General features: G+C 34.1%; 1 protein-coding gene across 1 annotated transcript; it reads left to right on the top strand.

Moving 5' to 3' along the window:
- Positions 1-14,390: 14,390 nt before the first annotated feature.
- Positions 14,391-54,875, top strand: LOC145254832 (uncharacterized). The gene is made up of 6 exons (XM_080113667.1): positions 14,391-14,598; positions 35,984-36,099; positions 37,284-37,367; positions 42,448-42,629; positions 48,807-48,958; positions 54,210-54,875. Exons 1-6 carry the CDS (start codon positions 14,589-14,591, stop codon positions 54,257-54,259), a joined length of 594 nt encoding a protein of 197 aa, XP_079969793.1. The 5' UTR covers positions 14,391-14,588; the 3' UTR covers positions 54,260-54,875.
- Positions 54,876-72,089: the final 17,214 nt, after the last annotated feature.

Genomic DNA, 72,089 nt, shown 5'->3' on the forward strand with positions numbered 1-72,089 from the left:
AGTTGTTTCCAGTGGTCTTTTGCGCATGTGTGGATTTCCTTTGAAAGGGGAAGTGACGTTGTCCATGTGTGTGTACATATGCGTACGTTAGCGTGTGTGTATACACGTGAATGTGAGTGTATGTACGCGAACGTGAATATATGTACGTGCGTGGACATGGGCGCGTATGTTTGTGTGCGCGTATGTATATGACAAGTAATATAGCTTGAAATGTGAACGCGTGTTTTTGTGTGAGACTAGAAAAGGCTCACGCAAATGTGAAACTTTCGGCATAACATAATTTTTATATAATCTCAATGACAATAATAAAAACAAAAAAAATTAATTTAAAAACAGGAACAAAAAAAATAATTAAATTAAAAAAATGATAAAAACTGATACAAACGTTCAGAATAGGAATGTACGGATGCACGTCTGGGACAAAAAGAAATCTGACACCCCTACTTCCTTTTACTATCATGACTTCATTTTAAAACTGTGTTGCGATTGGCTATGATTTGGGGTTTCCATATAATCGTGTTTACAAACCTTTATTGGTTGCGTTTTGGTGAACGGCAGAATTACTTACTTTTAGGGGGCTAATTAAGCTATTTTTTGTACAAACAAGGTGTTTTTTTTATTATTTAATTCAATATCTTAGGACTTTATTAATTATCTTTGAAATAGACCAGAAAACTAATATTTATCTTTTAAAGGATTTTTACAATGAATTTCTTTTTTTATTATTACATTTTCACCCCAAACAAGGCACATTGCCACTTTGGTGTAGGGGGCTACTATTGTGGGAACATGAACCAGGCAATACTATCAAGGACATAAGCTCCTGGGGTACTATGTAGGGAGTTGGCAGCAAGATGTCGGTTCACATTATACTTGAACTTCTGCATGTCAGTACAGTTGGGGAAGCAGAGACTCGGAATGGAATTCCAAAGTCTAGCGGTTCTGGGGAAGAAACTACTAGAGTAAAAAGCTCTCTTACATCTAGGGATCTCTACTGTGTAGGGGTGGGATTTAGCTGTTTGTCAGGTTTGTCGAGGGTATTTATGTTGTGAGGGCACAAATGCTTGCAGTTCGTCAGAGCATTCACCATTAAAATACTTGTAGAATAGGCAGAGGGATGCAACATTTTGTCGATAGGACAGAGGCTGAAGCTTAGATGACAGTTCAGGACCTATTAGATTGGCGACTCTCTTTTGGACCTTGTCTAGCAGCGAGAGACTAGTAGCAGATTCACCAGCCCAAATATAACAACAATACTCCATACATGGGCAAATGGTGGCCTTATAGAGGTACAGGATACTTTCGGGCATTAGTAGCTTTCTAGCATGGTAGAGAGAGCCTACTTTCTTCGCAATGGTCCTGGCAATGCTCTCAATGTAATTGTTCCAACTTACGTTTCCTGTGAACGTTAGGCCGAGGTGTTTAAAAGAAGTACTTTCAGATAATGAGTCTTTGGCCATTGCTATTGGTGGTAGAGAAGGTTTCTTGTAGTTATTGAAGGAAACAAGTTTAGTCTTGGCAGCATTGAATATGACCATCCATTTTTGTCCTCATTCCATTACAGATTGGAGGTCATCCTCTAGTGTTTCTGCCATTTCCTTAGATATGCGTTCATTTGTTTTCCTGTCGTGCCTGTTACAGAGCGTGGTGTCATCAGCTTATACCTATCTCAGAGACAATTTTGTCGGGGACGTCATTTATGAATATTAGGAACAATAAAAGTCCAAGAATAGACTCCTGAGGCGCTCCCGCATTTATATCATATTGTTTTGATGTACGCCTGTCGAGGACAACTTGAATTTTTCTCTTTTCTAAGAAGGATTTAATTATGCTAAGTATTCGCCCAGTGATCTGATTTTCCTGAGAAGACCTTCATGCCATACCCTGTCAAAAGCCTTAGATATATCTAGAGCTACCACTTTACCCTCCCCTGCTTTGTCCAGTGACTGGTATATACGTTCAGAGATTACAGTTAGGATATCTACTGTGGAATGGGATTTTCTAAATTCATATTGTTGGTCGGTCAGAAGTTTAGCATCTGTAAGGTGATGAACTAGAGTTTCGTTAATTATGGACTCAAATATTTTGGTGAAAAGTGGGAGGAGGCTAATGGGGCGATAATTTAATGGATTAGTTCTTTCGCCAGAATTCTTGAAAACTGGTATCACAGAAGCGGTTTTCCAGCAGGCAAGAAAGCAAGATTCATTAAGGCATTTGTTGTAATGTTTGGAGAGAACTGGAGCTACTTCAGCGGAACATTTTTTTAATCGCAGGCCAGGATGAGATCAGGTCCACATGCTTTTGAAGTGTCAAGGTTTTATATGATAGTATGCACCTGAGAAGGGGTGAGTTTCAGATTGTCTAGCATGGCATCTGTCCACAAAGGAAAGTCAGGGAGGGGACGGTTAGCAGGGTCCAGTGTGGAGTTGGAGGCAAACCGCCTGGCAAGCATGTTAGCCTTCTCGGTTGCTGAGGAAACAACCTCATGATTGATTGAGATTGTCAGACTGACTTCCTCATCTTGGTTGTTATTGTCACAACGTTTCGGCCGTTTTGCCCTCCGGCCTTCGTCAGGTGTTTTGTATCGAACTGGGGAACCGTTTGTTAGGAGTCTCGAACCCAACCCTTTATTATTATTACGGGGGTACCGTGTTCGGACTCCAGCTAGGCTTTGGGACATAGTTGCTGATTTTCTGTTTTTGAGTGTTACTCCCCGTAATAATGATAATAATAATAAAGGGTTGGGTTCGAGACTCCTAACAAACGGTTCCCCATTTCGATACAAAACACCTGACGAAGGCCGGAGGGCAAAACGGCCGAAACGTTGTGACAATAACAACCAAGATGAGGAAGTCAGTCCGACAATCTCAATCAATGAAAACACCTCATCTCAAAAATACAGCCAATTACAACCTCATGATTGTTGGTTAGTGGGGGAATTGTTGATTTCCCATTATTTACTACACTGTTGTAGATTTTCCAGAAATCATAGATTCCTAATTTTTGTGCTTCGATGCGTTTTTTGGTTGTTTCAGTAAATTCTCTCTTAGCTGTCACTATTTCTTTCTTATAGTTACTTCTAGCTTCTATATACTTCTGTCTGTTTGAACTGGAATTATGTCGATTAAATCTGCAGTACGCAATGGCAGTTGCACAAGTAGAAGTAAACCATTGGGGAGAGTGGGGCTTGCTATAAAATTTCCGCATGGGAACATGTGCTTCAATTGCCATTTTGAATCTCAGTGGTCTCATTTGCGCACTGCTCAGCAGGAAGAGAAAAGATATTTCGCCATGGGGCATCTCTGATAACTTCAAAATTTAGATGAATTGGTAAGCTCACTGTGAAAACATTTTTCATAACTTTTTTTTTTCACGTGTACAAATATTTTTGCCTTTAGGAAATTAACTTTAGTCTTTGATTTCAAATACAATCAAAAAGTAGTTGAAAACCTAGAAAAAAATTATGATAAACCGGCTTTCAAAACTAGGCCCCCCCCCTAGCTTTATCCGTCCATTTTTGCCCGTACCTAGTAAACTTGTACAGTTTCATCAAGACATTAAAAAATGAAAATATTGTTGGCTCCCTCTACCGTGCTAGAAAACTACTTATGCCTGACAGTATCCTATACCTCTATAAGGCAACCATTCGCCCATGTATGGAGTACTGTTGTCACATCTGGGCTGGTGCATCTGCTTCTTGTCTCTCGCTCCTGGACAGGGTTCAAAAGAGAGTCGCCAACCTGATAGGTCCTGAACTGTCATCTAGGCTTCAGCCTCTGTCCCATCGACGAGATGTTGCATCCCTCTGCCTGTTCTACAAATACTTTAATGGTGAATGCTCTGACGAACTGCAAACACTTGTACCTCCCCGACGTAACTACCCCCGACAAACCCGACAAGCTACTAAGTCTCATCCCTTTACAGTAGAGATCCCTAGGTGCAAGAAAGCCTTTTACTCCAAAAGTTTCTTCCCCAGAACTGCGGGTCTTTGGAACTCCCTTCCGGGATTCTGCTTTCCCAACTGCAATGATATGCAGAAGTTCAAGTGTAATGTTAACAAACATCTTTCTACTCATCTCCCTTCATAATGACCCCGCTAATTAAGTCCCTAATAGTAGCCCCCTGCTTCAAAGTGGCACTGTCCCTTGTTTGGGGTGAAAATTGAATAAAAAAAAAATTTTTTTAAATATCCAGAAAAAAAAAGTATCCGTTTTGGATTGAAGTTCTCCGAAAAAAAAAAAAATTCATTTAATTTGATCGAGTTTTTTTTTTTTTTTTTTTACAGCGGAAAAACACGTTTTTATGACAGCGCGGTATCACTGGTAGAATACTTAGCATAATTGAATCCTTCTTAGACAAGAGAAAAATCCAGGTTGTCCTCGACGGTCGAACATCTAAACAGTGTGATATAAATGCGGGAGTGCCTCAGGGGTCTATTCTTGGACCTCTATTGTTCCTGATATTTATTAATGACCTCCCCGACAAAACTGCCTCTGAGATGGGTATATATGCTGATGACACTATACTCTATAACAGGCATGACAGGAAAACAAATGAACACATATCTAAAGAAATGGCAAAAACACTAGAGGATGACCTCCAATCTGTAGTGGAATGGGGACATAAATGGATGGTCACATTCAATGCTGCCAAGACTAAACTGGTTTCATTCAATAATTACAAGAAACCTTCTCTGCCACCAATAGCAATGGCCAGTGACTCCCTGTCTGGGAGTACATCTTTCAAACTGCTTGGCCTAACGTTCACAGGAAACATGAGCTGGAACAATTATATTGAAAACATTGCCAGACATACCAGCATCTTTAGAACATGCCACAGGAAGAATAACTCAGTTTAAAGCGCCGACACCTCCTTACCCATCTTAAATAACAACTTTTCTTTTTAAAAATCGAAACATGGTTACCTTTTGATTGGTATCATAACAAATTGTTTTTCGCAGTAAAAAAACAAAACAAAAAAAAACTACTTGATCAAATTAAGTGTATTTTTTTTTTCAGAGAACTTCATCCCATAACAGATACGTACAATATAACTTTTTTTCTCTCGATATTTTCATTTTTGAATGTCTTGATTAAACGGATCAAGTACCATTTTTTTATGTATTACTATTTTCGACATGACAATTAAGGGTACTTCTACAGATTATCGCCGAAAATGGAGACGCCATTTTTTCGGACACTTGTCGTTAAAATCAGAGCGAGAAATCAGTATTTTAAACTATGACCGAAGTAGGAAATAACAAAAAAAAAAAAAAAATTACAAAATTGTTGTATGAAAATTATATTTTCTTACGCAATTATCTTTACAATTATATTTTGATACATTTTAATGCAACAAATGTTTTGGTTTTCAAATGGCGTTCGCCCAGTTTAAACAATTATGAATATGTCATTTTCAATTTCTGTTTTTAATTATATATATATATATATATATATATATATATATATATATATATATATATATATATATATATATATATACATTTCATTATAAACTTCTCGTTTTCATTAAAACAATTACCGATATATATTCTCTTTCACTTTCTTTATTTATTTATTTTTTTTCATAGTTCTTTCCCTAAGTAATTAATATCTAGTTTAATTCTTTTTTTTTTTTTTTTTAATTTCCTACTTCGGCCATAGTTTAAAATACTGATTTCTCCCTCTGATTCTAATGACAGGTGCCCCCCCCAAAAAAAATGGCGTCTCCATTTTCGCCGATAAACTGTAGAAGTACCCAATTAAGTACATAATATTGTCCTCGCTTAAAACAGCATATAAAAAAATCGATCTGTCGACTGTATCTTAACAATCATCGAAAAATCGAACGTTCTCGTTAATGTCGCCAAGCTCTCAATCTCCGTTATGAATAAGTTTGTTTAAAGTACGGATGGCGAGTAGTAACATAATAATCATATGCTGTTTATGCCTGGTTCATATTTATTTTACGGCCATCTTTCAGTTCATGTTGATCATATAAGGGAGATAACTTTTCTCGATTTTACTTCTTTCCTCGCGAAACCAGAGTTAGTCACACTATGGATCTTTAATGTGGTAAAAATCCAGCTCCTAACACTAACAAAAAAGTTAGGAGGGGGACACTCTGGACGATTTCAATATTTGGGTATATCGAAGCGATTAGCTCCGAAAAAGGCTGTCATAGTTTATCAATTAGTTTTATCCATTTCACAGTATTGGCAGGGTAAATTAGTCCATCGTGCATCGTGCAAATATGTATAAATCTTAATTTGTTTTCTGATTTTATTTATTACTAGCAAGGCTATCCGGTGTTGCCTGGGTAAAAAGTGTAATATATTTTTTTAAAAACTTCTATCTTTCCTCCTGTGAGTGGCGTGCGTGGAAGCGCTCAAGAATTGTATTCCAATGTTTTTGTCGGGCCTACCTATGGTTCATCCAAGGGCTCTAAAAACTCGGAGAATAACTGCCAAGATTGTTCTGGTAACGTGTTCTGTTGAATCACTTTGATCGGGATCATGTGTAGAATCGTCAGAGGTGTTTGGGTTCGAATCGACAGACTTGTTCAGGATCATGTCGGGTTGCGTGGACAAAATTGTTCAGGACCTTGTTGCTGCATGTGATAATATTTTTTTTTCTTTCGTCTCTCTTCCCTCGTAAAGTAACACCTTTTTCTCTTCCCCAACTCCTTTTTCATCTCTGCTGAACCTATTTCACTCTTTTTCACATTCACACATACACATGGACACACACACATTTATAGCTCCTTCTAGAAATGAGTTGACATAAGGGAATTAATTCCTTGATTTAAAAAAAATCAGTTACTTCTCTTTAGCTAATAAATAATTTGGCTGGAGAACCAACCCACTTGACGATATCTGAGCTAATTTAGGATTAAAGAATGAATAATTTTATCTAAATTTTAGATATGTTGCGGACCAGGATATAAATATTCTAACTCGCTACAAAAGAAAATAATGAAACGAATGGAATGAAGGAAACAAAACCTCAATTACTGGATAAAATAAACATATCATTTATTTTCTGTCGAAAATAAAGAGTTTAGGTGAAAAACGTGTTCCTTCAGTCGTTGACGACTACGCGTGTGGAAAAGAAAAGGAATTAAGTAGAGGACGAGAAATGGCAGTCCTGCCATGTAGAAAGGGAAAGAGAAAGGGAGTGTTGGCCTCAGCAAAACCGTACGTTCATGATAGCAGTCGTCCACGTGGAAAAGTCTTCAAGCCAAGAGCTTGTGAACGCCGTACTTGCCTGGTTGACAAAACCCAGGCAAAAAGGGAAGAAAGAGGAAGTTGAATGGTTGTGTTGACTTTTATATCGGGGTGAGTGTTCTGACTGCGCATGTCTAGTATTCCTTTCAGGGGAAGTAACGTTTCCCATGTGTGTGTACATGTGCTCGTATGTGTGCGTACATGTGTGTACGTTAGCGTGTGTGTGTATGCACGTGAATGTGAGTGTATGTATGAGGATGTGTATATGTGTGCGTGTGTACATGTGGGTGTGTATATGTGAGGAAAAACATTTTCGAACAGATATTCATCTGGGGCAATGCCAATCAAGAAAATACCAACTTTATGAGTATTTGTTTTGCATTTTTTTTACTTTGGACCAGCATACCAACATATGCACACACAGACAACTGCCTTTTATATTATATAGATTATGATGTTTAATTTGTAATATATTTTAGGGAATGGGACGTTTCAGCATGGCTGATTCAGCATTGCTGTTTTAACTTGGCCAATTCGGCTCAGCTGATTTAACGGCAAGACAATTCGGTGTCATCATTTTCATAAAGATTTTATAACTTTTTTTTACATTAAGGAAAACAATATGAAAATATATCACTTGAAATGTTTTTAAGAAAAATCATGCTTTTGCAAAACTCTTTTTAGTTAATAATTTTCTCATTATTTTGAGAAAATATTATATTTAATGAGTCCTTTCTTTTTTATTTTTACTTTAAACAATTTGAGCTTAAATTTTAAAACCTTTTTCAAAATTACAGTATTAAATTTTCATTTTATAATTAAAACATTTTTTTTTTTAAATTTTAAAGAAAAAAGTATCTTCATTTATTGAATTAATTTTAAAAATATAAACAAAACTTTGACTATAATGACGAAGCGCTAATTTGTTCATTTGTTTTCATATTTTGTTCAGTGAAAAACGTTAGGAATATTTCAATAAGTTTTTGTTTTTTGTAAGCATTCGGTAATGAAAGCGTTAATGAGTTGTGTGTCCATATGTTCATTTATGTCTGCATGTGTGTGCTTATAACTATGTATTAGTGATGGGACGATTCCAAAATTTTTCCCCGATTCCGATCCAATTACCGATTCCGTTAAAAATTTCCAATTCCGATTTGATTCCCGATTCCGATTCTTTTAAAATTTATAAATATTTAATTAGAGATTAGTTATTTTGCAAATTTTTAAAATATTCAATAACTTCCCGGAGAATTTTCGCATATGTTTTTTCCTGAAATGTTTTCCTTGTAATTGATTGAAAATTGTAAGACAACAAAAGATTTATTTTAGTTTTTAAACAAAGCCAGATTGTATCAGTTCGTCATTAGTGTACCACATGCTACTTGAAAGTTTTCAGAAAAAGTTGAAAATAGTCGACGATTGGTAGGCAAAATGAGAAAACGATGTAAGAACAAAATATTAACAACGCCCCTTCCCTCCCATTGTTATGAACAAATTTCTAAATAATAATGTTACTATTTAGAAAACCATTTTTAACATGGAGAGGGCGTGGGCTTTGTTAACTATTATTTGCCTTCTTTCTATGAATGAAGTTCAAATTTTATTTTAATTATAAAAATTTGGTGGGTTATCAAATTGATTTCTTTTGCTGTAAAAAAAAACAAAAATAAAAACGAGATGCAGATAATAATAATAATAATAATAATAATAATAATAATAATAATAATAATAATAATAATAATAATTGGCTAATCAACAAAGTGTGATCATTTTGTGTATATTTATAAAGGAAACCTATTGTTTGGTGTTTTATTGTATTTTGACCACTAAATTTTTCAACCTGTTTACATATAATCATCTAAAAGTGGAGAATCGTGTTTTCTTTTTTAGGTGTAAGTTGGATTTTTAAAAAGTAATAAACGTGGTTTTTCATACATAATTTTGTGTTTATTGGCTAGATAAATGTATAAAAATTCTTGTAGAAATAAATTGCATTCGTTTCTATTCATTAGAAAAATATTTTCCCGGTATACCACACAGAGATTTATCAAAAGAGTTAACTTTGTTTTAGAGGCAAAACATCGACGTCAGCTCCGTTGTTGGATTTTTTAATTTAATAAACATTGTTTTTCAGATGTGCGTTTATGTTTAGTCGCTAGATAAAAATGTAAAAATAATTTTTGTTTGTAGAAATTCGTTTTTATGACAGAATGAAATTTGGCACATAGGCGTACTTTTTAGCGAACAAAAATGACGGATTGAAATATGGTATACTGGTGTACTGGCGTCCTAGCGTGATGGCGTGCCCCCAAACATTACCCGACGATTGGTTTGCAAAATAAGAAGGGAGAGAATAGTTAAGAAAGCTCGTCACATGTTAAGAATGAGTTTCTACATAACGTATTATTTAGAAAAAGAAAACATTCTTAACATTAGAGCGGATTTCTATTAACTATTCTGTAGCTTTCCTCTTTGAAAAAAATGTTCATATTTTTTCTCGCAATTATACACATCTGGTCGATTATTAGATTGATTTGTACTAATATAAAAGTAAAACAAATTAGATATACTACTACTGTAGGGGACTAGGATATATAAATACCCCAATCCCGTTACAAAAGAATAATGAAACGAATGGGAATTGAAGGAAACAAAGACTCAATTAATGGATAAGATAAATGTTGTTTATTTGCTGTTGAAAGAAATGAACGTTTTAGTTATAACATGTCCGCGCGTATGTAACCCATGTTCGTTACAGGACTGGTGTTGTAGCAAGAATAGGAAATGTGTTTTCATCTCAAGTTCGGGTCACTATTGTTTGTTCGCGCGTGGGAAGAGAAATAAATGTTGTAGGAAAATTGAAAATGGTAGTCCAGCGTGTAGACAAAGAAGAGGATATTAGAGTTGTCATCAGTTAGTAGTCAGCTACGCGAAGGTGTTCTTAGTGGCCAGTCGTAGATGGAGAGAGAAAGAGGGAGAATGTATACATACAGTCATTAGCTCGTGCCCCATACATAGTAGGAAGTGGGCGTGAGCTACGTGTGCGCGCGCGCCGAAACGGCGGCGGCTTGTTAGCCCAACCTCTCTCGTTGAGAGTTGGTCCTAAAGAGAATTAGAAACAGCTTATCGCCTTGTTTTATACTCGTTTCCAGAGTGTATTTTGCGCATGTGTATTTCCTTAGAAAGCGGAAGTGACGTCGTCCATGTGCGTGTTCGTGTTCGTGTTCGCGTGTGTGAGTACATGTGTATACGTAAGTGTGTGTATATATACGTGAATGTGAGTGTATGTACGCGAACGTGAATAAGTGTACATGTGTGGACGTGGGCGCGTATGTTTGTGTGCGTGTATGTATATGACAGCTTGAAATATGAATGTGTGTTTTGTGTGAGACTTGAAAAAGGCTCGTACACTACTACTACTACTACTACTACTACTACTACTACTAATAATAATAATAATAGCAGCAGCAGCAGCAGCAAATATATTTATCCCTTTAGCTACATCACTTCCCCAACATGAGATTCTACATTTTTAAATGATTATTTGGCGAAAAGAAAAAAAAAACAATTATTTTAAAAATTTTGCGTAGGAAAACTGTTTCGCACATTAAATTAACCAAAATTATTTCTCATTTACAGTCCATTCTTGCTTAATCGCTCAAAAATCGATTATTAAACAAAATACTCTTAGACAATAACAACTTCGATCGATTGTGAACATTTATTTATGTGTTTCTACCAGCGTTTGTTTAATTTTCAATTTTGAGCAGTTATCAATGGTCCTTCTGTCGGCATTATTGGGCAGCCATTTTTAAAATTCTAACTCAAAGAGGAGACTCTAAGTTTGTTTGGAACCAAAAACGCACTTTAAAGAAGTTTAAACACAAATAAATTTATTCAGGTATGTAGTAGAATCTTGCCTTTGGTAACATTTATTTGTTTTCTTCATTTCTTTTCTTTTTCTGTTAATTACAGTAATGAATGTCCCAATCCCATTCTTCTTTTTGGGATATGCGTATAAATTTAAATGTAGATATAATTTCCTTTCTAAGAAAATTTTCAGAATATTTTCTCTTTATGTATCTCATTCAAGATTTTGGTGAATTCATCAGAGATTTTCGTTTATATTTTTCACTTGCGTTTAAAAAGAAGTGCCATAAAACTTTAATTGTTTCAGAAGAAGCCGATGAAAGACACCGTTGATGTACCGCTGGCGCCAATGAAATTAAAAAAAAAAAAAACGCCCAGAGCATTTAAAAACGGTTAATAATCAAGTCAACTCCTTTGGATGAGGGCATATAGACATTTAGCGAATCGATACGAAAAGTTTACAAAGGGAATAGGCAAGTTATCTCTCAATGAATGATTAATGAATAAAATAAATTAAACTCTGTGAATCAATGTTAAATCTGTAAATGAGATTTATAACACATTTTGTGGCCCTCCTCAGTCTTATGTTGTAAATGAACAACTTCTAATAAAAAAAATCAATTTATGCTAGTTTCATTTTTATTATCAAAAAAAAAAAAAAAAAAAGAATCGGTTTGGAATTGGAAATTAGGCTATAATTTTTCTGATTCCGATACCGATTCCGATACCCCAAAATGTCCCGATTTTTTTTATCCCCGATTCTGATTCTGATTAATCGTCCCAACACTAATATATATATATATATATATATATATATATATATATATATATATATATATATATATATATATATATATATATATATAAGAACAATTGGATTTAAATTTTGTAAATAGAAGTTTATAAAATCTGCAAAAAATTATTTTCCAACAATGAGTACAAAAGAATTAGTGATTGTCATATAAATATTAATACACACACACACACACACACACACACACACACACACACACACACACACATATTTTTCTGAATGTGAGAGATTATATATTTATTTCCACTGCCAAACAACGTTGCAGCTCACAAGAGCCATGAGAGTCAACAAACCGAAACTCGAGTATTGGACTTCCGGTTTACATACATATACATATAAAGTTGAAAGAAATAGTAACCAAAAAACTTATTCCAATCTCAGTATAAATTTATTTCAATCCAAAAGGACCTTATCAAACGAGAAAAGCTAGTTAGGGTTTAGAAAGAAGTTTATTATGTATGAGGTGCTTCTTGATTGATTAACGACTCAAAGATTTTGAATTAAACCTAGTTAAAAAAAACAAGAAAAAAAAAACTTTACAATGTATATACCCATTACAAGATGAAGATGTTATATTCCAAAAATCAAATGAATTCATCAAGTACATTTATTTTTAATTAAAAAAAGTCAAATTTTATGAATAAGCAAAAATCAACTTTTTCTTGACAAAAACATGGGGGGGGGGGCAGATAAGTCTAAACTTGCGAGATTAGCCTTGTAATACTGCCGATTTCGCATTAATCGGTTTAAATCTATATATCTATAAAAGTGAACGTGTCTGTGTATCTGTCTGTGTGTCTGTGTGTGTACATTTCCCTATGCAATAACTCTGTCAATTTTTAGTCTACAGACTCGAAATTTGATATACAGGGTACTGAGATTTTGGAAAATCGATGTGATCGGTTTTCCGCCAGAAATTTGGCGATTAAGGGGTCAAAGTTCAACGATTTGACCTTTGAGAACTCTACCAAACACCTCCGACAATTTTGGGTCCAAACACTTGAAATTTTAGATATAGGTTCCTTGGATTATCTAACTTAATTTGAGCCCAAAACAATAAATTTCAAGGGGTCATAATAGGGGTCAAAGTTTAAAAATTTGACTGCTTTTTTTTTTTTTTTTTTGCTCAACATACACCTCAAAATACCCGGGCAACGCTAGGCACCTATGCTAGTAGTCTATAAAATTATTTTTGGTAAATGTTTATTTTAACTGTAACACAACGCCGACCATTCTTTTTTCTGTTTTTAGGGGTTATCAAGGCCGCTGAAAACGAATCTGGCATTTAAACCCGTTGTAAAGTTACCGTTTCCATGGTATTAACTCTGGACCTTGGGACTATTTTGTGCCATTTCACTGTCTTTGTTTATGATACGCGCGAGCGCACGGTAGCAGTTTCTAACTGAAATATATGTTCGCGCATGCATGTAGTCACGTGACGTTTCACAAGGCGCATGAATACATGGTGGGCGTTTTAAATTACAAGAAATACTTTTCATAAATTAAAAAAAGAGTTTTCACCTCATTTAATAGTAAAAAAATAATGCTGTCAGTGTCAGTGTAACTCTTCTACTTACCTGAATGAGTTTTTAGCGTTTATCACTACCGCGTGAGCGCATGAATACAAAAAAAAAAAAAAAGGTGAAGTTGCAGCATCTTTCCACCATCAAATAAACCTGGAGATCACTTTTCTATATTAATTTAACGTAAAATGAGCACCCACTTTTTGTTGGGGGATTGGTCAACATAAAATGGGTAATTGTGGCCTGATAGACCAACACAAAACCTACCTTAAAAAAAATGTTTTAAATGGTCTTTAGGTGTGCTGAAAACAAATATCGCATTTAAATTCTCCGCAAATAAGTAGTTTTCCTGATATTAAGCAATGTACTTCTTTATTATAAGTGGTGGCCATTGTTGTACGCGCAAGTGCGCGTATTTTTACAGTAAAAAATTGCTATCGTGCGCTCGCAAACGAAGGTGGTGAAATGGCGCAAAATAGTCCCAGGATCCAGGGGGTTAATAACATGCAAATGGTAAATTTGCGACGGGTTTAAATGCCAGATTCGTTTTCAGCGGCCTTTATATAACGCCTTAAACCACAAACTAGAATGGTCGGCGTTGTGTTACAGTTAAAATAAATATTTACCTTATTTTCTATATAAAAATAAATACTTGGTGAATTTACGTATTTTTATATAAGATTTTCTTTCCGTGATATTATTTTTCTGTTGTTTTTTCTTTTTTTTTTTAAGTTGAATTCTAAATAAAGAACTGTTATTTATTAGCTTTAAGTAAAAAAAAAAATAAGTTGTTTCGGGGAATTTCACTATAAATTCCCGACAATACGGTTAAAATTGTTATTGATTTGAGCCACCGTAGTTAAAAAGATATATCGTTTTTTGTTTTTTTTTTGCAACTATGTATAAAACTATTCGGAGTTCGGTGTGTTGGGGAGCGATCCGTAATTGTGAAAAGTGTAATCATGTTTTATTAATAAAAAAAAAACTAAACCGACGTGATTTCCGGTTCGCTCCCCTGTTTCGTGTGGCGCTCGTTTATTCTTCGTGTGTCTTTTACAAGAGACATTTCTTTTTTTTTTTAGTCGTCATTCCCGCATCTTAAGAAAAAACTGTTTCGTTGCATTAGTGTTTATTTGAAGATTTAAAGAACAACACAATGCCGAAAGGTAAGATATGTGCATATATTAATAAGTCTTCCGTCTGGATAGATCGTTTTAGGACCAAAGTGGCTATAAATTCAGGGATCATTTTATAGTGCATTCTGAATTATAAGCTGATCCCTCTTACTATATTTCGTAAAACTTAGTCATGCTTTTCACAATCATTTGTACTAAAAGAAATTGAAATAGGATTTATTAAGCTTTATTTTATTATTCGATTTCTTTTGTCGTTTTTTTCTTTAATAAATTAAAAAAAAATGCGATCAGTTTTTTAATTTAAAATATTTTTAAACAAATGATCATTTATAAGTAAAATCAGGATCTTTCTTTTAACTTTTTAGGATCTTTTTTTTAATTAATTTAACAAAACATCTATTTTTATTAAAGGAAAATAAAATAAAATAAATAGCTAAATGACTTTAATAATAATAAAAAGTGTATTAAATTATAATCTTAAGTCATACCCGATTTATAAAAAAAAAAAAACTTATTTGAGTACTTATACACTTTTGTTACCGTGCTGAAATAATAACGCTATTTAGAAAGCCATTCTTAACATGGGGAGAGTGTTTTGTAATTATTCTGTACTTTCACCTAACAATTTCGATGACCAAAAGATATCGTAAAACTTGAATTTAACTTGAAAATACTATTAAAAAAAAAATAGCACGGTAACAAAAGTGCATAAGCACCCTTATTTTAAGTGACAAACATTCAAAACTAATTTTCTTTTAATGTTAAATATTTAAAATTATTTTCTATTTAATTAAATGTTGAAAATTACATTTTATCAAAAAGCATCTCGCAGTATAACATTAAAATAGTTCATCGTTTCACAAAAATCTAATTAAATCTATTTCTTTGGTGCTTTTGTTTTTTGTTTTTTTAAATAATATTTCTAAGTTAAATTCAATTTTTACGATATTTTTTGTTGATTAAATTGTTAGGAAAAAGTACGCAATGATTATAAAAACACCCTCCTCATGTTAAGAATGGGTTTCTAAATAATGTAGTTATTTCACCATGGTACCATGCTGCATAAGTACCCTTTTTTTGTAAAATTTCTTTTTGGTATTAAATTTATTAAAATAAAAACTATGGACTCGAATTATTTGTATATTATTCAATTTTAAAATGAAAGTAAAATCTAATAAAAATAATTAAATAATAAAGTAAAATATAAAATTATTCTTTTTGCATATTGATTCATTTTTGGGGTATGATCACGACCTGTGACACCTGCAATCTTTTTTTTTTTTTTTTAAGAATGAAATTGAAAGCATTTGTTTTATACTTTGAAAAACATTTGATGAAAATAAAACTTTCTGGAACTTTCGATTTACTAAAAAAAAAAAAAAGGGAAAAAGCTAAATTAATTAAATTAACTTTACTACATTATTATGGAAAATAAAGCAAATAAATAATAAATTATATAAAAAAATAAATAAAATAAAGACCCACAATTATTATATTTGACCCCCCCCCCCCAAAAAAATGGTAAATTTATACAAACACCGTGACAGCGAATTAACCCTAACCCTAAAACGCTGTCACGGTGTTTGTATAATAATACCAAAAAAATACCGTACTGAGAGAGAGATCCGCCATCCGGACGTAAATAATAACGTTATTATTTAAAAAAAAAAACATTCTTAACATAGGGGAGGGTGTTTTGTACCTATTGTATACTTTAACTTTACAATTGAATAAAAAACATATTATAAAACTTTAATTAAACTTGGAAATACGATTTAAAAAAAATAGCGCCGGGGCGGATCACTGATCCAGCGCTATTTTTTTTAAATCGCTAATTTTATATTTTAAATAATACTAGATTATCAAAAAAAAAAAAAAAAAATGCAAAAGGTCCTAATTTACAATATTTATTGGGGGTGCTTATTTTCTAATGGAACGTTCAAGTAAATTGATCACCCATTTTAGAACCACTCGACGTTTTTAAGCCAGATTTCGTGAATTTAGCTTCTTTTTTTTTTTTTTTTAAATATATATATATAACAGTTTTGTCCTTTTCTTTCGCTTTGAAATTTGCCCTTTTCCGATTATTTTATATACATATTTATGGTTATCTTCAGGCTTTGCATGGACGAATTTTTTTTTTTTCTCCAATTTTTCGTTCTCATGTAGCTCATGACTCATGACTCCCTGATTCTACTTTCGCTTTTATATGCCTCTATTCCAAATTAGTAGCCATGGATCGACAATCAACGGACCATTTTTTTTTTTATTAAGTTTAACAAATTTCAACCTGACATAAATTATTGCACAATAATAAAAATTAAAATAAAATTATTTTTTATTTCGAATTATTTAATCAAGTTTAAATTCCATTTTTACTTGATTACTAAATTTAAAAAGTTATTTAAGCAAATTAACTAACAATTTAATAAACAAAAATATTGTAAAAACTGAATTTAACTTGAAAATACATGAAAAAAATATTCAAAATTTAGTGATCAAGTAAAAAATTTGAATTTTTTTACTAGATTAAATAAATTGAAAGAAAAATTATTTGTTTTTAATTTAATTTTTTTTTTGTACACTTGCCACCGCGCTCTTTTTTTTTTTTTTTTTTCAGGTTAAATTCAAGCTTCACGATATCGTTGTTTTTTTTTTTTTTTTTGTAATTAAATTGTTAGGATGAAGCACAGAATAGTTATAAAAAACCCTCCCTTCCCCATGTTAAAAATGGTTTAAAAAACTATTTTTCCTAGTATTTTCAAGTTAAAGTCAATTACGATATTTTTGTCTAATAAATTATGTAATTTGTTAGAATAGCTTTTTTTAAAATTAAAGTAATCCAAGCAAAAATAATTTTTATTTAATTATTTTTACTGTGTAATAATTTCTATCAGTTTGAAATAGATTAAACTAAAAAAACAAAAACATTGTTAGTGATCGTTTTGGTAAGAAAAGTCTACTAATGTTGGCCCACTCACTGCTACCAATTTGGAATAAGGGCTTGTGAGTGAGAAAAAGCGAAAGTAGAATCAGGGAGACATCAGCTGCATGAGAACCCATGTCAGCATTTAAAGAGATCTAGATTTTAAAAAACGCCTTGGACTCTTACAATTTTACCTGAAAGGACATCTTGGAAATCTGATTTCTACTTTGTCATCCTCGAATAAATCTCATCCCACGTGCAAATAAAACTTGCTATCGTTTTCTGCTGCATGAAAAATGGTATCAGCTGTGAATTTGACTAATGTAAGCTTACTTGGCCACGGACGACTGTAAACAGAAAGCCGTTTGTTCATATAACATTTCAATGTTAAAATTAAGTTTTTTTTTTTTTTTTTTTTTCGACCTGCCCCAGCGTAGTATAAGCACCCCCAACCACTCCATGTTAAGAACGGCTTTCTGAATACCCCCTCAACCTCCCCATATTAAGAACGGCTTTCAAGGTTGGGGTGTATTCCGAAAGCTGTTCTTAACATGGGGAGGTTGGGGTGTTTATAATACACTGGGGCACGTCGAAAAATTTACCAAAATTAATGTTAATTTTAAAAAAATATTAAAATTAAAATTTGGCTTTGCAATCCACAGACGTACGAAAAAGTTGTCAAAAAACAAATAAACATTATCAAAAGCAAAATAAGTAATTTTTCTACCTATAAGTTTTTATTGTTTTTATTTAATATAAAATGTTCGTTCGATTCGAAAAACAAGTAATGTTGAGCACTACGTGAGAATAAGAAAGAATGGTGTGATGTCTCTTTATGACAATGTCTTTAAAAATAAGAAATAAAACAGATGTTTATCACTTATCCAGTTAGGTAGAAAAGTAACTTTTTTATTTGTTATATATTTGTTGACAACTTTTTCGTACCTCTGTGGATTGTAAAAACCCACTCTTAACTTTTTTTTAATTCTTGTAAGAAATTATGATCCGCCTGCAGAATACGGACCATGATATATTTTTTTTAGATAGGATTTTCAAATTAAATTCAATTTTATAGTATCTTTTGTTTCTTAAATTGTTGGGTGAAAGTACAGAACAATTAACCAAAAATCCCTCCCCGTGTTAAGAATGGGTTTCTAAATAATTTCAGCATGATCTGTAAAAAAACTGCAGAAATACGGAAAATATTTAGGTTTTTAGAAAAATAATTCAACAAAGGAATCTTATAAAGCAATCAGTTGTGCAACAAAATTGATAAGACGTTTTATGAAATTTTGAAATTTAAATCGAATAAATATGGTCGATTTAGTTAAAACTAGCAGGAAAACCTGACGTCTGGGATGGAATGAGGATCAACGAATGTTTCACCCTCTTATATTTTATTGCCATCGAAATCGATGAAATTGCCCTTTTTTAATCAAATCGATCGTCTGCTTTAGTTGGGGACTTACCATGGTGCATCAGGAGGAAGATTCACATCCCTCCCTGTAGTGACTTGATCCACAATACATTGTAGCTTATATTGCACTGTAGAGAACCTACTGTTGATTTTATAAAACTCACTTTAAAATGTAACAGTAAATATCATGCATCATTTGTACTCTAAAAATTCATATCAATCATCCTCCTGTTGATTTTATATGCCTTGCCTTTCTGCTTGCTCGGTAATAAAACTTATCAAATGCACTTCTGTTAGGTGTCAAAATCGCCAGTTTCTTTTTTCATTGGATTTTTTTCAATTATCGAAGACCTTCTGATACAAAACCTATCTAAGAACATTGCCAGGCACATAAAGTACATTTGTTGAAATTAAAAAAAAAAAAAAAAAAAAAAAAAATAGGCCGAGCTGTTTGGGAGTCCATAGGGAACACTCACATGCGCGCGCGCGCGCGCACACACACATATAGTTCTTTTTATATAACAGTAAAATTTGAATGTGAATTATCACAATGCATAACCTAAAGTAATCTAGAAAAAAAAGATTTGATAACACCAGAAAAAAGAATTGTAAATTTATAAAGAGAAAAGAATGCTCGTGTAGAAATTCCTCATGTTAAAAATTCTGGATGCAAAGAAAATATCACACACCAAAAATAACATAAATTGATCAAGTAGTTTTATTTTTAAATAAAATAAAATTTTGTCACTAAGTGAACAGCGATGATATCATGACGCAATCTTGAAAACAGGCTGAATCTGAATCCAAGATTTTAGAAAGCCATCCTCCTCATCAAATATTGGACAACTCAAATCTGCTTAAAAATAATTTTCTTTATAAAAATAAAACTACTTAATTTACATAAGTTTTGGAATATGATATTTTCTTTGTCACAGATACATATATCATGCAGATTTTTCTTTATTTTTGTTTTTATTAAAGGGGGGGGTAATTCTGGACAGGCCCCGAGAAAAAAATGACATTTTGGTTTACATTCAAATTTCATCATAATGATTTGAAATTGAAAAGAATTTCACGATATTTTTGCGTGCTAAATTGGTTTGTGATCGTTTATATATTGAAAGCACGTGAAATCTGCTGTCTCGATATTTATGCTAAAATTGGTTTATATTTTTGATGATGAAAGATGTTTCTTTTCAAGAAATATTCTATTCTCTTATGTTTATAATTCTAAGTTTGGGAGTGCCACTCAAATAACTGGAAATCCTCTTGTCAATACATTCTTTAGCGTTCGTGTCATTTTGACACCATGAAAGTGCAAATCAATCTTTATGGTAAATGGGTGTCTACATTTCTGCAGCAGTGATGTAAGCAGTGTTGACTAGGAACAGGGTAAACTGAATCGAGTTTTAAAGCTTTTAACACAGTATGAACCGAACTAAACCAACTAAAACTTGAGGGATAGGGTACAAATTAATTAAAAAAAGTAAATAAATAATTTAAAAAAAAAAAAAAAAAAGTTTGATTTGTATTGTGTAGATTATTAACTGGCAAAGATACCCGCTTTTCATGCGGGACTTTGCTGTACACTTGGGTAAGAGTACAAAATAGACTTTGTGGCCTAGTGGGGGATGCCCTTTTCTCTCCCCTACAACCTCTCTCTCCCACAGAAGAGACATTGCGAGCCTGTCTTTGTTTTATTGTTATTTCCATGGCAAGTGCTCGTCTGAGCTCCAATCTCTGGTCCCCTCTTCGCCAATCTTTCACGAAAAACACCTGCCTTCCTAAAAAACTGATGCTCAATTCATGTAAGATGGTCCAAAAGCAGTCTGAAGCATTCCATATGTTCATGTGGCATTTTTTCCGAGTTTAAAACAATTTTATTGCATATTGTTCTTTTAAAGTGTCCTCGCGTTCAGATTGTATTTTTGGAATTCACCAGCTGTGAGAATCAGGCTTTAGTAGGATATATTCCAATTCCTGTTGTAGCTGTTCATTTGAACTTGAAATCATAAAAATTGGTATGGCCTCCTCTTAGTTACCAGTACTCCCAGGTCTATTTCGATCAGGAGTAGTAAGATCTGTCAAGATCAGATCTACAGGTTAATTAGAATCTGTCTCCACCTCCCCCAAATCTATCATTTAACCCCTTCCTTGATTTCTCTCCTTCCCTATCCTATTCGTAAACATCTCTGATGTATCGTTATTTTCATGGAAAGTGTTCGACTGAGCTTCAATCTATGGTCCCCCCCTCGCCAAACTTTCACAAGAAACACTCGTCTAGCTGTAAACACTATCAATAATTCCCCCCACTCTTTATCTGTGCCTAAACCTAAACGTAAATTCCATGAACAAAGCTTCTTTCTTAGAACTGCACGCCTGTGGAATTGTCTTCCGTTTTCCTGCTTTCCGGCTGACTACAATATGGTTGTGCTCAAGTCTAACGTAAATAATTTCTTGATGAGCCGTTCCATATAAGTTATCAAATTTAACAAATTTTCATTACTAATGATTATTATATTGTCCAATTTCTACTGTACACTCTTTAACCCTTATCCTTGAGTGGCCTCTTGGCCTTGATAATGTGGTGATGCCTACATAAAAAAAAAAAAAAAAATATCAACTAACCAAACTCTCTCCACACCCTTACCCTCCATCCATCCTGGATATGACACAAAACTGCATCCAGGAGTCTGACCCTGATTGAGGAATTGTGTAGTCGCTCTTTTGGTTGTTTTCATATTCACTTCAGCCTTGACTAGTAGTACCTTTCAGGTTCCCTTATACGGATTAAATAGAATTTATCATTTACAGAATATTTGTTTTTATAAAATAATTACAAAACAAATTACAAACCAGTCATGCACAAAACTTATTTACAGCATGAATATATGAACATATTATCTCTGTCTGCAGGACTATGTATCTGTGGATTGCAACCCACACATAGGAGTTAGTCCTCCTTTTCCCTTGAAAACTGGCCCACCTGTTGGCCATGGATGACAACCTGTGACACCTGAGGACAGAATTTTGGTGGCTCAACCATTCTTTCATTTTGGCTAGATGGGAGAACAGAGGCCCGATAGTCAGTTTGCTAATCATAGTATCTAGAAGTTCATTTCCACTCGTATTATTTAATCTGATTCTTCAAAGAATCAAAACCTTATTTCTTCTTTTTATTGTTCTCCTCAAATGGTTACTAAAAGTCATTGGCTGCAAGTAAATTATGTTAAAAACAGATTACCAATGCCGAGGAATAATGTGTTCAAAGAGTAGTGTTTTCTAGGAGTAGTGTTCCTACTCTTCTCTGTAAAATTCTTCCTTCTAAGAAGTAATGTTTTCTGATAGCGATCTATTCTAAAAATATAAATTATCATCTATAATATAACTCTCACCTGTCTGTTTAAATGTATGTATGTATGTTTGCTTGTATGTATATGTATGTCTGCCTAAAACTTTCGATAGAGGTGAGATTTTCACAAGATTGGTATTGTTTTGAAGCTCAACCCTTCAGACAACAAATATTGAAAAATTGGCTAAAAACATTAATTCCTTCACCCTCAACTGGGCACTTTTCTACAAGTTGGGGTTGCTTTTTTTTCCGATATTTTCGAAAGTCATCCCCCTCTTTTCGATTGACTAGCCTTAATTTAAACCTACCACAATTAATTTAAACATTTATCACTTCCGGTTTGGCAATGGACGCAACAGCAAAGATGTCACTTTTTTTTTTTTTTTCCCCCCCCACATTCTTTTCCTCCTTCGTGATACAGGTTCGAGCCTGCCTGCCTACTACCACTTTTTTTTTTTTTTTTCTTTTTGGCTTAACACCTACTCCAAACACCCGGGCAACGCCAGGTATCCAGGTTAGTCTTACCTGTAGAATTGTATTTAATGTTATTCATCAATGAATAACTCGTAGATGGCTTATATACCACAAAACCAAAAAAACAAACCAAACTGCCGTCAACAGAGTGATCATATGTGTTCAGTGTTATGCATGGATGTGAAACCTGGCCAGTAAGGATTAGGGATATGTGTTGTATGGAAAAATAATAAAAAGTATACAGTCTTAGTCGGGCTTTAATCTAATGTCAGGAAGATTAAACTTGAACAGTATAGGGAGATGTATGTAGAACAGGAGACTGATGGTCTGGCTACATTGAAAAAATGAGAGTTGAAGGATTAGTATATATAGAATAGTTGAGGTGGTAAGGGAAGCCCATTGACAAGATGCAATTGTGTAATGTTATGACCCTTTAGGCTGTGATCATAGCATAGTATCTGTTAACTGGCAAGCGGGGTCAAGGGTCAAAACATTGTTATTGTATTCTTGTTAATTGATTTGAGCGACGGATGGTCGCTGGATCAGTTATTATGATTAGAAGAATAAACAATTAAATTGCGAAAGAAATGATTGACGTGTGAATCGCAAAAAGAATGTGAAAATAGAAAATATATGTAAACATTATTTTGGGGTTTTGAATAAACCAATAACTAGGTGGATTAGATTGGTATGAGACACGTAATTAGGTGACGTAAGAGAACACGTGATGTAGTTAGTTTTGGAGAGATTCAGAGAGTTGGAGATTTGATTGTCAACCGAGTAGACGCCATGATAATTCTCTCTGTCGCTCCCCCACTCTTTCTCTCTCTATCTACCATAAGCAAGAACAACAGGAGAAATAAAAAAACGGACTGTTGCTTACACCAATGGTTGTTGTTTTGAATTCTTAAAAAGGGTTTATAATATAACAATTGTATGCCTCAAAGATTGACATAAACACTAACAAGATAATGGTTACTGACAGCAAGTCTTTTTCCAAATGAAAAGATATTGGTTTCTTCAAAATTGAAACTCTTGAAGAGATCAATTAGTCATACTCACTATGCAGGATCCACTCCCTCCAAAAATCTCTCCTTACCAGATGCCATCGTTGGTTTGAACATGCCGTTCAGTGACACCCAGGTGACTTCCTCCATGAAGTCATCAATCCAGCTACACCACGAACGGAAGAAACATTGCAGTGGTACACTCAAAACCTGGCTCAGAACAATGAAACAGGATGCTGAACTGATTCTGGGCCTCCACCTTTATGGGGTCAGTCATTGAAACTACAAATGGCTTGCATTCCTAATGGAAGTAGCCTTGAATCGGCGTGCCTAGTAAACCAGTGTTCGGGATGTGGGGAACTTGTTGGAAAGAGCCAGCCTAACCGACCCATGATGAATGCCACAACCATGACCAAGGAAAACCATGAGAGGAAGTGATAAAGATAAATTTGAGAGAAAGAGGGGGTAAATAAAAACCTAGCCAGAGATGGGTTAGTTTTAAGGCCCCTCCCCCCAAAAAAAAATGGTCAACACATGTAAACCAAACAAACCAATCATAATGTTGATGAACGGATTTTTACTATAATGTTAGTGGAAACTTTTAGAGTTGTCTGCTCTTGTTTGATTGTGTTTCTTTAAAAGATTTTTGGGGGCATTGTTTTGATTGTAGCATGTCTCGCTGTCAGAAGTGTTAGGGTTAATGTTTTTGCCATCATGGCAACTTGCATGCGATATTTTTTTCCTATAGTTTTACAATTTAGTTAAATTGAATTTTGGTGGTCCATTTTTCTCTAAATGATTAAATATGAAAACTTTTATTTCTTACCTATATTACCATCTTCAGTTTATTATAATCGTAATGATTCAGAAGACGAATAAAAACCACTTGATAAGGCTTTTATTCATCTAGAATCACAGGTATGCATGCTGAAATAGAAGAATGAAAAATTAAGATTTTACACAAAGTAACAATGCTAATATGACAACAATATAACACAGTCTGTTGAAATAGGGTATATACGGTAGTGTAACAACCAAAACACATTCATTTTTATGCTTTATTTGCATAAATATTTTTTAAGCAGTATATGATTACTGTTTGGTGTTATTCATTTGTAATTTTATTGACCTATTTTCTATGTGTGCAATACTTTGTCAATATTAACTTGCAATTAAAGTGATTTGATACAAAGAGATAAATTATCCAAACAATATGGCCATTAATTTTCAAGGGAGGTTATTCAAATGAAAACTACAAAATTGTTGTACCTATTTCCTATTTACAATGCCTCCCCACGGGACAGAGTTAGACACCAGGGTCGTTTTTTAACGTGGAGTAAAGGTACAAAAAAAAAAAAATTAAAAATTGTCTCAGTCGTGAAGGACTGTTCTTCCACTGAAAGAGAACAAGAAAAGTAAGTGCAGCATCTGAAGAACAGATACTACACTTTGATCTTGGCCCGGTATTTATTTGCTCCCCCACCGAGCAAATTAGGCACAAGGCCGATTTTTAATGTGAGGAGTGAAGGGGAAATGGGGACCAACTCCCCGGGGTGTAGGGGAGCTGGATAGTGACAATTGGTATGAAGGGTTGCCCCTACATTGACCAAGGTCTTATCTGTGGGGTCGCCCCCACATAGGGTCTTTGCTTGCAGCATCTGAAGAACAGATAGTATTTATTTGCTCCCCCACCGAGCAAATTAGGCACAAGGCCGATTTTTAATGTGAGGAGTGAAGGGAGGGGGAAGGGAAAAAGGGGACCAGCTCCCGAGAGGTGGAAAATGGGAGCTGGTTAATGGTCAGGCATGTGGGGTTGCCCCCACATCTGGTCTTTGCTAGTCATAGCTTGCAGCATCTGAAGAACAGATTCTTCTTGGCCTTCGGGACAAGATCAAAGTGTAGTATCTGTTCTTCGGATGCTGCACTTCTATTTCTTGTTCTCTTTCGGTGGAGGAGAAATCCTTCACGACTGAGACAATTTTTATTTTTGTACCTTTTCTCCACGTTAAAAAACGACCCTGGTGTCTAACTCTGTCCCGTGGGGAGGCATAGTAAATAGGTACAACCAGCAACCACATAAAAAAAAAAGTATAAAAAAAGGTTTTAGCTAATAAGAAAAAAATGAAATTCTTTTGTTTGATCAGCCATAAACAGGCAATGTTTTTCAATAAAATTTTTTTTTTTTTTTTTTTTTAATTTCTATGTTAGTTTATATTATACATGTTTTATAAATTTGTCTTTTGTGAACTTCTTTTCATTCCCCAAATTAGAAAAATGGAATTTACATTAAAAGATATGTTATTGCATAAATCAATTTTTATTTATTTATTTTTTTCACATGTGCATAATTCTTTCTTGATTCTATTCTGTTCACTATTCAAATCAAATCGGTCATTCCCTTATGAATCTAAACAAACCATAATTGAAAAGAATTTTTTTTTTTTATTCAATAAACAAAATAAGACTATCAATAATTCCCCCACTCTTTATCTGTGCCTAAACCTAAATGTAGATTCCATGAACAAAGCTTCTTTCTTAGAACTGCACGCCTGTGAAACTGTCTTCCATTTTCCAGCTGACTACAATCTGATTGTTTTCAAGTCCAACGTAAACAAGTTCTTGATAAGCCGTTCCACTTAAGTTAACAAATTTACCAAATTTCCATTACTAACGATTACTATACTGTCCAATTTTACTACTGTACACTCTTTTAACCCTTATCCTCGAGTCGCCTCTGACCCTTGATAAGTGGTGATACCTATGTAAAAAAAAAAATAAAATAAAATAAAGACTTCCATGTAATGTAGGTTGGTTACATGTAAAAAAAAAAACAATAAAAAAAATAATAAAAATTTTACACCAGTAATAATAATTACTGCTGTAAGATTTTTATTTGTTTATTATTTTTACTTATTTATTTATTTATTGGCTGAAGACTGATCTTTTAAAATTTTATGAGTCTAAATCTAAGGTTTGTACTACTGACTTGACAATCGTTGTTAAAAATAGAAGACTTAAATGAGTAATACTAAACAAAGAGCATTTAATTAATGAGACGAATCCATTGTAAATAGTTTTACAGTAATTTTTTTTTTGTCTCGCGTTCATTCTACTGTAATTAGTAAAAATGATGCAATAAATAAATCTTACAACTTTTCTTTTTTTTTTTTTTTTTTTGCGTTCAAACATGAGTTGGCAATATTTAGAGGAGTTGGTAACCCCCCCCCCCTCAAAAACTGACCTCTGCGATGTCTGAACAAATTCGTTTCTTAAAGAATTCCAAATCATTGTCTCCCCAAGAGGAGAATTAGACATTAAACATAAGATTTAATTTTATATGCAAGTTGATTTTTTATATATATATATATATATATATATATATATATATATATACATACATACACATCTATAAAAGTGAACGTGTCTGTGTATCTGTGTGTCTACATTACCCTACGCAATAACTGTCAATTTAAGTCTACAGACTCGAAATTTGATATACAGGGTACTGAGATTTGGGAAAATCTTTGTAATCGGTTGTCGGCTAGAAATTTGTCTGTTAAGGGGTCAAAGTTCAACGATTTGACCTTTGAGAACTCTATCAAACTCCTCTGACAATTTTGGGTATAAACACTTGAAATTTTTGATATAGGTTCCTTGGACATGGATCTAACTTAATAACTTGATTTGAGCCCCAAACAATAAATATTAAGGGGTCAAAGTTAAAAAAAAATTGACCGTTTTTTTTTTTTTTTTTTTTTTTGCTCAACGTACACTTCCAAACACCCAAGCAATGCTGGTATATATATATATATATATATATATATATATATATATAAGGGGTGGGGTCACTGGTTTATCATAACCTCAGGCTACCTGAGGATAAGGGTTAATGAGTGTCAGGTATACAGTGAGACAAGACTGTGACGTTCAGTAATCATGGAACTTGGGTATGGTTTAATCATTTATGAGGACGGCTCAACAAGAAGTTATTTACATTATGTGTGAATCCAATTCTTCAAAAGAATCCCTCTTGATTGGAACAAAAATTGCCTCAGTGTAAAACGCTTTTTCCTCAACTAATCAAACAATTTACTTTAATTTTAAAGTAAATTGTTTGATTAGTTACTTTAACAAATCTTACGTTTTCTTTTTTTTTTTTTTAATTTAATTTAAAAAAAGAAAAGAAAAGAAAACGTAAGATTTGTTAAAGTAAAAATATTTTGAAAAAATTACTTGGATAGAGTAATAGCAAAAAATAGTGCAGCTTTCAATTATGTTGTAAATAAGTGTCAAATATTTGTCTTAAATTTTGAGTTTATTGCTTTGAATTTTAAAGTTTATTTAAAAGAAAACAAGGTAGTCTATCTTCTGTTGTCATTTTTGTTACTTTAGCATTTGTGACATCATAAAGGATTTTGGTGTCATCAACCTGTTTTAAAAAAAAGTTATTTTTATTTAAAAAGTGAAATATTGACTCTCCTATAAATAGGACACTGGGTTCATGTGATAATAGAAGTCAAGAGGATTTTTTTTTTTTTTTACAAAGGAGTTACAAAGGCCACTTGAGGATAACAGTTTAAGATCAACGTGTAGTATCTGTTCTTTCGATGCTGCACTTCAATTTCTTCTGTCAGTGAAGGGGAAATCCTTCATGACTGGGACAATTTTTATTTTTGATCCTTTTCTCCACGTTAAAAAACGACCCTGGTGTCTAACTCTGTCCCGTGGGGAGACATTGTAAATAGGAAATTTGGTAAATTGGATTACTTAAAGGGACGGCTCATCAAGAACTTGTTTACGTTGGACTTGAAGACGACCATATTGTACCTATTTACTATACCTCCCCACGGGACAGAGTTAGACACCAGGGTCGATTTTTAACGTGGAGAAAAGGTACAAAAATAAAAAAAATTGTCTCAGTCGTGAAGGACTGATCATCCACCGAAAGAGAAAAAGAAATGGAAGTACAGCATCTGAAGGACAGATACTACACTTTGATCTTGAATTGTAGTCAGCTGGAAAGCAGGCAAGCAGAAAAAAAGCTCCACACATGTGCAGTTCTAAGAAAGAAGCTTTATTCATAGAATCCACATTTAAGTTTAGGCACAAATAAAGAGTGGGAGAAATTATTGGTAGTGGTTTCAGCAAGACAAGTGTTTTTCATGAAAGTTTGGCAACAGAGGGACCATAAGTTGGAGCTCAGACGAGCACTTGCTATGAAAATAATGATAAAGCAAAGACAGGCTTGGTTTCTAAATTCCAATTTTGATGGATGGACAGGTTCACAATGTCTCTCGATATATGCATTCAAGAACAAAATTACACTTTATGGTAAGGAGCAAAGCAATCCACACAAAGAGTTACCTTGCATTTTAGGTAATAAGTGGCTTGCTATTGCAATACTCATTTATATAAGTCCATGTCCATACATCATCAAACAAATAGAATTTTAATAAAGTTTACAAGAATTTTTAAGAGTTTCAATGTAGATGAATTTTATCCTTTCTTCAGAGTAATTTTGCAGTAAAAAGTTCTATTATTTATTCACGGTAGAGAGAGGTAGGCTCTCTCTACTGTGCTAGAAAGCTACTAAGCCCAAAAGTATCTTGTACCTCTATAAGGCTACCATTTGCCCATGTATGGAGTATTGTTGTCATATTTGGGCTAGTGCATCTGCTACTAGTCTCTCGCTCCTAGAAAAGGTTCAAAAGAGAGTCGCCAATCTGATAGGTCCTGAACTGTTGTCTAAGCTCCAGCTTCTGTTCCATCGACGAAATGTTGCACCCCTCTGCCTGTTCTACAAGTATTTTAATGGTGAATGCTTCGACAAACTGCAAGCACTTGTACCCCATTGACATAAATACCCCCGACAAACCCAACAAGCAGCTAAATCCCACCCTTCACAGTAGAGATCCCTAGATGGAAGAGAGCTTTCTACTCCAGTAGTTTCTTCCCCAGAACTGCTAGACTTTGGAGTTCCCTTCCGAAGCCCTGCTTCCCCAACTGTACTGACATGCAGAAGTTCAAGTATAACGTAAACCGACATCTTGCTGCCCAACTCCCTACATAGTACCCCTGTAGCTTAGGTCCCTGATAGTAGCCCCTTACATGAAAGTGGCAGTGTGCCTTGTTTGGGGTGAAAATGTAATAAAAAAAAAATTAAAAAAAATTTTTTTTAATAGATTTTAAAAACAAATTGTCTGTTGTCCTGTTTATAGAACAGTGTGATCTAATGGTTGTCCTGTTTATAGAACAGTGTGATCTAATGGTTGTCCTGTTTATAGAACAGTGTGATCTAATGGTTGTCCTGTTTATAGAACAGTGTGATCTAATGGTTGTCCTGTTTATAGAACAGTGTGATCTAATGGTTGTCCTGTTTATAGAACAGTGTGATCTAATGGTTGTCCTGTTTATAGAACAGTGTGATCTAATGGTTGTCCTGTTTATAGAACAGTGTGATCTAATGGTTGATATTTCCATTTTTGTGTGTCCCTATTTACTTGCCTCCTCATTAAGCCAAAATTAGATTAGACGAGTTCTAAATGTGGAGGATATCCACCTTCATAAGAAAGTTCATTGATTAGGACAAATGTAATTTTAACCCTACCAGACCAAGTTACCGATATACCGGTAATTTCCGAAAATACTATATATCAAGTTACCGCTAAACTGGTATTTTTCCGACCGTGTGTTTTTGTGTTGTCAGGGAGCTAAAAATAGCTGCCTCATCTGATTGTATCTGTGATGCGTGCATAGAGAAACACCTGAAATACAACAGACAACACCCTGGAGTATCTTAAAAAACACCCCCAAAAGAAGGTGAAGACAAGGTTCTGGTGCACCCATTGCAGAAGGTACCTGTGCATCAAGGAGGGTTCCACTTGTTGGGCAGACTGGCGGTAGATGAAAGGCAAAAAATTCCCAAATCGTTTAAATTTTTTTCACAATTTTTCCCAGGCACCAGGGCAAATTAGGTTCAATAGGTCAGGTTTGGTAGGGTTAAAAAAAGACAGAAAAAAAGTCTTTGCTTGCATCCCAGCACAAAGGTCGAGAACTTTTGTGTCTTTGGATAAAACAATCAGATGTTTCTTAGTTTGCATGCATGCGGGTATGTTATTGAGATTGGGCATTAATTCAAGACGACTTATTTAATAAAATCGTGATTCATCTATTAATTGTTACATATTTTCATTTTAAAATGGTAAATATAAAAACATTAAGTTTCTTATTGTAATTGCCATACTTCAAGCTTGTTATTTTTTTTTTTTTTTTCTATTAATCATTCCTAGGTCTTTTCCATATCGTAGGAGTTTTTCCACAGAAATGTTGATAACTTGATAACTATTCATCTGATGATGATGAAATTTTTATATGGCTATTATTAAGTCATCAGAATCTATACATGAAATTTTTTAAAAAATCACAAGGTGAAATTCCAGAAAAATTACGACCTTGACCAAACTTGTCAAGGTCATATAAAATACAGGATTCATTGACTACAACTTGTTCTCTTTCGGTGGAGGAGAAATCCTTCACGACTGAGACAATTTTTATTTTTGTACCTTTTCTCCACGTTAAAAAACGACCCTGGTGTCTAACTCTGTCCCGTGGGGAGGCATAGTAAATAGGTACAACAATAGGCTATGTAGTGAATTTCTATGATGAATGGAATCAAAGTTATTGCTGAAAGTATGAATTTCACATTTTCTTTGATTTTGAACTTATAACAAATTTTATTTTAGTATATATAATCTAAGTTATATCTAGGGCTATGACAACAGAATATTCTTTTCCTTCTTGAGTATATATCCGACACAGTTAGACACACTTAATGAACCGTGAACCACATCTATCTATTTTTTTTATTTATTTATTTTTTTTTTTACATAGGCATCACCACTTATCAAGGATAAACATATAAGATATTAACGGATATATACTCAAGACTCAAAACGGTGAAAAGAATATGCGGTTGTCACAGCCCTAGTTATATATATCATGACTGATATTTTTACAAAATTTAGAGACACTTGCAATCAATTGGTCAACCAGTGTGAACACTAGGCTACACACACAGTGCCAAACTCTATTGAAATCATGACTTTGACAGATAATAAAAGGAATCTTGTAAAATTTAATTTTAGTTAATCGGAAACAGGTACATTTTTTTTTTTTTTTTCTTTCAATATAATGTTTACAATTTAGACAAAGATAAAAAGAATAATAGACTTGGTGAAGTCAACTCAATTGTTTTTGTCTTTTATGACGTCACACCACAGTCCTTATCTCACATGACAACCAATGGCCAGCGGCCAACAAAAATTAGCAATAAATGTTCTATTGTTAAAAAGAAAATGTTACTGCCAAATAAATGATATAAATATTTTAGACAAAGGCACACACATTCACTTTTGTGTATTTGTTCAAAATTTTGGCATGACTCGTTAAAAAAAAAACTTTTTTTTTTTTTTTGGTCCACCGATTTATTGGAGAAGGACCTATGTTTCAGTGGTGTCCATGTGTCGATCCGTGCGTCCATTAGTCCGGACGATTGCCAGATAACCATCAATTAGTTTTCCCTGAAATTTTGCCACAAATTGTATTTCATTAAATAGATGTGCATAGTAAAAAAAACTTTTGCAAAAATTCCTGTTGCATCCCCAGGGGCTCAAAAGAGGTCCAAAATGCCCCCAAATGGGCAAAAATGACATGTTTTGCCTCATAACTTTTGATCCATCCATTAGATTTTTCTGAAACGTGGCCAAAATGTAGAACCCATTATTCTTAATATAAATCCAGTATGGGTGACCCTGGTAAAATTCTGGTTTGCATCTCCGGGGACTTTTAGTGCTAAAAACGACCCTTTTTGTGTCTCTTTCTTTTCATATTTCTCAACAAAAACTGGATATGTCTGACTATATAGTGTTTTTCATCGTGGTCAACTTAAATATAAATGTGTTAAGGCATGAAACTGCACAGTTATCCATTTACACTGGGATTCGGCTTCACAAGGGGCTCAAAAGAGGTCAAAAATGACACTTTTTTTGCTCCATAGCATTTGATCCATCCATTAGATTTTCCTGAAACTTGGCCAAAATGTGGAGGCCATTGTTCTTAATATAAATTCAGTATGGGTGACCCTGGCAAAATTCTGGTTCGCATTCCCCTGGGACTTTTAGGGCTAAAAAAACATGCCCTTTTGGAGCTCTTTTTTCATATTATTCAAAAACTTTATGTCTATGTAGTGGTTTTCCATGGTGTTGAATTCAAATGTACATGTATTAAGGCATGAAACTGCATCATTTGTCCATTTTTACTGTGATTTGTTGTTCCCAGGAGCTCAAAAGGGATCACAAATACCCACAAATTGCAAAAAATGACATTTTTTACCCCATAACTTTTACCTTATCCAATAAATTTTTCTGAAACTTGATTAAAATGTGACGGCGACATTGGCTCTTCACACTTCTCACATTCGTAATTTATTCACTATTTTTTTTTGTGGCGTCATCTCACATGCAGCACCAGATGGGGATCATGCACGTGCGTTTTTTTTTTATTATTATTATTATTATACATAGGAGTCACCACTTATCAAGGCCCAGAGGGCCCCCAAGGATAAAGGTTAAAGAGTTTACATTAATCAATGGCACAAAATCAGTAATCGTTAGTAGTGTAAATTTGGTAAATTAGATTATTTAAGGGGATGGCTCATCAAGAACTTGTTTATGTTGGACTTGAAGACAACCATATTGTAGACAGCTGGAAAGCAGGCAAACGGAAGATAGTTCTACAGGTGTGTAGTTCTAAGAAAGAAGCTTTGTTCATGGAATTTACGTTTAGGTTTAGGCACAGAGTGGGAGAAATTATTGATAGTGTTTTCAGCTAAACGAGTGTTTCTCGTGAAAGTTTGGCAAGGGGGGACCATAGACGAGCACTTGCCATAAGAATAACGATAAAGTCTGAGCTCCAATCATTGGTCCCCCCTCGCCAATCTTTCACGATAAACACCCATCTAGCTGAAACCACTGTCAAAAATTTTTCCGTGCCAAAATATAAAACGTAGATTCCATGAACAAAGCTTCTTTCTAAGAAGTGCACACCTGTGGAACTCTCTTCCGTTTGCCTGTTTCCTACCTGACTACAACTTGGATGTCTTCAAGTCCAATATAAACAAGTTCCTGATGAACCGTCCCCCTTAAGACACTTTATCAAATCTCCAATACTAATAAGTACTACGATACTATCCCATTGATTACTGTACCCGCAATAACCCTTATCCCCAAGTGGCTTCCGGGCCTTGATAAGTGGTGACTACCATGTAAAAAAAAAAAAAAAATTACAATCAGACACATGGATGATTTTAAATGATCAACTCTGGGTTTCTTTAATTTCAGCTAATGCCCCCCCCCCCTTCTATTATACAAGAACTCTAAAAATATTAAGAAACATTCTATATTTTCATATATATATATTTATACTTCCATTTTAAACAAATATAAACTCTCGTTTGTGATTTTTTTATTTTTTAACTTTTTGAACTCATTTTGTTTCTTTCGCTCTCTCTCATTTAAGTATTACCTAAAAATTGGTTTTCTTTAAAATCTATTTCTCTAAAACTGACCCTCCCTAAAACATTTTTTCCAAATTGGAACCCTAAAATGGGACCTTCAAAAATTCACCTCTTTCTGTTTAGAGAAGTTGTTAGCAGCATCCCTTACCTTGACTTTAGTCATCTAATGTGACGTCCATTAAAACAAGTGAAGCATGCATGGTTCGCCGTGAGTGCATAGTGAACGAGGCATAAAAAAATGCCCAAGTTCAGCCCCGACATTCCCCAGGGGACGTCAAATCCTGGTGAAAATGGGAAAATGAACAAACGGTGCAGTTTTAGGCCTTATGTTAAGGCCTAAAACTGCACCATTTGTTCATATATAAATTTGAGTTTTGCACCATGCAAAAAAAAAAAAAAAAAAAAATGACTAAGTCCATCATTTGTATCCCCCCCCCCTTAGCACCAAAAGTTCCCAAGACCGTAACATATTTAAATTTGAGTTTCGCACCATGCAAAACTGCTAAATAGACATATACAAAAAATTTTTGGCAAATATGGTAAAATAGTTCCAAAAATTGAATGCTTTTATTAGCCCTAATAAGAGAGTTATCGCGAAGTATAGGCAAACAAAATTATATAGAAATCAGTTACAACTTTTCAGAAAGTCTTATAAAAATCCAAGGCATCAAATTTTTTGTTTTTTTTTAATAACCACAAAAATGTCAATTTTAGCCATTTTAACCCGAAAGGCCATCCTAGAGGGGCAACCAGTTTTCCCATACATAACAACACTGTAAAACCGATTCCCCTGGTGAACCCCTGCCCAATTGAACCCGAGTAAATATATTTTTACTATTTTTACTAAATTGTAAATATTATTCATCCAGGGCAATGCTTATAAAGAAACTACAAACTTTGTGGGTGTTTGTTTTGTTTAGTAGTTTCTTGGGTTTTTTTTTACTTTTAGCTAGACATGCATACACACATGCGTTTTGTCCTTCATATAATAGACTAGCCTGGGTGCCCGTCATTACCCAGGTGTTTGGAGGTGTGTGTTGAGCAAAAAAAAAAAAAAGTGGTAGTAGGCAGTCAGGCTCGAACCCATACCGCAAAGAAGGGAAAGAATGTGAAAAAAAGGAAAAAACGGACATCTTTGCTGTTGCATCCATCGCCAAATCGGGATAGTATTTCATTTACTGCGGGAACGCTTTTTTTTATTTTTATTTTCCCAAGATGTTATAGGAAAAAGACTAACACAGGTGTGGTGAGCGACAAATGTTGAATATTTATCTTCTTAAAGTCGAGCAAATTAAATAGACAAGTGAGCTCTGTTTGTTAACTCTGAGATATTACGATTTGTATGTGAAGAAAAAGTTTTAAGTTGTGAACCGACTAACCGCTTCTCTGAAAAAAGCCTTTTGTAGACATACAGAAAAAGCGAACACACGTACATACATTTTTGCTTTTATATTTATAGATATTGTATGGCTTTTGAACCTGACAAAAACTGAACTGTTTTTAATAGCCTTAATCTAGTCAGGTTTTGTCTGGTTCAAAATCTGTACCAGCATTCTGGTTATATTTCTGAAGAGTAAGTTATAAACAAAAAAATATCTGAACTCTGCAATAACTTATTTTTGATTTTTAACATTTTTTTTTTTTTTTTTTTTTTTTTTTTTTTCAGGGACCCCTGGTCCAAGCCGTGGTAAAAGGAGCCACAAAGGTCAACGGCGGATGTTTACAAATGAAGAAGAACTTGCTCAACAACACGAACAGGAAGAAAAGAAAAGAGCATGGAGGGTGAGTGATTGGTTTCCCTTTCTTGCATGTACGCTTGAAAGGACACAAATTAACTTTCCCAGAACAGCAGGAATGGTTTACTACAAAAGACACGAAGTAGAACATTTTAGTTCTGTTTCTTTTTTAGCATTCTTCCTTTTGCCAAATTACCATAACTAGAAAAATGAATTTCCGAAACGGAACACTGGCCAAGATCAAAGTGTAGTATCTGTTCTCCAGATGCTGCACTTCAATTTCTTGTTCTGTCAATGGAGAAGTCCTTCATGACTGAGACAATTTTTAATTTTTGTTCCTTTTCTCCACGTTAAAAAAAACAACCCTGGTGTCTAACTCTGTCCCATGGGGAGGCATTTTAAATAGGAACAGCTGTGCACCAATTTTGTCTCCTTTCGAAGATTATAATCAAGAAATAATGCTATAGGTGGGAACGATACGACAGGGGCATGTTTGAAATGAATGCTACTGTTTAGAGCACAATTGAACTATGATACTTTTGTATTTTAAACTTTAATTCAAGCCATTAGATAGAAGTAATTTTATAAAATCAACACTTGATTCTCTACAGTGCAATGTAAAATACAATCTATTATGGACTGTCACTGCGGGAAGTATATAAACTTCTGGATGCTCTGCAGTGGTCCTCGACTAGAGCAGGCAAGTTCTGCATTTGGTCAAAAAAGAAAAAGGCCGATTTCTGTTTCTCGAGTCTTATCTCTTTATTTTTTCATTGCTATTTGGCTGCATTTTATTTATCTATTTCCCTTCTTTCTTGCATTACCTTTTTCTTTTCCTCTTAATGCTCTTCCTTTTCCCCATCTTCATCTTGTGGGAAAAGTTTTCTAGCCTGTTTAAGGAAGCATACCTTCCTTTTCAGCAGACTTGGCAATATCTTGAATGAACATATTCCACTTTATATTACCTGATGTTTAAACATTGGACTCTCAGGAAGTGTGCTATCAGTCGTGTATATTTCCTTGAAGAATCTGATATATAAGAGACCTAAAACTTACCATCGAAAACATCACTATTCAAGTGTATTTTGAGTATTAAAAAAAAGAAATTGTCTGATGCACTTTTTTTTTTTTTTTTTTCTTGTAAATATTTTTGTTTTCAGGTATGGACTAAATTTTTGTTTACGTGTTTCTTATAATTTTTCTCTTTATTTTTATTTTTGCCTTTCTCAGAAGCAAAAGGGAATTGAGAGTGATGACGAAGATGGAAGTGATGGAGGAAACGGCTCATCATCTTCAGATTCTGATAGCGAAGAAGTGGGTATAGTTTAATTTTCATTTCTTTTAATCTATGACTTGCTCTCAAATAATAAAAATTATAAAAAGAAAAGACACTTTGGCTAGAATCAAAGTATAGTATTTGACACCCATTCTCCCACAAAAAAGTGACATTTTAATGTTAAACATTACATATTTTTAAATCGATTTATAACTGCCCCAAAAAGTATGGGCGCCAACTCTTCTACATAAAGTGTACACGGGGCCGTTTATTTTGGGTCAACTTGTATTTAAAACCCGCTGAGTCATGTCACGTGATCTTGACGTCAGCAAGCTGTAATGGCAGTCTAAATTTAAAAACATTGTTATCGGTAAAAAAAATTTTAACCCTCACACAAGCTAAACTATGAACTTCTACGCTATGACATTACCAAAGTTATTAGCACGTTAAAAATAGTTAGATACGATAGTTAAATGAAAAATATCAAGCCAAAAATGTGAAGTAAAAAAAAAAAAAAAATACGCTTACAAAAAATATTAACAATCGAAGTTTTTACAAAAAAAAAACAGCCAGACGCCATTTTCTTTTTTAGTAACACTCTTTAGAGTAAGGAAGACGAAGTGAGAGAGAGAGAGAGAGAGAGAGAGAGAGAAAAACGTTAACTTTTTCACCCCGAAATCAACAATTTTCGACTGGGGGGGGGGGGTCAACAACACATGCGTCAGATGACGTTGTGACCTGATTTACTTTAGAAAAACTGAACAAATTCCATATACGTCGCTTTAACTCAGGTAGTTAAGGCCTTGGTTGATTATCTAAACGTTTTGGGTTACAATAGTGATGTGAGATTTTTTTTTTTTTTTTAAATTTAAAAATTGAACCCTGTATTATTTAAGCCATTTTTCACGTAACGTTCGTTTTCCTGTTTTTTTTTTTACTTCGCTTATTCTTAGCGACACCCCAAAACACCCAGGTACCCACCGATTTTTTTTTTAATTTTAATATCGAAACAGGCTTATTTAAGCCATTTTTCACGTGGTCGTTTTTCTGTTTTCATCGTTCATTTGCCTTACGTTAGTTTTTTTTTGTGGGTTTTTTTTTTTTTCGATGTTTTCGCTTAAAACGTTTTCTTTTCTTACTTCGCTTATAACAATACTTACATCGTCATCGTCGTAACGCTCAACGACTTTCAAACACCTTTCACTTATTCGCTTATAACAATGCTTCATTCTGGCTGGCCGATTTTATTTTCAAACTTCGCCTCAGGGCTTCGGCTTCAAAGTTAATTTAGGAACATAGATCTTTGCAAAACGTAAGCAATGATTTCAAAATTTTTTTGGCAACATAATTAACCATCAAATTATGACTATTCAAAGTTTTGTTGGAAATTAAAGAATTTACTGCTTTGGTGCTTGTCTAAATTCGGGTCGATTTAAAAAAAAAAAAAATAAAACAAATTCTTGAAAAATTTTAAAAAATCTTTGTACATACCTGTCACCGCACAAAGATGTCATATTCCAAAAATCACAGAAATCAATCAAGTAGGTTTTTTTTTTTTTTTTTTTTTTTTATTATTATTAAAGAAAATCAAATTTTATGACACATTTTATCAAAGGATTAGATGTGCAATCTTAATTAGAAATGATCGGAAATATAGGATCAACAAGGGCAGACAAATCAACTTTGGGAAAAAAATCTTTCTGCTCTAAAAAAAATCCTTTGAAATTACCACTTTTATAGGTTTTCATGGATGCTGAAAATGAAAATAACATTTCTGAACACAATTTAATGTAAAATGAGCACCCACACATCGACCCCCCCCCCTCCCTCTTCTCTCCCAAACAAAAATTCTGTGTTTACATGGGGTGAGGAGGGGGGGGTGATCTTTTTTTTTTTTATAAATCGAGATTGATTTCCATGATTTTTGGAATATGACCTGACATCGTCGCGTAGTGACAACTGTAAATCATAAGGATTTTTCTTGAAAAAAAAAATTTTTTTTTTTTAGGCCCAAATCTAGACCAGCACAACTGTTTTTTGTACTGTTGGTTCAGAAGCCAAATTTCACTGTGTGTATGTGTAACTAGAAATGCTTTGAACAAGTGACTGGAGAATTGCCTGTACACTAAATAAAGAAACTAGCACAACATCTTTTGACAAAGATAACAATCCTGAAGAGAAGGCACTGTATTTGTGTGGTACATATTAAAGGACCTGAAAGAAATTTAACTGGGCACAGATTCGAACCTTTCAGGAATGTTATTTCTATGGACATCCCAAAGTCTTGGGAAATGATTAAAAAAAAACTATAAAAAAAAGAGAAATTAGTTGATCAGTAGAACAAAAGTATAGAAAGTGAAGCTAGTAAAACAACAGTGGGAGTGGGGGGCACAAACGCACACAAAGGCCATCTGAAATGCCTGGTTGTAAAATATAAATGTTTTAATTGATGCAGATTTTGTATTTATTATTACAAAGCCAATTCTCTATTGAATATTATATTGTACTTAATATTATAGTAATTAAAAAAAAAAGAAGAAAAAAAAGTGACTTGGGTGCCATCAGCTAGAATCAAAACCAAAACATTTGGTGTTACAGCTGCGATCCCTATCATTTGAGCTATCGACAGATAGATAAGATTTAAAATTAAACCACTTCAAGCTGTGGATGAATTCGGATATGTGCAAAAATAATAGAAATATGATGGAAAGTTGAAATTAAGGGTTTGCTTTTCAATTTGCCGACATATTTCTGTATGCATTATTCATCCATCCAAACAAAGATTTTACTCGTTATAAACCATCCTTGGTGTATGATTATTATTTCCTGTTAATTTCAGTGTTCGGTGACTAGTAGTTTAAGAACTTATTAAATTTTTTCGCAAACACACACACACACACACACACAATCTACCATTTTATTTATATAGATTATATAAAAAATTAAATATAATAATTGTGCGTGCATGAACAGGTATTAGTAGTTATTTACATAAACCAAGTATTGTTGACTCTGACCCAAGAAGATTGCGATCTCCAGTGTAATCCACAAAAAATGTACTTTTGTACAAATATCTTAAGTTTTAATATTTTTTCATTTTTTTCACCCAACTTCCAAGAAAACTTGACATTAATGGTTGTTTACATGACTTGAGTACTAGTTGCGTCAGTCGGCATTAACCCTATTTGGGTTTAACTGGCTTCCTCCAAACAAGGAAATTTCATGGGAGTATGAAATTCCCAAGTGGTCCCCAGTCGCATGTATATCCCCGTTAGGGGAGATGACGATGTTAGGTTTTTGCAACTCTTGCAGGGATGTACATACAGCGCCTAGAATTCCTAAATTGGTCACCCAGTTTAGTGATAACCAGGCTCAATGTTGCTTAACTTCGGTGATCTGATGGGAACCAGTGTGTCAATGTGATTGTCGTATTTGAGTACTGGGTGCCCACAAAAAAAAACCCAGGGGAAATGTGAAAAATTAGCACATAATGTGTGATTTGTTTGAAATAGAAAATAGTTGTTTGTAACAGAAGCTTTGATAGTGCTTTACCAAACACCATTAGAACATTGATTCTGACAGGATTGTTTTTGTCTATGAAAATGATGACCATTGTATTGCGGTAGTATACATAAGACACACTTCCAAGACTTATGGTCTTCATTTTGGGGGTCTGTTTGAGTCCAATGGAGATGGCATCAGGGAATAACAGACGCCATTTTCTCAAACCTACCCAATCTGATCAACTGGCTGATGTTTGCATAAACATCCACAAGTCTATCTAATTACTAGGGCTATGACAAGAGAATATTCTTTTTGTTTTGACTCTCTAGTATATATCTGACACAGTTAGATACAGTTGATCAATTAAGAACCACATCACTATCTAAAAACATAAGATATCAACTGATACTCGAGAGTCAAAATAATGAAAAAAATATTCTCTTGTCATAGCCCTACTAATTACGGATTACCTACTACGATGCATCTTTTCACTATTCTCATTGAGAAGTGAAAACAAAAGTTTAGCGATACTTGTCAAAGTTACATAAAAATAGTAAAGATTCATTATTTTGGTCAACCCTACCCCCACCCTCTCCGTGCATAGTCCAATCTTTGGTACTTGTACAGTTTAATCAAGACATTAAAAAATGAAAATATTGAGGGGGGGGGGGTTATATTGTACGTATCTGTTATGGAATGAAATTCTCCAAAAAAAAATTTCACATAATTCCATCAATTTAAAAAAAAAAATTTTTTATTTTTTATTTTTTTTTATTGTTTTTTTTTTTTTTTTTTTTTTTTTTTTACAGCAAAAACAATATTTGTTATGATATCGAGCAAAAGGTTCGATTTTTTTTTTTTTTTTTTTTTTTTTTATAGGAAGAAAAGCTAGTATTAAAGATGAAGAGGGAGTGTCGGGTCTTTAATTTGAGTTATTTCCCTGTGGCGTGTTAAAAAAAAAATTCCAAGATGTATGTCTGCTTTCAATGCGCTGTCATAAAAACGTGTTTTTCTGCTGAAAAAAAAAAAAAAAAACTTGATCAAATTAAGTGAATTTTTTTTTTTTTTTTTTTTTTTTTTTTTTTTTAGAGATCTTCAGTTCAAAACGGATACATACAATATAACTTTTTTTTTTTTTTTTTTTTTCGATATTTTCATTTTTTCATGTCTTGATTAAACTGTACAAGTGCCCAATCTTTTTGATTAAAACACAATAAAGTTATAGATACTTCTAAATAATACAATCGAGAAAGTTTTTTTTTTTTTTTTTTTTTTTTTTTTTTTTTTTTTTTTACACTTTTTACCTAGATTTTAAGTAAATATAATTTATAAATTGTTCATTGTTTATATATTTTTTTTTAATTGTTCATCACAAAAAAATATAATGCAATTTGATTATTCTTGAAATTAAATTTTTCTAAAGTGGGTATAAAAGTCATTATTTTCTCTGGATTTTTTTTTCCTTTTTAATACTCTTAATTTTCTTAAATTAAAATAAGTATTTCATATTTTTCTTGTGCAACGTCAGGACACAAGGCCTGTTAGTGTAAAATTAAATTCAATAACATTACCAGTTAGTTTTTTTTTAAACAGAACAAATTATTTTCTTTTCAGATGAAAAGCAAAGGAGTTAGTCACTTAATAGATATCGAGAATCCAAACCGAGTTAATTCAAACAAGTCCAAGAAAGTCTCTGAACTACATGTTGACGGAGGTGGTGATGGGGGTGGAGGAGGAGGAGGAGGAGGAGGAGGAGGTGGTGGTGGAGTTGGTGCAAATCTCTCTAGAAGAGAGCGGTAAGTATTTTATTCATTTTATTATGTTGCAGTGGGCATCTCGAATTAAATTTTTTTGCCTTTTAAAGGAACTTTTTGATGCTTTGATATCACTGTTCTGGAAGTGATCGTTGAACATTTAAATGTTTATATCTGGTTTTTAAGTTCTTAATCTATATATCTTCTATATATATATATATATAAAAGCGAAAATGTATGTATGTATGTTCGCTTTTTGTGTATGTCCAAGAAAGGCTTTTTTCCGATAACCGATCGGTCGCCTCACAACTTCTTAAAACTTTTTCTATCGCACTTAAATGATAATATCTACGAGTTAACAACCAGGGTCGCCTGTCTATTTAATTTGCCCAACATTGAAAAGATAAATATTCAACAATTTTCGATCGCCGCATGTGCATTAAGCTTTTTCGTATAATAATAAAAGCGAAACGGAGCTTGGTGCAATCGCCAGGAATGTCCAAAAGCAATCAGCTTTGATCAATGTGGAGTTTCTCCTTATATCAGACAATTGCTATTCAAATTGGACAATCCTTTTATGGGGAGCTGGTCTCCCCCCCCCTAACATCTTGGAGGGGGGGGTTAAAAAGCGTTCCCGCAGTAAATAAAATACTACCTGCAGTCAAAGTTGACCTCATTAAATCATTAAAACGGACACCTGCCAATTGTAAATCCTTAAATAAATTCAAACGTGTTTCCGTTAGTATTTCATGGTGACTCAGTGGTTGACGTCGCATGTTTTTTTTTTTCCTTTCATACTTTAATTTCTAACTTCGCCTCTCGGGTTCGGGTTCAATCCTTCATACTTACCCACCAAAACTTTTCATGCTATTCCTTCCTCTCGCATGTTTGTTCGGCTTTTCTTTGTATAAAATCGAAACTAATCGAAAGCAAAGGCAGCTACCTGACCTTTCATGCCAGGACATCCAGACAGCAAATAGCTTTGATCACTGTGGAGGAAACCCTTCATATCAGACAATTGCTATTCATTTGGACACTCCTTTTTTTTGTGGGGAATTGGTTTTCCCCAACATTGTTGGGAAACAAATAAATGAAACAGCGGAAAGCTGAACTGGCCTTCAGCTAACCTTCATTTCTGCACAGGTCAACTTTTTGATTGACATCGATAAATTTGAACGCTTTTCACTTCCTATGGCCTCGTAGCGTAGCAAGTAAGATGTCACGTTTTCTTTCACTTTCTTTTCCGCCTTTGGGTCTGTGCCTCCCTCCCTACTAACACTTTTTTCTTTTACATCTCCAAACACCCGGGCAACGCCGGGTACCCCTGCTAGTTTTATATAATTCCTGTTTTTGAAGTTTTTCTCCCGTGTTTGACGTTTGTATTTAATGATTTGAAATCACCAACTCTCCATTTTGTTTTCTTTGGATTTCTCTGCACTTGTGCATTTTAATTGGATATCAAAAAAAAAAAAAAATAATTTTAAGTAAAAACACTATTACTGCAGAGTTTTTTTACAGACAAATTTATCTTTAATTCACCTTTGGCAACTAAATATTTTTGATTACTAGCCAAACCCACATGATTTTTGGAATGTGGCATCTTTTTTCCTTGACAAGTACGTACATAATAAAGACTGTTTATTTATTCATTTTTTTTTTTTATAAATAATTGTAATTCTAAATATGCACCGGATTTTATGTTGGGATTTGAAGATATGAACATACAAATTTCTTCAGTTTTTTTAAACAGCTTTCATTAAAAAAAGAAAAAAAGTACATTGTTCTATGAAACTTTTATTATTTAAATAATTTGACTTTGCCTGTTTTATTTGAAAACAAACAAAGGTTGAAAAGACATTTTTCACTCCGTAATGAACTTTGGAAGATTGTCGATGAAAAAAACACAATCACCAAAAGATACTCGTTTAATTATTTCTAGTCACCACTTAGAAAAATCACTTGCAAATTCGACTGTTTCACTCGTAACGTAAAGCTTTGTACTGAATTACATGCCCTGTCAAAATAAGTAAAAATTTCAAAGATTACAAAATAAAATGATCGAGTGGAAAAATAATTTTAAAAGTAAAATTTATCAAATAACTAGCAAACCTACCTACACTTTGCACGGAACTTTGTATGCTCGAGTACCTGAGCGAACAGCAAAATCTCAACCTTAACCTTTGACAACGGCTTTGAGAAATGGTAGGCACTATCTCTAGGTCAAAGACCATCATGTCAGGTTTGGTAATGATCGCTCCAGTTATGTGTGCTATGCTATGACCTTGACCTTGAAAAATAGTATGCACGATCCCTAGATGGTGGGGGACTGATGTGAGCTGTAGGAGAGTTGTGTACACACACACACACACTACTATTTTTTACACATTGTATATATATTATGAGAGAGAGATGCAGTTTTATCTGTTTCTTCTATTCCATATTACCGCCTGATTTACCTTCCTTGTTTTCACTTCACTTATTTCAAATTATTAGAAAATGGTAGATTTATACAATGTTTTCTTGACCAGATCTACTTTAGTAAAAACTACAAAAAATAATAATTTCAACATGGCATATAATTATGTAATAGTTTTTTTTTTACTTGAAATGCATTAAAAAAAAAATCATCAATGGACCTAAGGTGATAGCGTTAGCATCTGACAAAGCCAGACTCTTTTTTAATTCGCAGCAAATTCTACCCTTTGCGATCCGGGCTGCTTACTCACCACTCCCATGTGACTAAATATGCTATACGACATACAAATATCTGTGCGTGATGTTGCTCAGCTTATCAAAAACCTCTATTCCAGTAAAGCAACTTGTCCTGACGGCATTCAAATTATATCAGTCAAGTTAATCATAACATCATTAGTTCCCCTCTAGAAAAAAAAACATAACTATAAAAATGGACACCACACGTACATTCAATCTTCTACCAGCCAATACCTGATGTGTTTCCAGTTATTATCAATGGATTTAATTTAATATAGTAAATTCATACAAGAATTCTGAAGAGAATCACTTTCTCAAACAAGTCATACCTGCAGGTAGTAGCAAGATATTTCCTCACTCATTGTTATGTCCTTCTCCTTTCCCAGTTTACACTGTTACCAAATGTTTTATAGGGTTCAGTTATTGCATGCATCCATGATTATTTCATTTTATTGACAGTCATCCAATATTCATTCAGTATGTAAATAATGAATGCTCCCTTTTGTTTAGGTTGGTGGGGGGGGGGGGCTTCCAAAACTTTTCAACAGTTCAAAAGATTCCATTTTCTAACACTTTTGTGAATGATCTTATTAAAATCGAATATGTCTACTTTTCTTACTCACATCGGCAAAAACAGAAACATTTCACATTGACCAGATTTACGCATTCTTTAACACCCATAAGTAAAGAAAGAACTTTTTCTCACTGGCCGCTAGCCAGTTTCAAATATAGTTTTGACTTCAACACCGCATACTTAACGTACGCATTTTGCTCACATTTCATTCAACAGCAACATTTTTGTATCAACTTTTTTTCTTTTAACCATTTTTTGGGACTATTTTAAAGTATCTTCACAGGAATACCCAGCTTAACAATTTGACTGTCTGTTTTTCTCTATTAATCATTTACATTTAAACAATTCTTTTCCTAAACTTAGTCATATCGCAACAAAGACATAAGCATAGATTTTTTTTTTTTTTTTTTTTTTTTTTTTTCATAAAAATTGTATTATTCCTTTTGGTGTGTGTCTGGTTGGTTGTAGGGATTAATAAGATTAAGTATTAACCAATTAACCACATTATCGTTTCAAATATAATTTTTGTGTGACTTTAGGAAATTTTTTGCAGTTTGTAAACATTAATCAGAAGTGACTTTTCCAGGGCATTTATCGTAAACCACAAAACAACTGATGTAAATGTAAACTAACAACAAAGACGAAAACTGATTTTAACTTTTTTTTTTTCTATTGGAAATTATTTTTAAGATTTTATTTGTTGCAATTAGATTAAACTGATGTGTATATTATTGAGAAACTTTATTTCCTTCACAAACAATTTTTTTTTTCTTTTTTTTTTTTTAATTTTATTACAAATTCACGGTAAACGACAAAAGAACTGGTTGCTTGCTTCAACTTTCGAAAATATTAGCATTTCAATTATACTTTGTTCTCAATTTGTAACATTTTATGAAACCTGCATTTTGCATTAAAACTATTTTTATATATAAATTCATCCAATTGTGAATAACTTTCGAAAAGTTTATGAAATTCTGATCATTAGTTGATATTTTATGATTTTTATTAAAAACACATAAACGCACCTTATAATCAATCGGCTATGCCATAGAAACGTTATTTTATGCTGTCCATAGTGTGAATACGATATTAGTTTCACTGTTTCATTATTTTCTGTATGCTGAAAAAAAATTTATGATGGTCACTCAATTTAATTGAATTAATAATTATCTCTGTCTCGGAGGACTTCTCAAACAAGAAAAGGATGATGAAAAACAAATACTTTCAGCATTTAAAAATGTTTATTCCAGACATATTTATCATTAACTTGGTCCAGGAGGAATTCTCAACGAAAGATTAGAGCCAACGAAAATTGAATAGTTTCTGCATTTTAAAATCCTATTTATAAGATTTACTCTTTCTTTTTTGGAAACTGGGGGGGGGGGGCACTTGCTGCTCTTTTGACAGAAAACTGGTGGGGTGGGGGGGGTTTACAGTTTCATCATCTAGGAGGAAAAGTAATACAAAATGAAAGCTCTTAAATAACGTACATAATTTATATTAAATGCTTCTAATTGTCTGATTGTTATGAAGAACAAAAGTTGTTCCTGATGCACATTGCATTTTTAACATAATTACCCCAGGATTTCTCACTCGCAAAAAAGACTCCAAAAGTAATGTTTTTTTTTTTTTTATAACATTTTCCAATAATTCTTAATGAACATTTAGTTGTTCTTCAGTGATTATCGTGGTGCAGGAAATTCTCATTTTTGGTCTGGTCCTGGATATGACCTAAAATGGTGAGGCCCCACCTTGCGGGCCTTGGGGAGTGTGGAGCCACCCTTTAATTGCCATTGCTCCCAGGTCCACTCTGACTCGGAGCGGTAGTACCTGTTAGGGTCCCAAGTATGGGTTAAATAGAATCCGACTTAAAAAAAAATATATACTCCATTAAAAATCGTTCCTTTAAAATCACTAGATTTGGCATTAAATAACCTGGAAACGGTTGATATGCCGTAAAACAAAAACAACCAACCAACCAACCATCATTTTTGGTCCCCCTGACAAAGGCGGGATTGTATCTAGTAATTCTCTCCTGTTCATTTGTTTGCATTTTTCTCAATAACCACGCCTTGGACTTTTAAAAAATTTTGCAGAAGCATTAGTCATGGTAAATGTAAATTTTTCACTCGTGAAGGGGGACCCTGCATGCTTGTCTTGCTTATATTGTAAATTTGTTATATTATCAGCCTATTTCATTTTTAACTCTTTTTAATTTGCATGAAAGTATTGTTCGATTTTTTTTTTTTTTTTTCTTTTTTTTTTTACATTTTTTTTTCTTTTTTACATTTCTTTTTTTTACATTTTTTTTCTTTTTTTTTTTACATTTTTTTTTTTTTTTACATTTTTTTTTTTATTCTTAATTTACCTAGCGCTTCATAAAACCAAAGAATTACAATTTTACTCATTTACGAAACTAAAATAGGAAATACATTTTCTTTGCTACTGCTCTTAAATAGCACACATAAATTATATTAAATGTTTCCAGTTCACGGGGACATGCAAACATAAAACAAGATTACAGGCGAATTTCCCATTGGGGAGGGGTGCATACATACGTGCAAGCATAAAAAAAAATTTGGTAATTCAATTAGCATCTTTTTATATCTCCTCAGCCAACACCAAGAAATGGATCCTGCTAGTTTAAAAATAAACCTGCTTGATAAATTTGTGATTTTTGGAATATGACATTTTCTTTATCACATGTTTACATCATACAAATTTTTTCTTTTTAATGTAGGAGAATTCTGGACAAGAACCAAAACTTGTAGGAGTCAGACATATAAGAAGCCTAGGAGTCGGATCTTATACCTTTTAATTAAGACTTTGTAAGGTTACTTGTTAGGTTTTTTTTTTTTTTGTGTCAATATTATTAAATTCTGAAATAATATATTTGTTTAATTAAATTTTTCTTTGCTTTTCTTATTTTAAAGTGAAGAAATTGAAAAGCAGCAGGCTAAGATCCGTTATCAGCAATTGCACGTCCAGGGTAAGACGGATGAGGCACGCGCTGATCTGGCTAGGTTGGCACTCATAAAGAAACAACGAGAAGAAGCAGCAAAGAAGCGAGAAGAAGAAAAAAAAGGTACGTGAAATTATTATGCGCTTTTTTTTTTTCTTTTTTTTTTTTTTTTTTTTTAAATATTTATTTTACAAAGTTGGGCTGAAAAAAGTTCCAGTTATGAGAGTTGTTCCAAAAGTAAGACTTTTTTTTTTTTTTTTTTTTTAACTCAATAAGTTGAAAAGCTACAACACTGAAATGGCCCCATTAATCCAATTTTAGCATTACAAATTCCAGAGAATTATTTCAGGATGGGCACTATTGCGAAACGAATTATTTTGCGCTAAATAGTATTTTTTGTTTAAAAAATTAACCATTGTAAGCGTGGAATAAAATATCGAAGCCAGTCATTTTGTTTACCTTATCGCCATCATGTAAATTGAAAAATAAAAATGTCAGCCTCTCCTTCTTCATAAAGTGATTCTTTAATCTGATTGTTGTTGTTGTTTTTTGTTTTTTTTTTGTTTTTTTTCCGAGAGTGACTTGCCCTTGGAGGTGTGGTGCGGGGATTTTCCCTTTCTAATTTATTTTACATTTTTGAACGGAATAAAATAAAACAAACAAACAAAAAAGTATTAAACAAGATTTGAACAAAATAAAATAAAACAAACGAAAACATTATTAAACATTTATTTTACATTTGTACGGAATAAAATTTATTTTACAAGGTAACCTTTTGTGCTCCAGAATGTATTTTTCTACATAACTAATGTTCGGATGATTAATTGGAAAAATATATCAAACTTAGGTGGTTTTGGAATTCAAAATTATTTTTGCCTATTTTCCGATGCCAAAAACGCTTCTTTCAATTTTTTTTTTTTCAAGCAAAATCTACTGCTAATAGTAATGATAAAATATTGAAAATCTATTGATTTTAAACTACCAGTAAAAGTGAAATCGGTAGATTATTCCTCTCAAATGCATTTTTACGTTTGAGAAAATATCTGCACATTTAACATGTTTTTATGGCAACTGTGAAAAATAACTTTATAGTAAATTATTTAGAGATTTATAAAAAAAAATGCGAATTGGGAACTTGGTACAGAATTGGTAATTGTATCGGAATCTGGTAAAATATTAGACTCGTTCCATCTCTAATGTACTTTTGCGAGGAATTCAATGATACATCTCTGCTTCTGATGTACATCCATGATAGGGATTGCTTTCTTAGTCTCACACCGTCAATATCTACAATAGAGATGAATACATCATAGCAATGCAATTTACAATCCCCCTCTGATCCATTTGAGCAGAATTAAAAAAAAAAAAATATATGAAGCATTACTTTGGAATAATTTTCGTAATTCATTAATGTGATTCCTTGGTTAATCCCCCCCCCCCTTGAATTTTTCATAATCAGTGTATTTACGCAATAGGAATGATGATATGATTTGTGGTAGTTGAAGATGTGAATAAAGTTCAATCCCACATGTACAGAATGAACATGGCAAGTTTCGTCCCATTTGCTGTTCTAGTTTACAACAGCCGTGTTTATAGTGCCGTATTACATGCAAGTGGATACTGAGCTACCACCGACTGTCTTTGAGGATGCAGAGGAATGATGAACAATGGTTCGGTGGGTTTAAGATATGTGTCCTGAAAATAATTTTGGTTTGAAGAGAATTTTGGTTTGGTTTATGACATGTCAACCCTCTATGGATTATTTAATGGTGAATAAAGTTGTCAAATGTGTCTGGGACCCTGGGAGTTGTTTGGTTACCCGATTATAGGCTGGTCTCCCCACTTTGTAGGCTGCGTTGAGGAACCGATTATTGAGACGGTTGCTTGTTCGATTACTAGAAGCGTAGAAGATCATTGTTTGAAGATGTACAGCATAATGAAAACGATCAATAACAAGGGCATGTGTTACGAGTACAATTGAGAAGACCTGTAAATGAAGCACGTTAAAGCAGGACTGCATATATATATATATATATATATATATATGCAGTCCTGGAATATTTATTTACGCAGAAAGGTTACGAACATTAGAGAGTGTTTGTGTGTATATGAACTAGCATGCATGTAGATAAAATGTTTGCTGCGTGTGTGCGTAAGAGTTTGTTGCAGTATACGTTTGAAGTCCATTGTGTGTGTAAGAGTTTAAGTTATACACAAGTATTTGATCCTACCTTGAAGAAGAAAAACGATTCTGTCGAGGCGTGTTTAAGGGTGTGTCCCTTACATAGAGGATAGAAACATGTTGACAGGTCAAAGACGAGCAAGGGGAAAGAAAAAGAAGAGAGAGAAACGGAATGGGAAACAAAATGCCACCTGCCGGATAAAATATAATATACTAGTTATGACCAAAGTTTCATTTCATTCGGACAAAACCCTAAGAAACGGGGCCTAATTAGAGTTGGGGCCCATTTCTTTTGAGTCACCCTGTATGTGACAACAGTACTCCATACATGGGCGAATGGTGGCCTTATAGAGGTATAGGATACTGTCAGGCGTAAGTAGTTTTCTAGCACGGTAGAGGGAGCCAACCTTCCTTGCAGCAGCCTTGGCAATGCTCTCAATGTATCTATTCCAGTTCATATTCCCTGTAAACGTTAGGCCGAGGAAGTACTTTCAGGCAATGTGTTCTTGGCCATTGCTATTGGTGATAGAGAAGGTTTCTTGTAGTTATTGAAGGAAACAAGCTTAGTCTTAGCAGCATTGAATGTGAGCAACCATTTTTGTCCCCATTCCACTACGGATTGGAGGTCATCCTCTAATGTTTCTGCCATTTCCTTGGATATGTGTTCATTTGTTTTCCCCTCATATCTGTTATAGAGAGTGGTGTCATCGGCAAATATACCCATCTCCGAAACAATTTTATCAGGGAGGTCATTTATAAATATCAGGAATAATAGAGGTCCAAGGATAGACCCCTGAGGTACTCCCGCATTTATGTCATATTGTTTGGATGTATGACTGTCGAGGACAACTTTGATTTTTCTATTACTTAAGAAGGATTTAATTACATTATGAATTCTTCCAGTGATTCCATATGATCTAATTTTCCTTAGAAGACCATCGTGCCATACCCTGTCAAAAGCCTTAGATATATCAAGGGCCACCGCTCTACCCTCCCCTGTTTTGTCCAATGAACAGTGTTCTGGAACTCGCGGCAGTTATTCCTCAGAATCTTGCTTTCAGGTACCTACAATACCGTGTAGCAGTCAACTTTAGAAAGCGTGCGTTGGGCAGACAGATAAACTCAAATTGACATAACGAAAACAACTATTACGTTGAAGACGCTTTATTAATTAGGTAAAAAAAATCTGAAACAAACAAAAAAAAAACAAATAGTTAAAAGGAGAAAACATAATTAAACAAAAGGAAATAATACATGAAAATAATTATGTTTTGGACAGGCTTCCAAATTAACAGATTCTGGGATATCTTATCTTTTTCAATCAACTGTTAAGTGAAAGTCCGTAACAGTTAGAAAAGTGTCTTTTCTCCATTAAATTGTTAGGTGAAAGTTTGGAGTGGCTAAAAAATGTCCTTTCCTTTTTTTTTTTTTTATTATTATTAAATCGTTAGGTGAAAGTATGGAGCGGTTAGAAAATGTATTTTTCTTTTTACAACGGTTGTTATTCTAGTGTGGCGCATAAACTACCCAAGCGTCCATGAAATAAAAATAATAGAAGTCTGAGAAAAGATATAAGTTCTGTGCGAACGAAGAAGGAAATAATAAATTAGAATTTCTACAAATTAAATAAAGAAGTCACATACTAGATTAAATAAACAGGGTTTCGAGTTCTTCATAGAAGGAATAGCCAGGTAAAGGAATAATAGGATGTTCTAAACGTACCTCATGGCTTAAACGGGGAAAGCCCAGTTCATGGAGTTGAGTAAAGTCTGTGTGTATTGATTCAAATTCTGCGTTTAAAAGGGAGCAAGGACAGAATCGCATGGGAACACGGAGTTCTCGAAGGATGGCGATATGACATTTTTTTCCTTTTCTTTTTTTTTTTTATTTGGAATGCCTAAACGGCTAAGTTTTCCATTAAAGAAAGATCAGGAAGGGAAGAAAGAAGAAAGAAAACTATATGTGAAAAAACTCGCACAGAGATGAATGAGAACGAGGCACCGGTGCTCTTAAAGCATGTGTCCCTTGTTAAAAAAGAGCCCGGTCTGAAGACAGAACAAACGGTATATGCGTTCAGAAACTACAGTTAAGATATCTGCTGTTGAACGGGCTTGCCTTAATCCATATTGTTTGTCAGTCAGGGGTTTAGCAGCTGTTAGTTAATCAAGTCCTAGTCCAGCACCTAAGAACTCAAATATTTAGGCGAAAAGTGGGAGGAGGCTAATGGGGCGATAATTTAGTGGGTCAGTTCTTTCACCAGAATTCTTGAAGACTGGTACCACAGAGGCGGTTTTCCAGCAGTCGCTATTAAATAGCGTTTGAACACAGTTTCTATCTTTACTTGTCTTTGCTACAAAGATGACGCTTTGTAGTCAATACTTCTTATAATGATAAAGCCTTATTTACCATTTTTCTTACTTGGTAACTGCTGAACTAATTAGCATATTTCAGATTTATTTTAACAGCTTTATGTAGAAACATCATAAAAACAGCTGAGATGGTTATGAATAACGCCAACTGAACCTTCATGGTATTATGGTAATAAGTTCAAAATTTCATCATAATATCTTAAAAAGATCTGAAGATACAGCTTTTTAAAGACAGGTTAGTCTGTAAATTGTGTTTCCTACCATTTTTCAGACACAAGCTTTATATGCATTTGAATAGGACTGACTTGAGACAAAATGTCCAAGATCCACACATTTTTTGATACTTTGAATGGTCATAACTCCAGTTCTAATGGACCAATTTTTAAAAACTAAAGATATTATTTATTTTTATGCTCTTTTCAATAATGCTTGATTTGAGTTTATTCGATCTAAAGAAAAAAAATGGAGTGGTATTGCTATTTATATGATTTTTGGTGTACAGTATTTCTTTCCCAGCATGAGGACATAATACACGCTTTTGGGGGTGGGGGTGTTTTAATATAGTGCGAGTTCTGGTTAACTTTTTTTTTTTTTTTAACTAGATGCAAGATGTTTATCTTAGTTGAAAGTTAATTTTTAAAAGCAGTTTCTTACTTGTATTGTGTGTATTTGTTTTAATGGTTCATTTTTCGATGATTCCAATTTTTATAAAAAAAATTTTTTAAAGTATTGTATGCACCTTAATGGTTTATTATTTTTTCCATGATTCCAATTTATTTATAATTTTAATTTTTTTCTTTTTTTTTTCTTTTTTTTTTTCCAGCCAAAGATTCCCCGAAAGGCAATCCAAATAAACAGAAGAGCCAGTCTTGATATTAAAAAAGAAAAAAAAATACCAAAGAAAATAAAATAATGAATAAAAACAAAACAGCAAAGATAAGTGCATCATGTGACTGAAAAGCTTTGTGATTTCACAAGTCATTACTGGTAACCATGGTTACTTGCTACACAACTATTGTTATGATTAATATTGAAATTATTATTACTACTACTACTACTACAATTATTATTAATACTGGAACTATGAAGAGTTTGGTGGATTGGAAGGAAAGCTCGCTCGCTCTCATTCCTGCCAGCAGCATATATTACATCTATTTGCATCTTTATAGCCGAAAAGAAAATATATTTTAGGATGGATGACCAATTCTTGTCTCTTGTTTCCCCTTTGCTGCCCACATTCGTGCCTGGGGTACAGTGTTGACTCTGTTCAACGTGTGTATTCCTCAATACTCTTCTGTAGGTTGGTAGGGGTTTAAATTCTATTTGATGAATCAAGGAATTCCTGCTTGACAAGACTTTGTTCATTATCCTAATAGCTTATCCCCCCCCCTGTTTTTTTTTTTTTTTTTTTTTTTTTTTTCTTGCACCCCTATTTGAAGAGTTTTGTTTTTTTTATATATAAAACTAATAAAGGGGAATTGGAAAGAAATGTTTCAGCTGTGTTATTTACTTTTTTTTTTTTTTTTTTTTTTTTTAAAGCAAACAAAAATTAGCCATGTTGAAAATGTACCCTCTCCTCTCCTCCAGCGTGTCCTTCAGAGTTGAAAAGTCTTGTCGAAGGAATCATCACTTTCCCCACATTGTGAAAACATCAGATGGGCAAATTGTCCGGCACTGGTCACCTAAAATCTGTATCACTGGGAAGCAACGGTCAATTTAAGCCAAAAGAAGAAATAACGCTTTGTTACTTTATCCAAAAAGACCAGTTGTCGATTATTTATTGCAGACTATTATCCTCATCTTTGTTGTTGTTTCACGTTTCGGCCAACTATTCCTCAGGCATATATATTATTTTTTTTAATTGGAATTCATTATTGAGATGAGTATTATTTATTGCGGACTATTATTCTCATCTTTATTAGTTGTTGCTTCACAACGTTTCGACCAACTATTCTTTGGCCGTGGCGCAGTTGATAGACGTTGAATCTCTATGGTTCCAGATGGGTATTGTCTGAAGATAGTGGTTTCAATCCTATCCAAAGCCGGCCAGAGGTTTACTTGGCCAAAACGTGGTGAGACGACAACAACTACGGATGGCAGTGATTGCTGAGAATGCAGTTAGGAGATTCGAAGATCCTATCCGTCACGGTTACCACCTGACGAAGGCCAGAGGAATAGTTGGCCGAAACGTAGTGAAAAACAACAACCAATAAAGATACGAATAATAGTCCGCAATAAAATAAATTAATATTCCTCTGGCCTTCATCAAGTGATGAGGAATGCCAAAGGAATAGTTGGGCGAAGTGTTGTGAAATATCTAAGAAAGATGAGGATAATAGTCCGCAATAAATAATACTCATCTCAATAATGAATTCCAATTAAATATATATATATAACAATTATTTGTTGAAAAATTTTTACTCTGATTCTTCAGAAGTCTTAACGTAGGGCCTTAATATTTGTGTCTGGACAAGTCTTTGGTAAAGTTTGGACTTTTTTTTTTTTTTTTTTTTTTTTTAGTTATGAGACTTCAACCCTAAATCCAAAGATCAGTCTTTCAGCAGCATGGGCAAGCGAAATCACTGAAATAATTCACTTTGCTTCATCTTATATTGAGAATTAGCTAGGAATGATTCTTTTCTCCCTTCCCCTTTTAATAGAATTTAATTCATAATTTTCTATAATGAATCATGGGTAATATTCTATAATTCCCGACTCTGGTTACTCATAGTCTAATAATGTTTTCTCAAACGAGTGGTTCAATGGGGGAAGACGTGGCTGGTTACCTTTAATGTATCTAAAACCAAACTCCTATCTTTACATCATCAACGCTCTGATCCCCATCTGGCATCAATTAAAATGGATGGCTCTCGTCTAGGAGAAGCCCCATGTTTTGACAAGCTTCTGGGCTTGACCTTCACTCCTGATCTGAAATGGAACACGTACATCAAGTCTGTTGCCAAGGTCGCTGGAAAGATGGTGGGATCCTTCTACCGCTCCAGAAGATATCTCACTACTGATGCAATTCTCTATCTGTTGCCATATCTGGGCAGGAGCTGCTAAAAACAGCCTATCCTGCCTTGACAGGGTACAAAATTGGCTTAGTGGAAGATGCCTTTTTCTCTTCCCTGCAACCTCTCTCCTACAGAAGAGACGTTGCAAGCCTATCTTTGTTTTATCGTTATTTCCATGGCAGGTGCTCGTCTGAACTCCAATCTCTGGTCCCCCCCCCCCTTGCCAATCTTTTACAAAAAACACCCATCTAGTTGAATCCACTGTCAAAAATTTTCCCCACTCTATCTGTGCCTAAATTAAAATGTAGATTCCATGAGCAGGGCTTTCTTATAACTGCACGCCTGTGGAACTGTTCTGTTTGCCTGCTTCCCTCCTGACTACAACTTGGATGTCTTCAAGTCCAATGTAAACAAATTCCTGATGAACCACCCCCTTAAGTAGACACTTTAAATATCCACACTGACATACTGTACTTACAATAATCCTTATCCCTGAATGGCTTCCGGGCCTTGATAAGTGGTGACCACCTTGTAAAAAGAAAAAAAAAATAGGTTCGCCTCTCTTTCCTTCTATTTTCCTGTCCTGGATATGACCTTAAACTATATCCAGTGGTGAGGCCCCAGCTTGCAGGCTTTGGGGAGTGTGGAGCCACCCTTTAATTGCCATCTCTCCCAGGTCCACTCTGACCCGGAGTGATAGAACCTGTTAGGGTCCCAACTATGAGTTAAATAGAAACCGACTTGAAAACAACAAATATATTCTATTAAAAAAATATTTCTTCTAAATCTTCAGATTCGGTGTTAAATAACCTGAAAAAGGTTGCTATGCCGTAAAAAAAACTTATATTTTCCATCTCTCGCTGCTACCATAAATGGGAGCCCCTACCCCCACCCCTTTTAGGCTGGTTTCCAAAATTACAATTCTTCTTTGTTTAATTCCCTATCAAGTTTTCAACTGGTAAGTAATGTAATTAACAAGTTTCACTGTTGATATCCGGCTCCTTTCAGTTTCTGATAAGCAATTTAACTTTTTTTCAATGGAGGTCACCACTTATCAAGGCCCGGAAGCCACTCAGGGATAAGGCTTATTGCATGTACAGTAATCAATAACATGGCCGAATGAAGGGCTATTATTTTTTTATCAAAATGTCAGTCGATTTTATTTCCTCAATTCCTCGGCAAAAGTGAATTTATTATGAAATCAATATTTCTTTTTATGGCCCTTCTCGCCATTAAATTTGATTTAGTTTTATTGTCCGAAAATAACTTGAATGCTTGCAGGAGTTGAAATTAAAAAAAAATTTTTTTTAATTTCTTATCAATGAAAACCTTTAAGACAGTTCAAACTGCTTCTTTTGTTTTTCATTTTCACCGTCTGAATTCTGATGTTTGTCTCCCTGGCATATTTAATCCATCAACATTGTCACAAAAAGAACGAATTTATGTTATCCAGATTTACGTTATTAAAAATTGCTTGTAAAAAGAAAAAATGCCACAAAATTTTTTTTATGTACTTATGTGTTAGGTTTATTCTTTAAACAGTACATAAAAAGATGCAAATTCATTAAATATTTTTTTTTTTTTTTTAACAAGAAAAGCACGTTTTAATAACAAAAGGTCTGGTCTACTATTTTCTGCTTAAAATAAGATCAACGACCAAAAAGCACATAATTCAAAGTTTAAATATCCGTCATAAAATGATGACTAGAAATCATTTACCAATCAAATTTGATTTTATAAAAATAAATACTGGATGAATTCGTGCAAATTTTGGTGTGCACTTTTTAACCTAATAAGTATGTGCATAAGAGATTTTGTGCAGTTATAATCTATATAATACTAGCAGGGAAACCCGACGTTTCCTGGTATTGAATGAGGATCAACGAATGTTCCACACTTAATACTTTTGTCAATCAAATCAATTGATTGCTTGCTCTAGTCAGAAATTCCTTGCCGTGCACAGAGAGAAAGCTTCACATGCCTATTCACACCGACATATCCACAATACATTGTAGAATGCATTTCGTTGTGGAGAACCTATGTTCGATTTTATAAAATTATTTTTATATAATGGCTTGAATAAAAGTTTAAAATGCAAAAGTTAAGTATTCTAGTTCATTTGTGCTCTAAATGAGAAACATTTATTTTGAATGCACCCCCTGCCATATCAAACAACCTACTACAAATTTTATAGGCCAGGCCCTTCTTGTGCAGTGATAAAACTTCTCAAATGTACTTGTGCTGTTAGGCTGTATTTATTTACCTGAATGTAAATAGTATATATGTATATCATTTACAGTCAGATGAATAAATACTTATGGAAAATTATTTAGTCATTGGAAAATAAATAATTCAAAGGATTCAATAATTCCTGCATTGACAAGCCTTCAAACACTTTATTTTTTATATTGTATTTAGTTTTAGCATTGAGATGATTAGTGTGGAAGAAAGTGTCTGGAAGTATCAAATTGGAATTGAATAAGAAAAAGGGTCATCATCTTTAAAGAAAACACAAAACATCAATAAAATACAAGTCAACTTGATTCAAAAAAACACTGGCATCTAAGGAGAGTTTTTTGGTACGTGGGGTTTTTTTTTTTTTTTTTTTTTTTTTTTTTGTTAAAACACAGGAGTCCCCACTTACCAAGGCCTAGAAGGCACTCGATAAGGGTTTATATCAAAAGCAGAATGTGGTACCCTGGAGTTTCATCTTATCTGGAACAGTGAGAACATTATGTTCCTGGGTTTTTTTTTTTTTGTTTTTAATAACTTGGAATATTAAAACTACTGTTCTCATCTTGAGCATTCTCACAATGTTTCAGCCGAAGTAACCTTCTTCAGGGATATCATTTTGAACTCTGAAATCTTGACTGGAACCTTTTATTTAACTCCCTCTTTATCTGTGCCTAAATCAAAACGTAGATTCCATGAACAAAGCTTCTTTCCTAGAAGTGCACGACTGTGGAACTTTTCCGTTCGCCTGTTTCCCACCTGACTACAAAATGGATGTCTTCAAGTCCAACGTAAACAAGTTCCTGATGAACCTCCCCCCTTGAGTAAGACACTTTATCAAATCTCCAATACTAACAATTACTACGATACTATCCCATTGATTACTGTACATGCAGTACCCTTATCAAGGCTCGGAAGCCACTTGGGGATAAGTGGTGACCCATGTAAAAAAAAACAAAAAAAAAAAAAACTTTCATAGTCACCTTAAAAAGCAAATTATGAAACAATATTTCTTACTCTTATGACTTGTCAACTCAACTGGTCTTCAAAGTACAGGTCTATACATTGTTCAACAACTAAATGAGGGATTTGTTTATGTTTGCGTCAATTGCATGCTAACTTCCATCATGTGTGGGTTTTGATTTAAAAAAAAAAAAAAAAAAAAAAAAAAATTCCTGGGATAAAGGGTTAATCCACCAAGGTAGTATGCTCATTCTGTCAGATTTAAGACTTATACTCAGTCATGGTAGACTGTGACAGCATACTACTCCCTTGTGTTAAAGGTTTCCATTGGAAAATCTGTACAGGTTGTGTTTATATGCTTGTAAAGTTTAAATATTTTCCAGTTAAATTTAAAAAAAAAATTATATACAGTTCTGTGCCCTGCTAAGTGAAAGTACACAATAGTTACATTAAAAATGGCTTTCTAAATATTTCAACACGGTACAATAAGTGCACAAGTACCCAGATTGTGGTTTTCAAGATACACCTGAAGATTGGACGTCACATCAGCTGAAATGTGAGCATAACACTTACCTCTACCTGTTCTAGAAGTATTTTAATAGCGAATGCTCCGATGAACTGCAAGCCCTTATACCCCTTCAACGAAAATACCAACATACCTGACAATCAGCAAAATCCCACCTCTACATAGTAAAGATCCCTAGATGTAAGAAAGTCTTTTACTATAATAGTTTCTCCCTCAGAATTGCTAGACTTTGGAACTCCCAAGTTCATGCCTTCTCAACTGTACTGACGTGCAGAAGTTCAAGTGCAATGTGAATGGACATCTTGCTGCTCAATTCCCTACAACTTATGCCCCCGATAGTAAGCCCCCCCCCCCACATCAAAGCTGTACTGTCTTGTTTGGGGTAAAAAAGAAAAAATATAGAGTAAAAAATAATACAGGATAGTGCATCTCAAAATCTACTCGGACACTGAATCATCTTTTGGTGTTAAATCCTCTCGGCAGAAATTGAAAAGCTACCACTGCACATCAGTGATACCCATGCAATTACCACATCAATATGCAAACCTGGAGGTGCTGGTTTTTACCAACCAAATCAAAGCTTTAGATCAATACAAGAATAATCAAATCAAGGGGAAAAAAAAAATTTTTTTGATCGCTAGCAGTTTGATTTTGACCTTCGCATACACACATGGCCTCTGTATACAAATGTAAAATTACAGATGTGTTCCGATTTTCGCGATTAAGATTTATTTATTTTTTTTTGTATACAGTGCATTTTTTTTATGCAAAACTGAAACCTGTTTAAACCAAATGAAAGGTAAGTTTTTAATATGAGAAATAAAACATTTAAACAAAATCTATTTTTTTACTAGCAAGATCTGTAGAAAAGAATTTTTGGTAAAATTATTTGTAAGTTTTGGTTTCGGTTTCAATTTATTACAAGAAATGGAAGTACATAACAAACGACCCAGATGCAAGTGTGGCACAAAAAAATAACACGCCATCATAATATATAGATAAATATTTTTATTTAAAAGCTATCAGTTCCGAGTGTCATTTTCAAGAGCTGGTTCCTCACAAAATTTAAAAAATACAAACATTTTAATAGCAGGCATTTTAAGTGGTTCTGTGACAAGGTGCATAGGAGCACATGGGGAAATAGCAGCAGCAAAGCATGGTTGACTTGCAAAGAGATTAGCAGCAGCAATAGCTGAAAAGTGTGCATATGAAAATGACAACTAACCTATTAATGTCGGATCAAATAGTTATAGCTGTAAAGATAAAGTTATCTCCCTTCAAAAAAAATAAAAATTAAAAGGTTAAAAACTAGCTAACAGTAAGTGTGAACGTGAAGAAAAAGATAAATAGATAGGACACCATGTGCTCGGGGCAGAAACAAAAGTCGACATTGAAGAAAATGGGGGTGTAAAGTTGAAGGCAAGAAACGGCTGGCTACAGCCAGTGTGAGGTCAGAGAAGAGTACACTGGTCAAGATGGACGATGACAAGAGACTCTTGAAGTGGTGTTGAGAGAGTGAAGCGTAATAAAGTCGTTTCCTAAAAAAAAAAAAAAAAAAAAGAAGCCAACCTGGATTTTTTTTTTTTTTTTTTTTTTTATAAAGGCAACGTTGCAGTTCTTTTAAAAAATTTTGGGTCAAAATGCAATAGAGTACCAACTAAAGACTTATCTTTAAAAAGTTGATTTTTTAGGGATAATGATTAGACTCTTGTTTCTAACAAAAATTGTCACTGACAAGTATTTTTTATGATATTAAGGCCTTTATTATCCAATGTATTCCCTATTGTTTTTCACTGGTTGCCATGTATGTTTTTCCGTGTAAGCTGATATTCCTATGGAGAGCAACTGATCTATTATCCAATGAAAACAGTTTGCATGGAATGTACTTTTGATGATGAACTGGTTTTCCTCACTTTCTAGATTGGAATCAAAATTTCAGTGCAAGCACCCATTCCAACTAGAGAAGTTTAATAATCAAGTCAGATGGTGGAGCATCTACAGTATAGGTTGGATGTGGCAGAACTTCCACACTAAATTCTTCAATCTTGTTAGTTTTTCTTGTGTTATGCCGCTTTTTTTTATTTTTTTTTTTTTTTTATAAAAAAAAAAAAAAAAAAAAAAGTGTAGTCAGTGATGGAGTGTTGAATGCTTTCAAAAACTGAAGAATTAGTACTTTTTTTAATGGAAATCACTCCAGACAAGGCATGAAGCCACTTGATGTAGGGGGCTTAAATTTTTTTTTTTTTTTTTTTTTTTTTTTAATTCAAGGTCAAAACTAGCTGACAGTAAATGTTAGATGGATAGATTCTGATCCAGTAAACAGCAATATTTCCTCCTTTGTCAGAAACATTGCTCATGGAACTAAAGGACAGTTACGAGGCTGTCGAAAGTAAACCCAGGATCCATTTTCTACTCTCCCGACGAGTGATTGGAGTTGAATTGGAAGCAACATTATTTAAAAGGAATAACAACTGTATATTAGATTTTATTTTCATAAGAAATAGCATTCAACGGAAGAAGGTAAATATTCAGAATGAAGGTTTGCAAATAGGTGCTTTCACATAAACATGTCTTACATAAAAAAATTGTCTAGTAACATGTGCGCATAGGCAGCTTCAGAAATTCCGGGGGGGGGGGGTCTGCCATAAGACGAATGTTTTTTGACTAAGATTTCCTTCTGAGAAGGTTTGTTGCAATGCAGTCAATCCAACATCAAATATTTAGGACTCTTACCCTTTCTTTCATTTTTTGCTGCTGAAGTTGAATTCATCTAGGCTACCTCGCATGATTTCTAAAGGAACATTGATTGGATATACTTTTTGGTCAATCAATGCAACTTTTATAAGGCATAAAGAAAACAACTGTAGGAGCTTATGGACAAAGAACATCGGTTAAGATGGACACCGGAGAGTTACTTCCCTTGAAGGACACACTCAGCAAGTCCTGGCCTTGACAAGAGAAGGTACGTTTTTACCCCTTATGGGAACTATGCCCACTTGAGAGACTGAGTAGAGCTCTAACCACTTCTAAAGTGAGTACAGAGTTTTTGTTGTTCTATATTGTGATATTATTTTATTCTTTGTTTGTCAATTCATAATAAATGTGTATTTATATACTTGTAAACTATTTGTGTTTATGTATTTTAGTTTTAGTGAATCAATCAACGATGAAACCTCTACTATTTACAACACAACTAACCTATTAATGTCTGATCAATTCTAATATCATGCAAATAGTTATAGCTGTAAAGATAAAGTTATCTCACTTCAAAAACAAATAAAAATTAAAAGGTTAAAAACTAGCTAACAGTAAGTGTTACATGAACAGATTCTGACCCAGTAAACATGAATTCTTCCTCTTTAGCAGAAACATTGCTCATGGAATATGAGAACTAAAGAAATTAAGGGAAGTGATAGTTACGAGGCTGCCAAAAACAAATGCAGAGTCTACTTTCTACTCTCTTAATTGTACTTGAACATGAGTGACCAGAGTTGAATTGGGAGTAACAATATTAAAAAAGGAATAACAACTGTATATTAATTAGATTTTATTTTGCTATTTAAGAGTTGTTCCCCTTGAATAAAAAGGGAAGTCCCCAAATCTCGTCCAAGTACGAGATCAGAGAATGAGGCTAATTTAAAAAAAAAAATTTTTTTATTATACACCTTTGTTTCCTTCCTTGACAAGACAACTGATCTCATCAATAACACCCGCGGTCTAGACTAACAAAGCTCTTGTATGAACTGTTGAGTAACAGGATTCCTAGATAATTGAGAGTTTTCATAAAGAGCAAATTTAGAGATGGCATGTTGATTGTTTTATTTCAGTTAAGAGAAAGAATGTGTCAAATGGATTTGGAGTTGAATTGAATCTCAAATCAAATTGGAATGCAGTTACATAAAAGTTAATTTATAATAAACAAATACAGTAGAACCCGGGATACAGCATTAAAAATTAGTAACAAAATACAGTACAGTATATAAGACATGTATATAATCAAATAACAAATAACAATAAGGCGGGGCAAATACCCTAACCAGGGTCCGAAAAAAAAACAAAAAAAACATTGTATTCCACATCGTAACCTTGGAAAAAAAAAAAAAAAAAGAATGTATCCTAGGACCACCGTATCCTGGGGTTCTACTGTACATGTTATAGTTTTACAAAAATCTATATAATTATAAAACTCAAATGACCTTGTAACAAGTGATGTAACCCACTTTCCAGTTTACGACATCCGGTTGCGCATGCGTGCATAAACATTAACCCATAACAACATAAACAAATAAACAAGTCGCTTCCTTTGCAGATTTTGACCTGCGCACTGAAATATTAACGTTATTACTTTGAAATTATTATTTAACATGGGAAGAGTGGGGGTGTTTTGCAACTATTCTTTATTACAACTATACTGTCGCTATTTTCTTACAACTAAACAACTTTAACCCACTGACAAACATAAGAATTGTAGTAAAGCCAAAACTACTACTACTACTACTCTATCCGTCCCTTTTCTTTCCTTCCTTTTTATTTTTTGTTTACATTTCTAGATACAAAATAGTTGTGCGAGAACTGTGAATTTGTTGACACATTTACTAATCTGTTTCAATATTAGTTTTATTTTTTGCTTCAGGTTTTATTAATTATTTTTTTTTTAGATTTTAAGTTTCTATAACTTGGTTGAAGGATTCCAATATGGGTTTTTCATTCTTATATTTCTCATCGGTAGGTTCATGTGCGTTTTTGCTGCTAAATGACTTTCATCTGCGTTCAATTCGTAGGAAAATCATGTTTAATTTTCGATTTTTTGAGCGATTATTCGGAAAAATAGGTAACTTTACACGAATAGGGAGAATTTTTTTTTTCATGTTTAAATGATCCGTCAGTGATTTTTTATTTTAATACTTTCATAGAAATGTAAAAAAAAAAAAAAAATATTTTCTTTACGTCACAAGTGTCACGCTCATACATGAATTCCATAGCTAATATAAAATGCTGACCCAACGGGTCACAGTCTAGTAAATAAAGTTAAATAAAATTTAAAAAATAAAATAAAAATAAAGAGTGACGCCAGAGAAAATGGAGAGTTTGATATAAACAGTCAGATTCGGTTAGAGAGTCGGTCGGTGAGCAGATGAAGGATTGAGAGAAGCCACGGAATTGTGGGCTTGGAAGAGGTTTTGGTCCATAGATGTTTTCCTATATCCAGAGACCAATTAGTGACAATGTAAATAAGAGGAAGGCATATCAACTCTGAGGTAAGTTACAAACGGGAAATGAAAATTATATACAAAATATATGTGTAAGTTGCGGCCTATATGACATGTCTTAATTCAGATCAGCAATGAAATGACCACGTATGGCAAAATGAAAGAACACAACTGTGGGTTTTAGATATAGAAAAATATTTTATTACACAATAAGGTTTGATCTCACCTAGAAAATTATCATGCAATCCTCAATGGGGCAAGAGTGGAATGACCAGAAAAGAATTTGTAAATAAAAGATATTTTATTTATTTATTTTTTTTAACTGAATTAAAAAAAAAAAAAATAAAATAAAATAAAATAGATATTTTATTTATTTATTTAAAAAAAATAAAAACAAATAAATAAAAAAAAAATAAAATAAAAAAGATATCTATTTGATTTACAAATTCTTTTTCTGTGGCCAAGAACAAAAAATAAGTAAAAAATAACTGAACAGTCCAATTTGAATGGGAAAGAGCTTGGAGAAGGGGGAGGGTATATAAAACGTAAAATACTTAGCTGGATAATATGTGCGATATCCCGAGATAAAGACAGTTTGTTCAAAAAAAATAAATTAAAAAATTTTTTTTTTAAATCCAATTTCGAAAGGTCTGAAAAGTCAGTAGGCAGCAATGTATTCCAAATATAAGTCCACATTTCTTGTTCATGCCCTCTTTAGCGGTACCAGTGTTGTCTTTTATCAAATCACAGCAAATCAGGAGATCAGTACCTCCACTGCGTGTCTCCTTGAGATTAACCGGTTCCCCATGGAATATTAGAAGATCGGTTCCTTTATCTTATGTGAGAATCTCTTGCATCTCAGCACAATATGGCAACAACTCTTTTAGTAAGCTTGTACCATATAATATCAGTTCTTTGCACCACTGGGCAAGGCAGTCAAGTCTGCATTCAATTCACCCTTTTCTGTCCATTCCAGCCCTATGGATTGGTTTGGGCGCATGGTACATGGGCAGTTTATACCATGAATTCGACCAGTGTGATCGGAAGGGAGGACGTTAAGCCTCTGTATGTCCATGTGTAATTTTTTCTATATTCTTTTGTTGGTTGATTGTTTTTGTTGTACGGCATATCAACCCTTTTCAGGTTATTTAATGCTGAATCCAAAGATTTTGAAGAAAGATGTTTTAATAGAATATTTGTTGTTTCCAAGTCAGTTTCTATTTAACCCATAGTTGGGACCCTAACAGGTACTACCACTCCGGGTCAGAGTGGACCTGGGAGCAATGGTAATTAAAGGGTGGCTCCACACTTCCCAAAGCCCGTAAGCTGGGGCCTCACCACTGGATATAGTTTAAGGTCATATCCAGGACCATATTCTTATTGAACAGTCCAATTTGAATGGGAAAGACCTTGGAGAAGGAGAGGGTATATAAAACGTAAAATACTTAGCTGGATAATATGTGCGATATCCCGAGATAAAGACAGTTTGTTCAAAAAAAATAAATTAAAAATTTTTTTTTTTTTTTTAAATCCAATTTCGAAAGTTCTGAAAAGTCAGTAGGCAGATGTGTTTTCCAAATATAAGTCCACATTTCTAGTTTGTGCCCTCTTTAGCGGTATCAGTGTTGTCTCTTATCAAATCACAGCAAATCGGGAGATCAGTAGCTCCACTGCGTGTCTCCTAGAGATTAACCAGTTCCCCATGGAATATTAGAAGATCGGTTCCTTTATCATGCGAGAATCTTTTGCATCTCAGCACAATATGGCAACAACTCTTAGTAATCTTGTACCATATAATATCAGTTCTTTGCACCACTATGCAAGGCGGTCAAGTCTGCATTCAATTCACCCTTTTCTGTCCATTCCAGCCCTATGGATTAGTTTGGGCGCATGGTATATGGGCAGTTTATGCCATGAATTCGACCAGTGTGATCGGAAGGGAGGACATTAAGCCTCTGTATGTCAATCTAATTTTTTCTATATTCTTATTGTATGTCCATCTGTAATTTTTTCTATATTTTTATTGTATGTCCATCTGTAATTTTTTCTATATTCTTATTGTATGTCCATGCGTAATTTTTTCTATATTCTTATTGTATGTCCATCTGTAATTTTTTCTATATTTTTATTGTATGTCCATCTGTAATTTTTTCTATATTCTTATTGTATGTCCATGTGTAATTTTTTCTATATTCTTATTGTATGTCCATGTGTAATTTTTTCTATATTCTTATTGTATGTCCATGTGTAATTTTTTCTATATTCTTATTGTATGTCCATGTGTAATTTTTTCTATATTCTTATTGTATGTCCATGTGTAATTTTTTCTATATTCTTATTGTATGTCCATGTGTAATTTTTTCTATATTCTTATTGTATGTCCATCTGTAATTTGGTCTATATTCTTATTGTATGTCCATCTGTAATTTGGTCTATATAGGCTTGGTTTTCATGCAAAAACATTCTTTGAATTAGTTTCTCTTTCTCATTGCCTTTGGGAAGGAAGAGTGTAAGGAGAAAAAGGAGATAGGGTGGGGGTTGTTGTAGGGTTGATCCTGTCTGGACCGTTTTCAGTTTGGGTTTTTAAAATCATGGCCATTTTGAAGAAGGGGCTTGTTCAGTGATCAACAAAAAAAAAAAAAAAAAGAGGGGTTGTCCAGATATCCCACATTATAGTTTGGTCACACTCCCACGTCACACTACTGCATATTAAGTACAATATAATAATCAATAGAGAATTGGTTCTATGATAATATGAAATCTGCATGAATATAAAAATATATTCAAGCATATTTTATGACTAGACAACATCGAGTGGCGTGCTAGTACAAGTTTAATTTACATTCCTGGATTTTTGAGATGAGGATTATTACTTGTTATAAATTCTTGAGAGTATTTGAAACGGATACTGTCAAGAATTGTAAATGTTGACTATCTTATAATTTATTCCTTTGATTCAGTTAACATCATAAATTTTGGAATATAGTCTTTTGTCATTTATTCACTAATATGTGTGTGCATTTGGATTCTTAATACTAAGTAATATCTAACACACTAGACACATCACATCCCCCTTGCCGGATTAAGTTAATGCTTGCATGCCTTCTCACTTCCAGCTAACACCACTGGCTAACCTCGTGATGAAAAGGGAGCAGCTATGCACAAATCTTCTCTGCCAGTACATAGTCTCTTCATCATCAAAACTCCTACAGTGCCTCCATGTTGGCCACACACGGTAACCGGGTGCCTTGTGGCCCCAGGCTAAATTTGTAGGAAATCTCGGAGTAGTAGGGGACCTCCAGAGGTAGTGCGTTATGGCCCACCAATGTGTGGACATGCCTTGGCACACTACCAACCTCCTACCCCACTGTCTTGTGAGTACCCTTGGTTGGGTGAAGACTAGGAGAACCAACCCCAAAATCTGCTATATTTACTATTTACGTGCATGACAAGAGCGATTCACATTGAAGTCCTGGACATCTCTGCCTTGATAAATGCTCTTACACGTTTCTTTGCCATTCGAGGCCCCACAAAAATCATCTGTTCAGATGAAGGCTCCAATTTCATTGGAGCTAGGAAAGAATTGGACATAAATTTCAACCTGAATACCAGTGCAGCGATTCAACATCTCGCTGACCAGGGTTGTACCTGGCTGTTCAATCCTCCACATGCATCACACATGGGTGGAGTGTGGGAAAGAATGATAACTAGGTGACTAAGAAAATCCTGAATTCTATGCTGCTGCAACATGGGAGCATCAGACTAACCCATGAAGTTCTTACCATCTTCCTGGCTGAGGCTGCTGTTATTATCAACAACAGGCCACTGGTCCCAGTTTCTTCAGACCAGGAGGATCCCATTCTGCTAACACCTTCCACACTCCTCACCAAAAAGATGGGATCCATTCCAGCACCACCTGAAAACTTTGACCTAAAAGACTCATCCAGACGACAATGGAAACACGTTCAGCACTTAGCACAAATGTTTTGTGCAAAAGAGTTATTTTTTTTGTGTAACAAAGGAGTTCAAATATGTTTGAATTGGTTGTAAAAATATAGCAAACATAAAAACTTCAAATTAACAGAACTGAACTTCACACATGTGAATATTTTAAAATTTGCCAATTCATTTATACCCAATTTCTCTCATGAATTCATCTTTATGCAATTCCCGCGGTGATGGTAGAAGAAAATGGGAAGAGATTGAGACCCTTCATCTTATCACAATCGTCAGGGTTGCCCTTTATCACCAATGCTCTATGTGCTTGCGCTGGAACCTTTCCTACAAAGGCTAAGGGTGAATTGGATTCTATGCAGAATCACTTTGCCAAGTGCCGCTTCCCTGGTAAAGTACTCCACAATGCTGAGATTAGTATTGTTGGTGTAGAAATCAGATTATATGAAACGATAACAGGGACCAAAATTAACTTCGACAAGTCTTCGGGTTTGCACATCAGTGCCTGGAGGGATGTCCACCTTCAGGGATCTTTTAGTTGGAACGACAGGTCTTGCAAGATACCTTGGCATCTGGTTTGGTCCCGACCTTAAGCTGGAGAAGAATTGGTTGGAGGTTCTGAAAGCAGTCCGGTCCACAGCTAGTCTGTGGATCAGCAGAAACCTTTCGTTAAAGGTGAGAGTGGAGGTGTGCAATTTGCACATCTATCCTTTCTTCCTTTACCATCTATCAGTTCTTATCCCATCAGATACTCTGCTATATTTGCAGAGGGCTCTTCAGTTTCTTGTGGCTTGGAAAGGCCCCTATGATCTGTCGTGATATATTATCTCCATCCTTCTGAAGGCAGTCTGGGTATGCCAAATGTGGAGATTCGTCTCCACACGCATCTTCTATTGCAAGTATTGTTGAAGTTTCTACTAAGAGTAAAAGAAGGCCTTTCTAACGCTCTGCTGTTGTCCTGAAGGGAATTATGTCAGGTTTTAGTGAAGGATCCATTAGGGATGATATTGGTGAGGGGCTCCCTTTATTGAAGGGGCAGCTTTGCTCATCTGGCCTAGGTCGGATGTCTCACTAACAGCGAGGCTTCCCTGACCTGGCTTGTGATACATGATGCTCTCTGGGTCTGTAAGAGACTTCATTCAGCTGGCTTGGCTATTTCGCTTATTCGTAAATGGTGCAGCGATGAAGTCGAAACTATGTCACACCTTTATTTATCATCACATCATGGTGCCGTTGATCGAGTTTGTTACAGGTTTCATAGTTTGCATTCTGAATGTACTGTCTTACTCTGGTTCCTATCAATGTCTGTATCATCTGGGCACCGACAACTGATGGGCTTAGAAATGTTTTTTGACCTTGCTAGCTGTTATGTGATCCAAACCACACCTTTCATGTCTATGGATCTGAGAACTTTGCTCTTCTCAACCTTATATAAACCTTTTGTAATCATTTAAAAGGTTTGTATTAAGCCAGAGAGGGTGCGACTCTTCATCTAACTTTGCTAGATTGGTTGTTTTACGCCATATCAACCTTTTTCAGGTTATTTAATGCTGAATCTAGTTATTTTGAGGAACGATTTTTAAGGGAGTATATTTTTTTTAAGTCAGATTCTATTTAACCCATAGTTGGGACCCTAACAGGTACTACCACTCCGAGTCAGAGTTGACCTGGGAGCAATGGCAATTAAAGGGTTGCTCCACACTCCCCAAAGCCTGCAAGGTGGGGCCTCACCATTGGATATAGTTTTAGGTCATATCCAGGACCGACTTTGCTGGAAGGTGGGTGTCTGTTGCACGTGTTTGAGTGAATGGAGCAAGGCTTGATTCGTACTTGGATGCACCTTAGGCAAGAAACATCAGGAAACAAAAATGAACGTCAGCTTTGACAGGTTTTTTTTGTGTAGCCCCATTCCCCTCCCCAATTAAATGCTGGATCGCTTAATTTGTCAGAGATGTGGGTTCCTGTTTGAAATTTTCTTAACAAAGTGTTCGGACCTGCATCACCCTTGCGCGAGCCTTTTTCAAGTCTCACACAAAAACACACATTCACATTTCAAGCTATATTACTTGTCATATACATACACAAACATATGCGCCCACGTCCACACACGTACATATATTCACATTCGCGTACATACACTCACATTCACGTGTATATAGACACACGCTAACGTACACACATGTACTCACATACACGCAAGCATGGACAACGTCACTTCCCCTTTCAATGGAAATCCACACATATGCAAAAGACCACCGGAAACAAGTATAAAACGAAGAGACAAGCTGTTTCTAACCCTTTTAGGATCAGCTCTCGGGTTGAGAGGTTTGATGAACCGTTGCCTCCCTTTCGGGAGGCGCGTACCTCACACCACTTGCTACTATGTGGGACAAAAAGCTAACAGACCATATGTACACATTCTCACTCTTTCTCTATCTACTACTGGTCCCTGAGAATACCTTCGCGTAGCTAACTGCTAACTGATGTCAACTCTCTATCCTCTTATTTGTCTTCTTTGTCTTCTTTGTAATTTCCACTACATCACTCACTTCTTTTCCCACGCATGAACAAACGATAGTGACCCGAACGCGAGATGAAAACATTTCCTTTTTTCCTTCTACAATACCAGTCCTCTACGAACGATGGTTACACCCGCGGACATGAACACATGTTATATCTAAAACATGCATTCTTTCAACAGTAAATAAATGACGTTTATCTTATCCATCAATTGAGTTTTTGTTTCCTTTAATTCCATTCGTTTCATTATTTTCTTGTGACGAGTTAGGGTATTATTATATCCT

This window comes from Euprymna scolopes, chromosome 30 (genome assembly GCF_053919585.1).
Source record: "Euprymna scolopes isolate OS-2025 chromosome 30, ASM5391958v1, whole genome shotgun sequence".
In the NCBI taxonomy this organism is placed as follows: Eukaryota; Metazoa; Mollusca; class Cephalopoda; order Sepiida; family Sepiolidae; genus Euprymna; species Euprymna scolopes.

Excerpts from the sequence above, each read along its gene's own strand:
- LOC145254832 (XM_080113667.1), top strand. Across the intron at positions 36,100-37,283 it reads AAAAGAAAAGAGCATGGAGG|AAGCAAAAGGGAATTGAGAG; the intron begins GTGAGTGATTGG and ends TGCCTTTCTCAG. Across the intron at positions 42,630-48,806 it reads AATCTCTCTAGAAGAGAGCG|TGAAGAAATTGAAAAGCAGC; the intron begins GTAAGTATTTTA and ends CTTATTTTAAAG.